General features: G+C 48.2%; 1 protein-coding gene across 2 annotated transcripts; it reads left to right on the forward strand.

The window, feature by feature from the left end:
* Window positions 1–7,445: 7,445 nt before the first annotated feature.
* On the forward strand, window positions 7,446–59,959 carry LOC119453373 (fatty acid synthase). 2 transcript variants are annotated; one of them, XM_037715412.2, is made up of 27 exons: window positions 7,446–7,758; window positions 34,691–34,829; window positions 36,146–36,472; window positions 37,050–37,250; window positions 37,844–37,966; window positions 38,275–38,508; window positions 39,573–39,874; window positions 40,565–40,951; window positions 41,532–41,721; window positions 42,383–42,612; window positions 43,221–43,424; window positions 44,087–44,341; window positions 45,272–45,488; window positions 46,753–47,007; window positions 47,909–48,082; window positions 48,490–50,079; window positions 50,706–51,035; window positions 51,638–51,757; window positions 52,402–52,757; window positions 53,358–53,711; window positions 54,384–54,627; window positions 55,200–55,436; window positions 55,971–56,201; window positions 56,417–56,661; window positions 57,219–57,479; window positions 58,030–58,287; window positions 58,972–59,959. In XM_037715412.2, exons 2-27 carry the CDS (start codon window positions 34,697–34,699, stop codon window positions 59,083–59,085), a joined length of 7,572 nt encoding a protein of 2,523 aa, XP_037571340.1. In that variant the 5' UTR covers window positions 7,446–7,758; window positions 34,691–34,696; the 3' UTR covers window positions 59,086–59,959. The 2 variants fall into 2 exon arrangements, with proteins under 2 accessions (XP_037571340.1, XP_049523779.1); XM_049667822.1 differs by lacking the exon at window positions 7,446–7,758 and adding an exon at window positions 34,588–34,609.
* The last annotated feature ends 989 nt before the right edge of the window (window positions 59,960–60,948 follow it).

A 60,948-nucleotide genomic window follows, 5' to 3' on the forward strand; every position in this document is an offset into this window, starting at 1 on the left:
GGCGCACCATAACACATCACGTCACGCGCAGAGAGCGATCAATCCTTCACACCCGCGACTGTCGCAAAACTGCTGAACCAATTAGATGCGCAGGAACAGTGCGTTCATTGCAAACCGAATCACGACGGCGTACAGCTGTGGCGGTCCCAGATATGTCATTTTTTCCTCGTTTTTTTTTTCTTTGGGAGGGCGGTCAGTGGGGGGACATTGCTAACGAATGAAGGGGTGGGTCGCTTTCGGAAAAGAGGAGGTGTATTTGGGTGAACGAGAGAAGCAAGGGAAAGTTCTGCGGAGTGCGGTCGGCCGCCGTTTCGACAGATAAGCCACTCATGTCACCTGCGACGGACGGAGACAGGCGTGAAGGTTCACGCCCCATTAAAATTCTCCTGCATTGGCCCCGCCGGTTTTGAGCTTGCGTTTGTCTGCACGAATACAGTCCCGAGAAAGCAAGCTTGTGTCCTGCCAGTAGTAGCGGATCGCTGCGGTCACACCCAAAGCGCGCCTCTGTGAAGTGAATATTTGGGGGAATACTTGACGGGGCTCGTCGACGACGATTCCTCGACTCGTTTATAGAATAGACCCCCCCCCTTATCAGTGAGCCGAAAAGCTTCCCGAGAATTACTCAGAATATTTCATGCTGTCTTAGTTTCCCTGAGACCCACAGCCGGCCACCAAGAGGGAATGTATTAACTGTGGCAGTTCTTTCGCAGCATAGAGCGGTTTGGCGATAGCAGAGTTACAGTGTACTAGAAGTACACTGTAGCAGAGTCCTTCACCGGCCAGAGTCCTTCAAAAGCATTGAAGGACTCTGGCGATAGTAAAGGCAGAGTCCTTCCATGTAAGGACTCTGGTAAAGGCGAAGCTGTGGAATGGTGAAAATATTTTTTTTCTACTTGGCAGTGGCTGAAAGTATTCTCGCTAAAAAAAAAATGTTTTTTCGTCATGCCGATATTTTTTGGAAATGGTCGGTCGACTTGTGTCAACACTGCGAAGGCAAAGGTGAAAGCAATCCTTGCTGCTGGAGATGATGATTTATTGGCATCCCCTTTGAAACGGGGCGGTGACTATATAAATAGTCACCTAGCCTGCTTGATTTAATCAGGTATACTATACATGTTCTTTATCTAGCATTTTTGTATACCTCTCATTTTTCTTTTTCTTTTTTCTTCTAAAATTTACCTTGTACCGCTACCGCTACCGAACTGAACCCGTGTGCCACCACGCAAACAACGTTTTCCAAATTTGTTGAGCTTGACGAGAAGGCAGTCCTCTCTTTTACTTACTGATATTATTTGCGTCTCTGTGTGTGTTCCCACCTATCCTGTATTTTCTTAAGCCAGGATTGCAAATGTACATATATGTATCAAATTGTTCACCAACTTCTGTAATAACCCCCATGGGGTTATCTTCAAATAAATAAATAAATAAATAAATAAATAAATAAATAAATAAATAAATAAATAAATAAATAAATAAATAAATAAATAAATAAATAAATAAATAAATTATTTTAGTAGATCAGGTCGTATCCATCCTTTCCCTGCTTTTTTTTTCCACCAGTACTCCAATCGTCTCTTGCTTAACTTGCAAACGCGCAGCGCGGCCTCACCGACTGGTGGTTAGCCGCTGCGGCAGTCCCTTGACAACATGGCTTCCGAGCATGGCTTTCAATCTCGGAGGGCATGTTGGCAGCATAAATACATCGCCTCTTCTCGATAAAGTGTGCTGAGCTCGAACGCGAGTATAATGTACAACATACTAGTACACTAGTACTGTACTGTACTAGTAATCTAGTACGCTATAACCCGAGTGCGAAACGAGCCATCCGGCGTGTCCGGAGGACGCCATCTGCATCGTGCTCATGTGACTGAAGTTGTCGCTCTCATTGGTCTCTTCTATCTGCGGCGCGCGGAAAAATAGCCCTGAGAGCCAACCTAGCTACGGGGCGCGCGGTTTTCCTCAACTGTGGCCGTGTCTTTACAAATCATCTCGGCAGTCTTCAGAGCGGCAGAAATGCAGGCTAGGAGCAGGTGTCAAAATACAGAACGCTTTCATATCATTTGGTGCTGCTAGCGTTTATGCCTTAGCGAACTACGGAGGCCAGCACGATGACGACTCATGTGCGATGCTATAATTTCGACAAAGCCGTATTGTAGTCCAGAAATTAGCCCTGTTTGGGTTTACCGGCGTCATCGATTCTCGAGTGTGATCAGTTAACGATAGAGAGCATTGACAGACCACAAGGCGATGATTTCGTATTCTATTCAAACATCTATTGAGCGAACAAGGATGTCATGTGGATCAGCGGCTGACCAAAAGTGAGTTAAATTTGCATTGCATTATACCGTCGAAGTCCTGTCGCGAAGCTTCGCCACAGTATTTTAAGTTGAGAAGCAACATACCGTATGCGCAGGAAGGCCGTGGCTAAATAAATATTTAAGAAATACGAATTATCGAAGCCACAGTGCTCAAAGTTGTTCACCATGAATTCGTAAACGCTGCTGCTTATTTGAACCGCGTCGAGTTCTACACAACGTTCTGTCGTTTCTTCTTTGCTGAAGAACGTTCTTCTGCCCCTTCCCTTCTGCTCACTCACCTACCCCTTCAAAAAAAAAAAAAAAATGCTATCTATCTATGTTTGTATCTACCGCCTTCCCGCCACTGAGTAGTCAGTGGTCGAATGGGTAGCGCATCAAGCTGCTGTGCTGACGTAGCAGGGTTCTAAACCGACCATGGAACCAACATGGCCCTGGGATCAACTATGTGGCAATGCGTACATACGTGCCGGTCTTCAACGCACCTCTTTAACGCCGACATGGGTCGCTGCACGTAGACGTGAGACTCATTGACGAGCAACTCATTGACGCCGACTTGGAGTACTGGGTACGTGCCATTCGGCCAGCACAAATGGCTTACAGCAGAACGTACTGACACGCACAGAAAGCGACGACACACGCTGGGTAGCTTTTTCTTTTTCTGTTAGTTGTATCGGTTGTGTACTGATGCATTATTGGCCGCTTCTGTCATTGGCTTCTAAAACTTCGCCCGTCAGCTTGTCCTCACTTTTTTTCTAAGGCCTCGATGTCGTGAAATTGTACGGTGCAATGGTGCTGGCGAGGATGAAAAGCGAGATGCCCGCCGAAGATTCCTTCTAACGTTCTGCTGGAAACCAGTCGTGCTATGTGCAACCAACGAGCTCAGGCAAACACTATTCTGAAGTGCCTTGGACCAGCCGGAGCCAAAGAACGCCTGGCGGACGGGACAGAGGCTCATAATCCGTTTCTCGATTCACAACTCGCTGTTTTTCACACCACAACTCGTTGTCCAACTTCTTTTCGGTGATCAAAGTCATTCTTTGATCACCGGTTCCGCCGCATCTTGAGTGGCGGGACAGCCCCAAAGCAACCCGACACAACCTGAGGTGTCTCTGTGTGCTAGTCGGCGTTGACAGATGATTTCTTTCTTCTGTAAGCTCTCCGTCGCTCCGTGACATTGGGCGTGCAGTTCGAAGCCAGACCTGGCTTTGTGTATTCGAATCTGACAGTTTCTGGAAAGGTTTTCTGGTAGGAGAGGTTCGGGAGTTGCGATCGCCTCCTTGAGCCTCTTCTTGTTGTGGATCTTTTTTTTTTTTTTTTTTTCCTTTCCCAATGTGCTCCTTGGAGTCCTGGGGGGCAGAGAAGTTTGGAAGGGAGGTCGCAGCCGTGGAATGTAGATCGTTGTCCTCCCGCCGCTGGCGGTCGGAATGTGCGTCAGCTCGCACGCTGGCCATGCACCTCTTTGTTGACGATGTTGCCGCTTGTGTGATCAGTGGTCCAGTGGATATGTTTACATGTACGCCTTTATGTGCATTTAGTTCCTCCCACTTCTATTTCAATCTATGTAGCTGTTTCGAAAGTGGTAGATCTAGCCCTCGCGCGTCATTGCTGCTTCCTGGCTGTCCGTGTAAGCGGGCGAGCTTGGAGCTGTGGTAGTGCAGGCTGTCGATTGCTTCTATATCGCCTCGCGTACGACTTCGAGCTCGAACTTCCAGGTGTTTGTGTCTGGGTTGTAAGTATGGCGTTTTCGCGAAATCTGCTTACCTCTGCGACAGATTGGTTTACTCTTTTCACGAGCTTATTTCGCATCAATGACCTCGCATGTAGTTTTCCGGCGGTGTTAATTCGGGGCGTTCGGCTCTTTCTGTGCGCTTCGCCCGATAGCAGTGTGCCGACAGTGCCTACAACCGTCGAGGTCACGCCGCTGATGCTGAGCAGGTTTGCTGGGCTAGTTCATTGTTTAGCCGGCAAAACACGGTGCCAACAAAGTGGACAACGACGGCTTTTACACCCCGCTCACACTCTCGACGCTGTCTCAGAAGCAAGACGAGAACGAGTAGGAAAGCCCAGGGGTCACCTCCTCCTCCGAGAGAGCCACATTCTTTTTCGGCGGCGGGCGAAGCCAGCGTAGGGAGCAACAAAAGGGACAAAAAGGTTCAACGCGTCCTCCTGCACCCATCCGGTTCTGCGTAGCCGCGTGGGCTGGGCTGCGCGTGTCTTCGGTACAACGAATCAGGGGGAGCGGGTATGGTTATGGCCGACAATTGCATTCTCGGAAGTGACGTCCCTTCGCCCCCTCGCTCGTGGGGGCTGTTGTACCTGCATGCTGCACGTTTGCACGCCTAACTACTACCTTGCACACAGTCCCTGCTGCTTTTTGGTCCAAGGGAACACCGAAAATATAAGCGCATATGGCTACCAATACTCTAGCCAGCGCCTCCTCTCTAGCATGAGGCGCTGAAGGAGACGTCGGAAGCAGGAATCAATCCGGTTGTTCCGCCGGCCCATCTTTCATTGCTGGAGAAAGGGGCTAATTAAGGCTAACGAAGTGATTCGAGCGGCCTGTCGCTCGGAAATTTTACGTGTATTCGCGGGCTTCTTTCACGCTCGGAACAACACTTTTATGTAGCACTCACTGACCAAGAGAAAGCTGTAGTCGGGAGTTTTTCATGTTGCTCTACAATTCTCTCATTGACATTTTTCATCTAATTATAATATTTGAAAAGTTGATTGATTAATTATGACTAATTATGTAATTAGGAGGAATGCAAAAAAATAGTATGATTATCTCCAAGCGACGGCAAACAACATTATCTTGGTTCTGTCCAAGATTTTTAAATCTTGGTGCGTGATAGTTGGGACACCCTGTATATACATATACTAATGCAACAAAGCTCATCGATTCAGTGGAGAGCAAAACGATTTCTCTAAGGGCATTGCACTGAAATATGAATTGCCAGTTCCCGGTTTTTCCTGCGTGCTTTTTCCCGAGAAAACGAAAACAGAATGAATCCGATGAAGTTTTTCGAATAACCGGCGAGCGAGTCAACTGAAGCGTGATGTCTTAAAGCTTTATGCACGATTGCCTTGGCTGTGGGAAGGCCCATGTAAGATGAGTTGGCTATGAATGATTGATGTTTAACTGCATCAAAAATTCAACAAAAAGTTACAAAGAAATTATTATATTTTAAGAATATCTCCAATTCTGAACACCTCTATTGCTGCAGCAAAAGGCCGCAGCTGACACAACCTTCTTTTCGTACGAAAATCCTGTCATCACGGATGCACGAGCCAACAGTACAAGCATTCGGGCCCACCGGTCAAGCTAGAACAACGTTGCTAGAATCGCTTCATTTGCGATCTCTGGCTTGACCCAAGATTGGCTTTAGTGAACCCGTGGCTAGGTGCGACTCTTTCTGAAGTTCGTCTTGAAATACGCAACTATCTAAAGCGAAATGAATGAATGAATAAAATAAATAAGAAGGACTGCTGAAATTACGTAATAGTACCTTTTGAAATTCTACGCCTGCGCTTAATCTAATGTACTTTAGCATTGAACTCGAAGTGAAGATCTTACCATGTAGTTTAACCCGTTTGCCAACCCCTACGTGAAATTCCTGTCGTTCGTTCGCGATTCCTTATTCGCGCACTCGCATAAACACGTGACAAACGTCGGCGAATCACCGCTCGTTCAAAGAGCGCCGCGAGAGAGAGAAGCAGCTCTTCCGAACAACAGCCCCTGCAGGAAGGTCCCGCGGGTTTATACATGCTGTTTTTGTTTGTTTCCTTTATTTGCCTTCGGCGGCTACAGCTGCCGGTGCACGTAACGTTGCATACGTCGCTTATAGGAAAATATGGAACCCGAGAACCGAACCGTCGAGAAGCAGAAGAACAAGAAGAAACAGTCGTCTGCAAACAGCGCTAGCAGACGACAGGACGCATTCTTCGCAGCGCTATAGAGGAAAGAGACTACGGCTATCGCGTTGTAACATGCGCCAAGTCCCGTGCGGCGTAAAAGACGCGTTGCCGCTGTCCGCAGACGTCCGATGTCTGCCATGCGATCACGCCATTCAGAACCGAGAGCCGATCGCTTGTTTCTCCCGTTCCTTTTTGACCACTCGAGATGGCATGTGGAGGTGACAGCTAAAAAAAGGATTGCATTGCCCGACGCTCTTCTATCTAGGAGGCCGCGACGGCGGCCAAGCGCTGATGCAAGGCTCGACTATGTGATCACTGTTATCTCTCGACCGAAACCCAAGCCAAAGCTGCAGAGAGATTTTTCCTACCGCGCGAGGATGGCTTATCGTCTGCTGTTCCCCTTCGCACCAGAAAGCAGACGACGCGATGAGATACAGCGCGCAAAAAAAAACGGGTGAAAATCACTGACGCTTCGTATTGCAGACTTCGAAGGCGCCAAAAAATTATTCGCCAGAAGTTAACGCTACTCAAAAACCAATGTTTCACAGAGCAATTGGAAAATCCGGTGAAACAACACGCAGCAACGAAGTGTCATCGTTTGCGACCGTGGCGCCGCAGCTCATAAGGTGGCTTTCCGGCGCGCAAACGCGGCTTTCTGTGACGCACGGGCGAATGGCCGACCGACTCACACGCAGAACCGGCTACGTCACGCACTGACGTTGCCGGCTGATCCCATGACGTGCGTAGAGCATCTCGGGAAGTCCTCTCCCGGCAACCAAGGCCAGGTGCGGCGAAAAAAAGGCAGAAAAAAAGAAAAGGTGGTCGCGACGGCGATGGTGGATAGTCGCGGGGGTTGTTGAACGGCGTTTTTCTTCGCGGCATCGAGACCCTCGAAAACATACTCGAGTAGCGGACCGCGGTGAAGAAAGCCTTTCGCTCGCGTTACCGTCGCTCGATTAGATAAAAACGCTGCTCTGCAAGACGGCCGTGGCTCCGAGACGGGCGCGTTACGGCGTGGAGGCCGCCATATTACGAGGGCCGCCGGGGGCAGGCAGGCAGACGACAAGCACGGCCGACGCGACGTCACGTGATTGGCGCACGTGACCTCTCGGGCGAGCGCGAGCTCCGGACGCGATTGGCTGCGCTCACGTGGTCCCATATCACCCGACGTTTTCCGGCGGCGTGTGCTCCCCCCCAACCTCCCCCTCAGCTTCGCCTCCTCGCTGCCGGAGTCGGTCCCCCTCCGCTGCGTCTGTATTTCAGCCGGCGGCTGCCAAGACCAGCTTCCATTCATTCAATCGCTACTTCTCCGGTGCGAGTGAGCCGCCCGTCGCCCTCCCAGGAATACACCGCGACTACAAGAACAAAACCACACTACAGCAACCTTAAACAGCGGCCCGCCGCCACCGAAACAAGAGCTCAACGAGAAGCAGCCAACCTATTTGCCCCGGCTTCGCTTCAAGCATTTATGAGGAACATCACCGGCCGGCGACGTTAAATCCAAAGAGAGAAAGAAAACACACAGGTAAGCTCAGCGTTCCCTCATTATTATTGTTGTTATTTTTCGCTACGCGAAAAAGGTTAGCTTCCGTGGCGTTGACAATGGAGGCCAAATCTGGGTTTGAGAGATGCAAATATGAAACGAGGCATCGGTAGCACAATGCGCGACGTGGCCCGTTTCACAATTCGGAAGGTGGGGGGGTTTCTGCCAGTGCTGCAGATTCGAGAGGGCCGGGTCGCGAATATCTCTCTTCCTTTATTTTGTTCGTGACCTAGACCGTCAGCGGTCCGCTAACCTCCGGTTCCTCTGGAGGAAGTTTTTCCACGGTCAGCGGGCTCCCGCTTATTCCTATTGCGCAGACAGCCATCCATGCACGTTCGACGATTTTGATTTCGGCGTTCGTCGGGGAACGCATGGCGTGCACCTTTCGAAGGCTTCAAGGCGCAGCTTGTCTCCGATGCCGGTTCTTGTTTCGCGATGCGCACTGCTGTGTTTGCTGTGCGTGGGCTTTCTTTATCGACTTTTACCCGGCGCTTCACTAAACCACACCCGGTTGCGCCGCTAGCAACGCATTGCAGCAGTTCCGGCCTCGGTGGCCGCAAAATTGCTGAAGGCTGTCATCGCGGCGTCATCCGGCGTGCGAACGCTCTCGCGCCACAGCAGGTAGCAAATCTGCGATCGTGCGCAATAACTTGATTCCGTTTGTTGTGCGTACCTGATAAAGAAAAAAAAAATGAATTGTCGTCTGCAAGAAAGGAGGGCAGACGATCAGCACTTTTGTGAGCGGACGACTTTCGTTTGTAGTTAAGTTGTGGCCCTGCGGAAGATTATAGTGACTTCTGCTTCTTCTTTTCTTTTTGCGTGTGTCTTAACTCCAATAGATCGCGCGTTGCCGCGCAGTGCTAAACGTTGGTTTTTAACCGAAGCAGCAAACGTGATTACGCTTGTGCAGGCAGTGAACTAGTGGCTGAAGCAGAACTTCGTGACACGGCGTCTTGCTTGCTGCTTATCACTTCCCCTTTCTGCACATACAAAAAAGAAAACGAGCATACAGACCTTTAAGCGCACTGTGCAGGCCTTGCTTAGCACGAGCACGTTTTATACTGAACGCCATGAACGCTGCCTTCAGAAGCGATTAGTTTCGTTTGATCTCGATACCCGATATTTTATATCTTGCGACTATGGCTTGTCTTGCGTAATTCAACAGTGGATACATTGTTGCAGGGATTAAAATCGCGCGTGCTCGACTTACTGGGGTGTCTCAGATTGCACGTTCCTATTACATTAACCGCCTTTATTGGCAAATCATACTTGTCCGAAATCGAAAGCGTTGCCGACGACGTACAGCTTTTCTATGCAGCGCATTAACATGTCTTTGATGAGCAACTGCATGCACATCAGGCGGCGCTGCTTTCATTAACATATGCTTAACAAGTATCTGCATGACAGCCAGCACAGATGTTAATCTCTCTCCGTACATATAAATAAAGGTTTTACTGTTTTAATAGTTACGGAAAGTATATTTATTGCTTCGTTTTTCTTTTTATTCAAAGCTAAGCTTTCTTTTGTTTGTAGTTAATGCCCTTTCAGCGCTCCAAGCGTCGTGTTAAAAGCAGCAGCGATTCGTCGTCTGCATTGCCTTCTGCTGCGTAGAGCCGCGCTCTTCCCTGTCACGATACAACCCTTCGGAAAAGATAATGCATTCAAGAACAAGAAAAAAGCGTTGCGCGCTCCCTCTCTCAAACGCGTGGTCGAGAAGAAAAAAAGTCGTCTGCTACTCCACGCGATCAGCCTACCGATCACGTCATGTTGTCACGTGCTCGAAACCGGTGCCCGGGATTGGGCAATTGCGCCTTGCCAGAGCGGACGCCGGTAGCGCCATGGCAACGTCATACGAGGCTGGATTACACAGCGTGTCGCTGAAGAATATGTAAAAGTAGAGAAAGAAGAAGAAAATGCTGCCGGCGTTTGCAGCATTGTGGCGTCGTAGTCTGCTTCAGCGAGCGCTCGCGTTATCCTTTCCTGAGGGGACCTTCAAGATTATGCGCGCCGTAAGCCACTCCGTGTTGGTCGTCGTCTGCTATTCGCGAGGCAGCAGGCGTAATTTTTTTCTTTCCTCAGTTACAAGTAAATGAGGAGCGGATAAAATGAGCTGGAAAGCAGCGTCACCGCGAGAGGAGGATAAAACGACCTTCCGGATGCGTATATATTTTGGTGTGCTTTTTTTCCTCAAGCGCGAATTTGTGGCCGAACGTGCCGCTCAAGTGTAGATGAAAGCGGCGCATTCCTGTACTGTTCTCCACCGAAGATGTGGCGCACTCGTAGCAGACGGATTGCAGGTGCACAGCAGAGGACACGCTGGCTCATAATACTACAAGGCTAACTAACGTGCAAGTTCTCGCGTTTCAGTTTTTCAGCAAGCATAGTCTTTCTCTGGACACAAAATAGTTCGCACAGATCTTTATGCTGTATAAAGATCTTTATGCTGTATATATGAATAGGACGGAAGATGTTAAGGGATATATATACGAAGTTGAAAGCGGTGTGCCTTCCCGGAATACCCAGTGCACTTATAGTAGCAGACGATGCGCACACAAAGCAGACGATTTTCACGCACACGCACTGCAGACGACTCACGACCGCTAGCAGACGACGCGTCAAGGAAACGGGGTCGCACGCGCCTATTCACCGAGCTTTCAGGGTCAGCTTGAAGACGCTTGCCCGACATTCGTAGTCCTGGCGTTTGCGTATACACAGACCTCTCTCTCTCTCTCCCCCGTCTTTCCAAAACAAAGAAATAATTGTTCGAAAAGAACAATTACTCCCGTCAGAACCACCGCGACGGAATTAACGCGCAGCGGAGCTAATTTAGATGTTGTCCGTTCTTTTTGTTTTTTATGCAGTAGTGTGTGTAATGCGACCTGTTGTGTTTATATCACGACGTTTTCTATTACGTTGTAGCTAGGATTTTTTTTTTTCTCCAGGAAGGCCTTTTAGTTTGAGCATATATGTCACCGGCCTTGTATAATACAGTGCTGCTCATTGTGTCTTAGATGCTTTCGATGCTAATTGAGGCGCCTGATTGTCTCAGGTATTGCCCTTTACTTACTGATGCGCATTGTCAACACGGGGAAAACGCGTCCTTGCTGGACACTGCCGCATGTTTAGTAGCGTTCGTGCGCGTTCAGTGATTTGGTGAACCATTACAACACTGGTTTGACAGTGATCTTTAATGACATTTTTTATAGCATTCGAGCACTTGGTTCATCGTCAGGTTACATTGATACAGTAGTTTACTCTGGTTCCGTGACTGATGACCACGTCCGGTGCCCTCAGCTGCTTCAGTTTCCGGTGTTTCAGTGTGCGAATAATGTATACTCAGCGTCATCTGCTTGAACGAGAAGCAGACGACACTAATGTTGCGCCCTCTGGCTTGAATTACTGGCGGATTTTTTGAAATTGATAAAAGAAAAAAAAAAGCAGCAATTTCAATGACAGCAAGGAAGCACCATTGCGTCTTATTTGGGCGACGCGATACAAGGGCTTACGTGGGAAAACAGCTGGCTGAGCGCTCGTTCACGGCCGTGGCTCGTTACATACGCCTTCCTTCAGCTTTTGTCCACGTGATCTTGTTGTGACGTAAGCTGTCCCCTGTGGCCCCTGGACAGGAACAAAGGGGAGGAAATGAGTCTGGCATGCGTTTCTCGTCTTGTTTTTTTTAAGTACGGAGCCCTCGACGTCAGCGGACTGCGCACGTTAGCATGCTCATGATATTCTACGTGCGTTTTCGCGTATACAGCCGAACATTTATTGTCTCTCCAGAGAAAGGTCTCTACGGTTTTTCGTCTGCTATACACGCGTCGCCCAGAAGCGGCAGAAGTACTTTCGTCTGTCGCTGCAGGTTTTCGTCGTCGTCTGCTGCATGCATGCAGACGAAAACTTGCAGACGAAAGTTGCAGATGAAAAGACGGCCTCTCGCATTTTGACGCGGCTCGACGGTATTCAACGAGAGTTCGCTTGCACCTTTCGTAGTATACGATGAATGCGTGCATCATCCGTACTCCATTTCGACAGCGTGGTTGTCGTACTTCGCCGCACGGTTCGTTAACCAGGCGCGCGTTTAACGGTGCCTCTCGAAAGACGTCATCGCTTCGAAAAAGTTCCCCTCGAAAGTGGAAATCGAAAGAAAGAAAAAAAGTTATCGTGGGGAAAGTCCCCCATTTCTCCATGCTGCGTTTCTTTTGCGACTAAATTTATCTTCCGAAGCAGATCGAAACGCTCTCAAACAGGCGCCGGGGCTTACACAGGAATATGTTATAGAGAGATGACTCGAGGGCAGTTCAGGGCCGAACACGACGTACACGCCGTAATTAGCCTCTGTATACCGCCTATCCCCAAGCGCTGGTCGTGGTGTGATGTGTGTGTGGCGAGGTGGTCTCACGCGTTCGCGTGACGTCAGAACTAGGGGTGGGGGATTTCGATTGAACGCCACGCCGCCTCCTCGGGATCAGAAAGTTTAAGCGTAGCAAGTTATAACTTCCCCTCCACCTCTATTATGTCTCCGTGGACGACGAGTTATTCGCACGGCAAGTGGAAAAAAAAAAAAATAAAAGTACGCTAGCGCGAGATGAAACGGTTCGTTCGTCAGATCACCTGAGGCTGTGTTTTCCAGTGCGGGCAAACCTCCAACGAGGAAACATTTTGGCGCTGTGGCAGCGGTTTTTTTTATTTTTATTTGTTCTCTTGTGCCACCGAGAGACGATGCAAGTTAAAACATTGACAGCGAACACCGTTCGACGTTATCGTGTCGTCTGCTTCGTCCTCGCATGCCGTGTCGTCTGCTTGCGTTGGACGGTGACGTCGTTGTCACCGGTTAACTTGCAGGTCTTTTCGGGTCGAGCCTGTGAGCCGTGACATGGCGGCGTCACCATCGGGCGTTGCTTCACTCGAAGATGTAAACATGCATTTTTTTTCTTCTTCTTGCGATCGGGATGACATTTTCGTAACATCTGAGTCTGCCACTTCCGGAATGTACAACTGTCCTACGCGAAGCGGTCGCATGCTTGCAGACGGATCTCCAAACAGACGATGTGTCCTACGCGAAGCGGTCGCATGCTTGCAGACGGATCTCCAAACAGACGATGTCCGCGGAAGCTGTCCCTACTAATCGCTATAGACAAGTTACAGGACGTGACGTCATGAGCGCTTGGCGGCGCAGCCGTCACATATCATGTGAGACAAAAGAAAAAAAAAAAAAAGATCGCGCACTTTGCGGGCTTGAACGTTCTCGGCAAGCAAGTTTGCAGAAACTTTGCTTACTTTACCAATATTGTTGTTTGAAGCGGCGTACAGCGAAGTAGTGACATAGTCGTCTACTTTGGGGGCTGTACAATGCCCGTTTGTTTAGATACATACAGCTTGTCTTTACATGCACGCGTAGCTATAAATCGCGCGTGTGTGTATATCGTTTCTTTAATTCAATTCAGAACTGTAGATAATTTCCCCCTAGGCTGTCCTTGATGTCATTGTTTGTTGGCTTCTTATGATATGGCGATATATATATATATATATATATATATAAATCTTCATCACTTTTCGATCACCGCGTTATCTAGTATATATTATCCACGTTCCTCCATTTGCTCACAGACACTTTCACCTGACTAATCTCTCGCATTTCCGATTTTTGTTTTTATGACAAAAAAAAAAATGAATAGAAGCGAAGTACAGCGCTATTAATTCGTCCCGCCGAAGCATGCATATCGCTCTAGCACGGATTCTCTCGTTGCAATTGTCTTGCAACGCTGTTGGTTCTCCACTCCAGCCATCGCTTATACGCAATTATACACCATTATGGCCAACCTGTAACGCCTTTGAGAGCTTCGAGGTGTGTTGACTACTTTGCTCGGTGTATATGACCCGTTGGGTTGATCGATGATCGTAAAGATGTGTCACGACGATCTGCACTAAGCTCAGCGTGCTCTCATGCACCTGCCACGAGCCTCACAAGCTGCGCCCGTGTTTTAAACTCAAATGACAAAGGTCAGTGCATAGCACGGATGGAAAGAAAAATAAGGAGCAAAAAGATGCTGCGCACTCAGTCGCTTGCGCAGGCTGTTTCTATGAAAAAAAAAAAAAAAAAGACGGTGTAGTAACGCGAAAGTTAGAACTGCGCGGCTTGAACTTAACGAGCTTAGTGATACCAACCACTATACGCTGTTCCTCCACAACGTCTGTATGCGGTCGGGTCGTCTGCTTCCCGAGGAGGGAAGCAGACGACCCGGCGTTGTAATGGGCGCGCAGTAAAGTGTACGATTCATTAAAGCCTTGTAAGCAGTTGGCTTTCCAACTAGCACTTGCTGCTACTACTAGCACTAACTAGCTTACGAACTACAAAATTTGAAGCGTTTTTTTTTTTTTTTTTCACATCACCTGCCATAAATTCGCGGCGGTGTCGTCTGATCCGGTGTTGCAAGACGCGTAGTTGCGTGCGCTTTTAGCGGCTGTTAAGTATAACTAATTGGCAGACTGAACTGCGCGACGGGAAATGAGAGACTTGAGTTAACGCGCGTTATATACTGGCGTTGCACAAGTTAACAGCTGTACGACGTCGCTCACTCGAACGAGAAAAACCGAGCGTCGTCTGCTGTCAGTAATGGAAGCAGACGACGCTGCAGAGGAACGCGCGCTACTGGTATAACGCGTGTAATAAATTTTCAGCGTAAGCGCTAAGCGAAACGTGGCCTCGCTTTGTTCTTATTTTTCTTTTTAATTGCGTACACTGGCGACAGACTTCCCCTGTCGCGCCTTATCGAGACGAACTTCTGTGACCCTGAATTGCGACGCGTCAGACAGAGGGCGCAGCTTGTGGCAGGCCACTTTGTTTCAATCTTGCCCTGTTCGCGCGCCGACAGCTGCGCGCTTGGGATACACGCGTCTAGTGCCTGCGTACGCTCGCGTTAAAGTGACACTAAATGGCAGCGACGCTAACCGGCAGCACTAAACATTCGTTCGAGACCGGAAACCGTGCTGTCACGGTTATCTTAATTCGGTTAGTGGCAAGGAAGTCGATGGCTAGCGCAGAAAGTCAAGGCCAAACCACCCTCTCTCTCTCTCTCTCTCTGCCACGCACACACACACACTTTTTTTTTTTTAATAAGTCGAGCCGGAGCATAAGTTGCCGATACTTAAGTGTGACGTCACAGATGTGCAACAGTTTTTCTCGTATGTGGGGCAATGTGAAAAAAAAAAGAGAAAAAAAAAGTTTGCATTATGCAAACTTGCAATTTTGAGTCTCGAGTCCTACACGACTAGGCGCTGTAAAACTTCGTTACGCCGTACAGTCGAACCCGGGTATATCGAACCCGGATATAACGAACAGCATTATTGCATATTATTGTGTATAACGAACAGCATTAAAATCCCCTTGAAAATGTTTCCGTACAAATTTTATTTTCTATTTCGAACTACCCATATATCGAACTTTTTTTGTGATCCCCTTCAGATTAGAGATATTCGGGTTCAACTGTGTATCTATATAATTTATATACAAATAACGCTTCCTTATCGCGGAAGCGTTATTTACTAACGCAGTTTAAGTTAATGTTCCTATAGCGTTCCTTTACAGCGTCTCCAAGCAGACCTTGTTAAGACGAGATCGGTTGTGTATAGTTTGCTGCACGCAACTGCCTGTCCACTTCTGATGGACGCACAGTGATTACTTGCCAATTTGTATGCACTATGAAGGAAGGAAGCAACTTTCGCAGCGCGCTCCCTCGCTAATGACCTCTTAACACGGTTTTTTTCGAGCTTCTTCTTTCCCGCTACCGCGTTTGTTGCTTGTGCGCGTGTTCTATTCGTAAATACGGAGTGCGCACGCGATTAGGAACTGCGCGCTGGATGTGTATTCATTTAGCGAAATGATAGAGGAAGACGTCATCTGTATGGCAGGCCGGTTTCGAGAACGTTTCCTCTGGCGTTTTGTATATGGTAGAAATTTCAGCCGCTCGTATTGTCTAGCGGCCTTGTGACGATTCTCCTTTGACGCGGTTGCTTGTGACGGAAGCCGACTTTCTTAAAAAAAAAAAAAAAAAATTCTGCCTTTTCACCACGCCATATGCACTGTCCTTTTGAATTTGACGCATTTACGGTAGTATCGTGGAGGTCTTTTCCGCAATAGAAAGTAGGGGGGGGGGGGGGGGAATAATCCCCAGGTTTTGCCCGAGTGCACTCGTACTTTGACTCTTTGAGTGTTACTGGTCGCTTCGTTGCCTGTACAAGCTGAAATTCGACCGCTTGTTTTTCACCGTGCGTATCAGAAGTGTGGCTGTAGCAGATAGCTCTGTTGACCTCGCTAGTACATTGACTTTATGAATATGCTCCCGCCCTCCAGCCCTTGCCAAAGATGTAGGCGTCTACGACTCCCGTATACGCAATGCAGCAGCATTTCTCTGTCTATACTATGGACTCGCCGCCGCTGGGCCAGGGGAATTTGTCTACCCGTCCACCAATGCTGTTCTTCTTCATTTTTATTCTGGACCCGTGTCCTATAGCGGTTACACCGCTAGTCGTTTGAAGCGGCTCCAACTCGGAACGGCATTGATATCTAATTGCGTGCAGTCGGCTTCAGGAAACTCGGACGGCGAGAGGTAATATTCCCGTCACGACTCCGAATTAATACGTTTTTCTTTTATACAGGAAAAGAGTCGGTACAGGGTGAGCCGTCCGTGAGCAGTTCGGTGCATGTGCACCCGAGAGGAATCTCTTTGATTGATCTTCACGTCTCTCCTTTACTGCGCGAAGAAAGAAAGAAAGAAAAATCACCACTCCTCAGCTTATACGCCACAAATCAATAACCGCTCGCCGCTCTTTTCAAAACCGCGGACGACGTGTAACGACGGCCTCCGGTGCTTGCATCAAAATCGGGGACCTTCCGTTGCCCGTAGTCTGTGACAGTATTTTTTTTTTTTTTTTTTTTTTAAGCAGCGTGGTCCGGCATTACGCGCATGGCGTTGCCATTAGAAGTGAGAGAGATTCCTTGGCGGATGCCTGAGGTGTTTTCCTAGCCGTATGCGCCTGTAGCGTGTGTTACTCCAGAATGAGGAAAGGGATGCATAAAATGACGCATTGATAACCTGTAGCGCGCGCACGATGTCTCACCTGCACACCCAGTAACAAGTAACTGTGGAGTTCATTGAGCCATGTCAGTCACTGGTCTCCGCGAGAAAAAGACGAAAATGCCTTCGTTGCTCGCCGAGCACTGTATGTATACCTGCACCTCTTCCACGAACCGCAATTTCGTTTCGTTTACTTGCGGCCGAAGGACCCGCAGGCATTGTAAACAAGGGGAGACATTCACTTGTCCTTGAATAGCTCTGAAGACTATAAGAACATAATAAAAAAAGAAAGGGGAAGAATGCAGTTTTTCAATGATTATAATCAGCTATAGCGCTAATCAGCTATAGCGCAAGAGTTCTTGTTAAAATTGTGACAGTACAATCTTTATTTCATAAACAGTCTTAATAAACCCGAAAAGAAGGACATGTAGCAATTAGTACGATATTCAAGGCGCCGTGTAGCTATGAAAGTGTAATACCGTAGTCTTGATGTAACGTTGATGATGCGTTTGGCCACCGGGCAATGTGTTGCGATCGCTGAAATTGTGCTTTACGTGCGTCTTCGCACGGCCATGGCGGCCTCAAGGACTATACTCTAAAATCAGCTTTCAAATTGTCGAGCAGCAGGCAGGCCAGGGAAAGCTATAGCTCAGGCCGACCTCTCTGCCTTTCTGTACATAAATCTCTTTCAGTTTACGTGGCAGCTCCTTGCGAGTTGCACCATGTTCCCGTTCGAATGTTAGTACACCGAACTTCTATACCGTCTATGTATTGCTGTAGAGTAGTATAACGTCGAGCACACTAGAAGAAGCGTCGGTGAGGTTCGGATAATTTAGTCCACACGGTGGTACCGGGCAGGGGTTTGCCCGACGAGATTTCTTTCGCGGCGTAATTAGAGACTGCGCTGGCGTTTTTCGTTACAATTCGATTAGACATCTTCCTTTTTCTACCAAGTTCGTGCAAGCCCGAGTCCTTGAAACGAAAGGACCGCGCGGCATTTCTGTCCTGTGTTCGGTGTGTGCGCGGAGTTAAGAAAGGTCGGTCTCGCTCGATCGTCCTTTTAAGCTCTCTGGTCTTGCATAAACCAGTGAGGGCGACACCGTAATGTATCATCCTATACCTCGACGCCATCGTTGTGCGATGTGTTTATGTATGCCAAGAAGGGGGAAAAAATGCGTTCCTGTCACAACGTGTTCTTTTTCTTTCTTATTTTTCTATTTTTTTGCTGGACGGTTTCCTAACCGCGTACAGGTTGGGAAAAGTATCAAGGTTAACGGTCTGATCTTGAGGGTGCACCGAAGGCCGTAAGATGTTCTTGTCATTGCGCGATTAAAATTGGGGTAATACCACGGGGAAAGAAATGTCCTTTTCTTTTTTTTTTTGAAGCTAAGGAACATGACGCCATGTATCGACGAGCTTAAGTTTGAACTGCATACGTTATCTCGTCAAGTCCGTGCAATGTAGCGAAACCAGTGGGTCGTGTAAGGAAGATTAAAAAAAAAAAAAAGAAAAAAAATAACGGTGTCTTAGTGTGGTATAGCACTGCTGAGTCCGAGGTCACAGGTTGGACTCCCGACCGCGGCGGGCGTATTTCGATAAGGGTTGACTGGAAACCTCAGGCGATTAAAATTGATCGGAATCACACCACATACCGAAGTGCCTACTGGAACCCGAAGGAGGTTGCGATACATGGTTAACAGCGGAACGAGCTGATTGGGAGTAAACACACTCTAGACGGTCCTTATGGGCGTATAAAGGGATGCTTCCTTTGCCCCATGGATGACACTCCCTTTAGGAGTAAGACCTAATCGTTGATGGAATTTTCTTTCTTGGCGACTTCTTGTGACAAGTGAACATGATGATAGCAGCGGCAGACGCGATAAGTGCATGAAAGAAAAAAAAATGAAATAAAAATTCACAGGGTCTCTTATGTTATCCCTAAGACGACTTGAAGGCGAAAGCCCAGTTGCCGATGCATTAAAGACGGACACATGACGTACACATCCCCCTTAATTCGCTTAGTCTACTTCGCTTAGTCATTCTTAATTCGCTTAGTCATCCACTTAATTCGCTTTATCATCCATCTTGCTTGCTTACGGGTGTATGAGCCATTGATGGTGATAGTTTTTGTACCTTTCGTGTCGTCGACGCGTTTTCGCTCAAGGCCTTTGAAGGTCGACGGAACGAGGAGACACATAGGGCTTTCGCCTTAAACTTTATTAGCAGGTCTCTGTCGAACACTCGTATCAAATGTTTCGGTGCGCGCCAGGTGGTAAAAATTAATGCGCAGTTTTCAGCTGTACAGCTCCTCTATAACCGAGCGTTAGCTTGAGCTCGCAGTCGTGCGCGATGAAAAATTATTTTATAGCCGCAATGATAAGGGTGTTATCCATAGGATAAACCAACACCTGTGAACTTTTTTAATGTAGTTTAGCGCGATGTTTTATAGTTAGCATTCCTCCTTAACTAGGAAAGTACTTGTGACGCATATGTTTGACTAAATCCGTCGCGCGCGCGCGCGCACACACACACACGCACACACACACGCACACACACACACACACACACACACACACACACACACACACACACACACACACACACACACACACGCGCACACGCACACGCGCACGCGCACACACGCACGCACACGCACACGCACACGCACACACACACACACACACACACACACACACAAAACGCATACGCATATCCAATGACACTGATCATGATATGCGAACACGACGAGCCTGTGGTTATTGGCCCAGTAGTTTTTTTTTCTTTTTTCGCAAATAACGCTATACACCTACATTGAAAAAAAAAAAAGTACAAGGGAAACTCCGTAAAAACCCACGAAAAGCCAGACGTGATCAGTAGATCGACGAAAAAGAAATAAAAAAGTCATCGTTTTTGGAATTCGAAATGCTCTGATGGTTTTACGAGAGACTGTTGGATAACGGATCATTTCCTTCTCTCGTACGTCATACCCTTCTACGGCACAAAAATTGACGTAACATATAAAACAAGGAACGTACAAACGCACAAATGGGTGTTTGACGAAACTTTCTTGAAAAGTCGCTTCACGATCTGCCTGCTTCTGCTGCTTGTACACTGGCACACCTTGAAACGAGGTACATGTAGAGGAGCACTGTAGCCACCGCTTAGCCACCTTTCTTCATCTTCATTACTTTATCGAAGTTTTAAGCGTCACTATATATATATATATATATTCTCTCTACGTATAAGTTTACCGACGTCAGGCTTGCCCATCATAAGTCGTTGGGCAGCTTTCGCCGGTATGACGCAAGGGGGCGATATATAGAATGGAGAGAGAGAGAGAAAAAAAAAACCCAATCTTACATTAACTTTCCTTCTTTTTTTTCTTTTTTTTTTTTACCGGTTCACGATCTCGTCGATACGACCTCCCGTTGCAGCAACCGCGCAGCGGCTGTTAATTCGGGCCGTTATAGGCAGCGTGGCCGCGGTATTTGGAAAGTCCCGGCCGCACACCGAAAGAAAGAAAGAAAGAAAGAAAGAAAAAAGGAAAACAAGCAAGAGCGGGGAGCGAAGGTGTACTCTAGGAGTCACGTATAGTAAGTACAGCCCAGTCGGGGAATGGCAAAAGGAAACGCGATTACGGCGCCACGCGTGGCAACTGTCGGAACCTGCCTTGGCGTAACTACAGTGCCTAGAATGTACTTACATATTCTAGGCACTGTAGCGTAAGGCGTGAAGCTGCGACTGTGCGCGTCAAAGGTGTCGATTCGGAGACTCCCTCCACAGACATACAAAGAGGTTAGTACGTGAGAGTTGGGTCTGAAATTAAACTCGGTTATCGCGCAATGAAGTACAAAGATGCGCAGTTATCAAGAGTTAAAAAAAGAAAATTGTTGAGCCAGGTGATGGGGCGGCGATTTGATGGGGTAAGCTGTGTCAGTCCTATGGCATAGACCGGTTTAAACATTTTCTCGGACTGTCTGCTTCGAGAAGTGCTGCGCAGAAGCATTATTATTACAGCGCTACTGGCTGCGCCAGTAGCGCTGTAATAATGTAGCAGCTCTCCCCATACCCCCTCCTCACAAAAAATAAAAATAACGCTTAGACTAAACGATGTCAAAACTGCGGAACGTTCGCGGATGCTACGTACGGTTGTGATTGAACTGGAGCGCGCGTGTACTCACTCCAGTACGGCCGCGTTATGGTCTATAGCATTCGCGCATAGACGACATGACTGGTCTATATATGGCTGATCGTTGGGAGTAGTATGGCGAACAGGTTTCCACGTGGTCTAACCGTGGTAACCGTGGGTAATGGTGAAGCACCATATAGACCCGGTTCGTTACACGAAGACTGCTGAATAGTCTATAACACAGCAGCCTCCGTTCTTGGAAACTGGCTATGTAGACTAACTCAGCAGTCGCATAGGCAACGTGGCTGGTCACCTCTGCAGCTTTGACATGTGTTATTATTATTATTATTATATTTCTTGGCAGACTATTACGTAGTTATTAACGCGGAAGTACCGTATTATGTTTCCGAGTTAGGATTCCTAAAAGCTAATTGCTCGAGTTAAAGAACATGCACGCTCTCGCAATTGGATTTCTGTGAGCTAGATAGATGGATGCGATGGATGAATACGAGATGATGGATAGGTACGATACTGTGAGATAAATGGACAGATTAATGGATGGATTAATGATACATAGAGGGAAAAGCAATAAGGAAAAGTACAAAAAAAATGGCCCGAGAAAATGCAGCAATTCTATCCCATGACAGAGCTATTCTTTCTTGCGCTTTTGCCAGTGGTCCGTGCGGCGTTCCGCCCATATTATAACCGGGATCAGCCTACGATCAGCCTATAGGAGCATAATAGAGAATAGAATAGAAATAGAATAGAGAGAGAACAGGATAGAGAAAGGAAAAATGAATCCTTATATACTGGCCCGTGTCGAGTCCCACTTGACCATGCTCCAAGCTTGGAAGGAGTTTATAATGGAAGGGGGGGGGGGGGTACATAACGATCGTTACGACTGATCGGAGCAATTGGCGCGCGCAGATATACGCTTGAAAAGATCGGCGTTTGGTCGCAATCGATAACATATAGGTCGGTGAAATAAACAAAAGTAATAATAATAAAAAGTATAAACTAAAATTGAGAAAAGAAAACCCGAGTGTTCTTGTGGCTTCCTTCGTCGACCTTGACGTGTAATGCATAGCGTCTGTACTCAGCGGCGTTAACGGCGTAGATGTAGTAACAGTTCATGTACCACATGTTCTCGGATAATCGACGGCAGTTCGCGACAGCGTCAGTAGCATTGCATGCGGACTCTGCAGATGACATGCAGCCGCGCACACCTATATTTTTGTTTGTTGCGAAATTGCGGCGCAGTCCCAACTTTTTTTTTTTTTTTTTTTACCTTGAGCTGACGCCGACGGAAGGACAGTTTGTCACCACGTAGCGAGCTGCGGCTGTAACGACCGCGAAACGAAAACGCAAGTTTAGCTTTCACGCGTAGGATATATATATATATATATATATATATATATATATATATATATATATATATATTACGTTCGCTTTCAACTGGCACTTCCTCAATTAAACACCTGCGCGCGAAATGAAATTATTAGCTCTCCACTCTTCTCCCCCCGCTGAAAAAAAAAAAAATCGCAGCATATCCATGGGGTGAATGATGATGAGTGGGCGAAGCTCCGGAGGGAATCATCGGATCTCCCGCTTAAGATGACGCTAGCACAAACGCGTTAGAAACGTGCGGTACTCTCTAGTAAGGGGGAGCGGCCACAGCGTCTTACGCAGCCATTTACACATGCCGGAATGTGCACCGCGTTTGCCGACGCCATCACATGACTGCTGAGAGAGTATACCCCCCGTATTCATAAACGCTCCTCGACTTGAACTTGACTTGCCACCGCTTTGGGCAGCGCGTTCGAAACGCGTTGAAGGTAAGGCGGAGAGGCCACAGCGTCTTACACCAGCTTCTCACACTGGCCGTAACGCGCTAGCACAAACGCGTTAGAAACGCGCTAGAAACGCGGCCTTTCGTTAATATTTGGTATTTATTGCCATCGTGGTGCGTGTGTCCATGTCCGCTTCGTGGCGTAGTGGGCTAACGCCGCGCGCTCGGAAGCGAGGGGTCCCTGGTTCGATTCCGCGCTACGGACACAACTTCGGAATTTTTTTCCTCATTTTTCTCAGACTGGTTACACACTACTACTACGACGACGGGGACGGAACGGGTGCCGCTATAATGAGCTTCGCCCCTAAAAAGGGGTGTTAGATGCGCAAAATTTTCTACCAAAATTACGAGAGGGAAATGTAGCGGAACTGCAAGCGTGCCGTTTCAGCCGGCAATGGAATTCGGTGGGGGTAAACAGGTGGATTATTTGCCCGAACTGCGTCCTTGTGGCTTGGAGCAGCTTCTTGACATCGCAGGTTGATCATATCCAACAAAGTACTGCGTTATAAATGTAACATTAGCAAGAAGGTTATATACTTGCTGGTTTCATATGCGTTTAAAGAGGGGGGGGGGGGGGGGGAGCACGAACACAATCGCTCGAAAGTTTACGTCATTAAAGGCCGATATAGAGCGTATTAAATCAAGCCGCAAGGACGTCTAAAACCACAAGCACGAAGCCGCAATTACTACGCATCGTTCCTGTAACACCCGAACGATCGCAACGCCGGTTTCCTCCACTAATTTTAGCTGGAAACTCCACGGTTACATAAGCTGTTTACGTACGTCGGTTATAAACCGCCGGGATAAAAATAACCCACGGGCGATATCGTTTTCCAAAAGCTAACTTTTCGTTTCAGATATCGGCGGCACATCTCCCACTGTTTTCGAAATCGATTTGGATATCTGGCATTGCAATAGTTCAACTGTATACCTATTATGCGGATAAATTTAGGAACTTCGGATCGGCCTTTACTGTTGACATGCCTGTTGCCCTGCGAGGTCGTGCTCTGTTACACCTGCGGCCGTGTCTTTAGTTCGGTCTTGCAGAGTTTCTCGCGAATTCGCGAGGAATTGTACAAAACACACGCTGAAGCGCTTTTAACGAGTCACGCAGCGCAAACAGGTGGGATCCGAGCACGTTAAGCCTCGGCTCCTTTCTTGACGAGCGAAAATTTGTCACTCGCCCAACGCGCGCTGGTTTTCCGATTCTCTCGCTCGACGCATTCTTTTGCGTTTCTATACACAATGAGTTTTAGAAACTTGCAGTGTCCTCGAAGCTCGCTTCAAGAAGCGCTTCCTTTGCTCCTTACGAAAATCAGACCCCTGAGTTCGAGGCGTGCGTCGCTAAACCGCGCGCGCCGCCACGCCTTCACTTTCAGCTACTCGGAAAACGAACAATACAGACTCGCACCTGCAAAAAACATATTTCTGTATTTTTCCTACTAAAGCCACGAAAGAACGGGTCCAAAACTGTGGCGCTCCTCTTAACCAGAATGCACGTGTCCTATGTAGGGAGGTAGTGAAGTGTGACGTACCTCGCTTCAGGCTTGCAAATGATGACGCAGAGAAAAAAAAAGAATACGAAGAAGTACGGGCGGCATGTTCCATACATTGAGTGCATTCAAGCATATACGCACGTTGTCCGGTAGCTGCTTTGAGTCGGGGGGGGTTGGGTGGGGTGCTGAGGGTAGAGGGAGTGTCTGCTTCGGTCCTTTTTTCCGCGTTCTTTTGACCGCAAGCAAACAACCGCAACGGTCACTTTCTGTCTTTTTTTTTTTCTTGTTCTGATACAGGCGGGAAGCGGCAAGACTATCGCAGTTTTCGATTAAATTCGACGAGGTAAACGCGTTGTGTCGTAAACTAACGGAAATATCTGACTTGGCGGTATACGTATTACCTCCTCGCGGAATATCAGGCATACACCTGTGACGCAGACGGGAGCAGTCGCGTTGGTGGCGCCATCTCATGGCGCAGAGTTCAACCATGGCGGCCAGCCGGAAGTGACGTAGATCAGTTCTGACTCGAATCTGGTGGGCGGATATCAGCGAGCAGATGAAACAAAAGTTCACTCTTGACAACCGCGGCGATAACTATCGTCGCTGCAGTCAATTCGACACGAACTGCGCGCGCGATGCCACAGTCTCGCTCTTCCTCGATCGATATTAAGGAGGAAGTGTTCAGTCGACGCTGGATCGATGCCAGATTCAGTGCGTGGCTGCTCGCATTCTAGCCGGTACGCGACGTCCGTAATTAATCCTCTCGCGACCGCTTCTAATTAACGCCGCGTCCCACTGTGTGGCCACGAGATGCGAACGGATAAGAGAAGTCTGGGAATTTCTCTTCTTTTTTCTTTTCTTTTTCTTTTTTATGTGCTCGTCAGTAGATGCTGCGCTAAGACATAAATGAACCAATACTGGTCACCCCCGGAAATTCGCGCGAGACCCCCAGCGCACTCTCTCGGTAGGCTTCCGTTCGGCACTGCGTAAAGGAATGGGCATCTGAACAAAAAGAGAATAGATCGAAAAGGGAATGGCTTTCAAGAACCTAGTGATTAAACAGACTTTGATTGACGTGCGAAAAAAAAAAAAGCCATATCGGAACATCTCCGGTAACTTGCGGTTATGTACGTGGCTACAAAACTCTAGGTTATCCCTGTGACGTACTGTACTGCTGTGGCTACCCGTTGCGAAACAGTAGGTACAGTTTTGTGACGTAATCAACGACGATACATTCTACATGGCACTCTGTTTTCACCCATAGAGAACACGTAGAAAACTAAAAAAAAAAAAAGAAAGTTCCTGCGCCAAGTGTATACAGCGCTGGCTTATTAACGGGGGGCGTGTCTCCAAAACAAACCGATTAAAAACCAACTCTGACTTTATTTACCCTATTGCTTCCTTTCTTTTCTTTCTGCGCCTGTGCTAAGCAGGATGCTCAAGCAGCCGCTCCACCCTGTGGCACTCGGAGGAAGCACTTATGACAACGAGCCTTAAGTGACTCTTTCTAAATGACCATTTTCTTCCGCACTACCGCAGACGCACATAAAAAGCCGCAGTGATACACTACCAACCGACCGCGACCACTATGCCGCTTTTTATTTGTCTCTTTCTCTCTAATGTTTTCGTTTCACGGAGGGCAAGCGCATAAGGACATGATATCCCGAATGTCATCACCGCTGGCCGCTCTCGAGGAACGCGACGACAAGCGATTGAGATACTCCGTACACAGGGGGAAATCATTAGATATAGCCCGCACCTCATAAACGTTTGCACGCCGCTATTTATATACTGTCCGCGCTCGCTTCGACGTACACGTCTCTACGATTCTGCGCGATTTCTCGCATTTTTCATCTTGTTGTTCTTTCTTTCTTTTCGCACTATAATAATATCAAACGTTGAGGCAGAAGCTCCCCGGTATGCGTTTTGGAACAAGCGCAAAACGAGCGCATCAAAAGGGGCGGATCGCGTCTGCTTCTTCGTCGTCGTCTGCGGCGGCGGCAACGTCGTCGTTGGCAGTCATCGAGGAATGAGGAAAGACGATATGGTATTATATAGAGCCAGGAAACCCTTCACAGGACGTTAATCACGAGACCCCATCCCTTCGATATCGTTATGGAAGGCAAAAAAAAAAAAAAAAAAAGCAAGAAGACAACGCCCCGTTATGCAGTAGGCGTACGGTCTACCGCGGATCATCTCGGTGTCGTTTTGCCGGGAATGGTCATATGTTATGCATTACAGAGAGCGCTTATACACAACTTGCGGAAGACTCCTCGATCCACGGGCTGCCTGTCACCTGTGCTAATTGGACAGCCGTAGGCGTATGTAAGAAAAGGACTGCTCGTACGGCGCCTGTACACGGCTGGCAAGGGGACCGTGCAGGGCGGTGTGTAACGTGAGAGAGAGAGAGAGAAAGCTTTTTCGACTATGTGCGCGATGGAGGTACCGGTACATGTGGTGGTGGCCCTCGTTGAGACTATGTGGTGTGCAGGTGGAATAAAAAAAAAAAAGAGGAGCGTCGAGTTTTCCGACTTCGTGCGTCTTTCCTGCCGGAGACGCGCATTTGTACGCTTGAGCGGCAGTGTCCATGTACAACGAGGGTCGACCACGCTGCTTCGTCTCGATGCACCCCCCCCCCCCCCCCCCCAGAAGAACTTTCCTGCACGACTCGCATGTGTAGCGGCCTACGGCGAAGTTTGCGGCAAAGATGAAAGGGACTGGAGTTAGTGCGCATGCGCGTGTATCGCCTATTTGTTTTTCTTTGTTTGCTTGACGCTGAGAAAGAGACCTTGTCACGTGGGCCGTGCGTGTGCGGGCTGTTGTAACACGTGATCAGCGGTTAAGGACGAGAAAAAGTTGCGTGTGTTGGGGCTCATGGGCAACTGCGGTGCGCTCGGGAAGTTCTGGCGGCGTCGGCCCGCTGCGCGAGCCTCGTTTTAAGCAGCTTTCGCGCTCGGTATGATCATAATCATTATCGTCCACTGCATGGAGAGAACCGATATGTATATTGGTGAGGAAGAAAACGAGGGTGCAATGTTTCTCTTGACACATTTGACTTCATTGGTTCTGCCCGCGCTTCCAGCATGTGCATTTGGGCATACGAGTTTCCGCGCGTTAAGCACTCTGAATGCGTTTATTCCCGGGAGTACACCGACGATCACACCGCAAACTCGCTTTGTGTAGTGTGGCGCCTCATCCTTCGGGAGAGGGTTGATCGCCAATGCATGATTCGGCCGCGGAGTGTATAATAGCGGGTAAGTGCACGGGCCCGCAGGTGTCGATGAATGTAGGAAAAATAAATATACACACGCACAATTGAACAGGACACATGCTACGAAAAGTCTTTACTATGAGGTTTCGACTGGCGGACCGGCCTTCGTCAGAGTGAACCTGATGACGAAGGTCACTTGACGAAGGCTGGTCCACCAGCCGAAACGTTAGTAAACCAGATGACGAAGGTTACTTTACGAAGGCTGGTCCACCAGCAGAAACGTTAGTGAACAATTTTTACTAGCGTTTCGGCTGGTAGACCAGCCTTCGTCAGAGTGACCTTCGTCATCTGGTTCACTCTAATGAAGGCCGGTCCACCAGTCGAAACCTTATAGTAAACAAGACTTTTCGTACCGTGTGTCCTTCTCTTCAATTGCGTATCGTGCAGACCCATCGAGCTTCATATTCAGGTTTATAATGTATGTTTGTAAGTATCCGTTTTACCCGTTCCTTCGACAAACCTAATCCAAGGCTAGAGGGGGAAAGCTGTGATTGAGTGTTTTCACATGTGCGATCACGCCACGCGCGGTGTGTGGTTAACCACGTGCGGCTGCTGCACAGAGAGTGTCCCACTCAAGGTCGTGAGAACGTTCGGACATCACGAGTTTTGTGGGAACCGACGGAGAGGAGCTCGCGATCGTGAGCGTGCGAAAGCCGCACGAGCTACGCGCGTGCACTTTTGCACAGTCTCCCATGGTTGCCGATTACGCGAGCATCTCCACGCCGTCGGGCGTGAGAGGTGTGAGAGTGCACGCCGGCTGCCAGTTTGGCAGACCTATACAAGTGCATAACATCGAATCCTTGCAAACACTTCTGCAGTAGCTTTCGTCGGCACACAGTCGAGCCCGGAGATATCGTATTTCAAGGGGATCACAAAAAAAAGTTCGATATGTGGGTAATTCGAGATATGAAATATATTTTATACAAATGTTTTCGAGGGGATTTTCCTGCTGTTCGTTATACACGGTAATTCGTTATGTGGGTTCGATTGTTTAAGCCGTCGCGGGGAACGAGATACTGAGGACGCCGCTGTATTGGTAGGAGGAAGATGCGAGTAAAAGTGAACCAATATATGCTACTAGGAACCGATCCGTCTCTCTTAACATGGTTTTTCAGGCGCGAGGAACTGCGTATCCTAGAAGAGAGATTGAAGGAAGGACGGGCGAAACCTCGTCTAGTCCCTTTTTTTTGGAAATTATTATTCCTTGAAATTATGGGGTTTTACGTGTCAAAACCAGATCGATTGGCACGCCGTAAGGGGGACTCCGATTTGGACACCGGGGTTCTTTACTGCCCAATCTAAGTACACTGTTTTCCGTTTCGCCCCATCGAAATGCGGCCCTTTCCGGATTCGATCCCGCGTCCCATCTTGGCAACCACCGAAGCGTTCACTGTCGGTGCGCGTTAAGGCCGGAATACATGGAGCGAATAACCGGCGTCCGAGCGAAGAACTTCGTCGGGCGGCGAACGTCCGACGGCCGGCGTCAAGAAATTTGCCGTCCGCAGCCGATCTGCCTGTCCAAACATTTTCGTCGGGCGAACGCCGCCGCCGGAAGCGTCTAGCGCGCAGCGGTGGACGACAGCCAATCAGGAGGCACTAGTTCCGGTCGCAATGCATGCTGGTGTTTCGCGCGCGCGCGCCTTTTCGCGTCGTCTGCAATCGCGTTGGTGTTGCCGTGTCTGCATGTCTCTGCACCGATTGAGTAGTTCCTAGTATGATCTCTCAGGAATCGCGTTGTATTTGTACATCCCATATCCGCTGATCTGCGAGGAAACAGACAAGCAGTGCAAGCTCTCTACAACAACCTTCAACAGAAATCTTCTGATCTCAGAGGCCACATGCTGTCGTCATGCCTATCTCCCGACTTCCCCGATAGATGGCGTTGGCATCGGATATTTCTTTCGCTAGGCTTAGACGCGTTCGAAACGAGAAGCGATCTCGAAAACTACTCAAGGTTATCCATAATACTCTGTCGTCGAAGCGGCCTGAGACTAAGCGAAAGCCGTTTAAATTTGCTTCCAACGTGAATTCTACAAGGACAACGCCAAATGTCAAGCAACACAGCAACATCCTGCGTCGTGTCGCCGCGTCGTTACTTGACGCGTGAAGTTCGTCGAGAAAGTTCCCGACACGCTACTTCTCTTTTCTGCTCATAGCCCACCGCCCCGAGCAAGAGCGCGGGTACACGGAGGAGTTTATATATAAGGCGCGTCTGTGTAGCTCTCTGCGATTTTGTGGCGCATTTCGCTGGCGATCTATCGCCCCAAGAGGTCGTGGGTTCGTTTTCCCCTGGAAATTTTGCGACTTTTTCTTCTGGTTTCTTTCTTTGTATTAGCTATGACGTATTTCCGTGATGCAGGAATGAAATAAAACCGGAGTAATGGTTTACGCCAAAACGCTTTATGAGGCATTCTCTCTTTATCTTTTTTTTTTTTTTCCATTCTCGCAATTCTCGCTAAGCAGCCAACACCATAGCCACTGAGCAACCACGGCGGGTAATTATTATTCCTGCTTCGGGCATATTTATTGAAGGATGTTTTAAAAACGATGTCAAGTAAAAGCCCGACACGCTGGCCCACCAGTTTTATCAGATTTTGTATTTCTGTGCCCTCCGTTTTCCCCTGGACGACAAGCTGTTTATGCAGGAAATGAACCGGAGTGGTGCCCGCTTGCATTCTCTCTTTATTCTCTTCATTCTCGCAATTCTCGCTAATTCGGGCGGCTGGACAATGTGTCACTTACGGGTCAGCGACGCCAGCAGCCACAAAAGAAAAAAAGAAAGGAAGAGAGAGATAAACGCCTGGTGGGGTTATACCCACAAATTAATCGGCCACCCCGGCTGTCCGGCAATATTTTTTGGAAGCTCTTAAGGGGTTTCTTTCTTTCATTTCCCTCTATTATCGGCAGATCACTTCAACGTCACGCGATGACGTCACAGCCTTACCATGACGTTCGAGGTGACGCTGGTTATAGCTCGAAGCTCCTCTGGTCTAGCTCTCTCGTATGCCGGCAACATGTGAGGGGCCTTTAACTTTTGTCGGACCATATGACTTCTGGGGATGAACAGGTTTTTCCTTCGAAGACGTGTGGCGCGGCTTGATTTCGAGCGTTCGATGTTTTGGGCGTAAAGGAGGTCGTCGTCTTCGGGTCGTGGTGTATAGACGAGTGGCGTTTCCTTCTCTTATTTTTTTCTTTTTTTTTTTCTTCTGCGCCGTCTAAAAAAAAGAAAGAAAGCAGGTTTGAGAGGTCGAGTTCCCGAATTTAGAGCGTATGAAATGGAGGGGGGGGGGGGGGGGTCCTGAGGGCGGGTACGTGTCACGGGTTGTTGCGAATTGACCGGAATGTCCGAGAGAGAGGCCGAAGGCGTCCCTGCGCAGGAGCCCCCCTGAAGTTGCGTCATCAACCTTGGAAGGTGCCGCAGTTTGACGCACGCACTTCTATCGAAAGGTGTATCGCTTTTTTTTTTTTTTTTGTCCCTTCGCGGGAAAGACACTAAGAATGCGCAACAAAGAAAAAAAAAGATAGGCTGGTAATATTGTAATGTAATCTCATCGCTTTCTTTTTCTTTCTGCGAGTATGCCGAGAATTGGCATGGATATGGGGAAGGGGGGGAGGGGGGGGGGAAGCTGACAAGAAAGGTGGTGCGCGGCGATCGACGGTCACCTAAATGCTCACTTTAACGGTGCTTCGAAGCGTGCGTTTCTTGTTTTGCTGACGGTCGGGAGAACAAAAACGAAATCGCTCGCTCAAACGCGAGTCTCGATTACATGTTTGCGTTTTCCAACGGCCACGCCTGGCGAGTTCAGGGCCGCCAGTGGAACATGCAGGCGACCGCTAGGAAAACACGGCGAGTTTCATGCGCACGTCTGCTACTGATTATTTGAAGGAGAAGGTCGCAAACACGTTTTTTCTTTCTTCTTGTAAATCGGGACCACTTCTTGCTCGTTGTCCTTGTCTCATTCGCGAAATGTAAAAAAGAAACAAAAAATGAAAAACCGCTCTGAAGTGCTTCGCAGTGCGTAAAAATATATTCGTGGTCATCGGCGCCATGACGCTTCGAATGGTGCACGTCTATTTTGACGGGTCCCCGCGTTTGGGCGCCAAAAGCCTGCGTACGCTGTCTCCGAAAGAGCGGCAGAAGAACCCCGTCGTTTTAAGGTGACGCAAGTTCGTCACGCATATGTGTGCCACGTCAAAAGTTGATTTTAGTTGCACGGCGTGTTTCAGTACATAACTGCTGCGACTTTTGATTGTGCGTTGGATTGAGGCGCACTTGAAAGAAATGCGTGCTCAAAATTGCACCGGGGGCGAGTTCCTACACTGCGCGGCGCCCTTCGTAGCCTTCGGAACGTTACACAGTTGTTGTTACGACACATTTCACGCTTACGACTGGGTGTTTAAGGGTCATTAAGCGGGGATATTATATTCATTCATGCTTCCGGATGGTTGCACTGCCGGTGGTGCCGATCGTGGTGCTTTATGTACTATGAAATCGCACTATACGCTCAATCTGCCACTTGTATATAATGTTTTCTATCTATCTATCTATCTATCTATCTATCTATCTATCTATCTATCTATCTATCTATCTATCTATCTATCTATCTATCTATCTATCTATCTATCTATCGAGTCTGTTCGGACAGATAGTCCGAGATAGTTCCATCTTCTCGTCTTCACTCCCTTTTTCTCTTATCTGTTTTATCCCTTTTCTCTTTCCACAATAAAGTGTGGGCAACTAGAGAAATAGCTTCTAACCTTCCTAGCATTCCCTTATCTATCTATATTTTTGTGAGGCTATTACCGCCTCCCGCGTGTCTAGTCCCGCACTCGTGGGTATGAGCCTCGTTTCGAAGCCACAATATGGGCGCAGCAGCAGCAGCAGCAGCAGCAGCAACGACAGACTGTTTGCTTCGGGTGCCCGTGCGGACAATTGCTAAGCGCTAACGGGACAAAATAGTAAGCTTATGCGCGCCCTCATATTGCCGATCTTTTCCACGTCGACCGTGCATTAACATGTGTGCTCGGGTACTACACCGTGGCTGTGTTTTAGCAACGCTGCTATCGCTACACATATCGGGCAGTACTAAGCTGATTCGTACCCTTACTAAGGGTTACTCTAAGGGTGAAAATTGGTGTATAACTCGCACCGCAGCACCCGTAAGGGTGTTACGGTAGGTGTCTTATACGGAAAGCGCCCCTCAGGGGTGTAAATCTGTTTTATTGTGACTCGTTGGGAGGAGCTTTTTCGAGAACGGCCTTCCTTTTCTTCTTTTCACTTCCCCCTTTTTCGTCGACTCGCAAGGTTCCCGGCTATGTACTGTATAAGCGTGCATGCAATGCGACGTCCTCACTGCCGCAGTGGGAGGGAGAGTGAGTGAGGCAAGTGCGTCATAGAGGCGCTGGCGACTGCGTCATCGTTGTGTTATTATTGTACGTTGTTGACTTAATGATGGCTTCGCCTGCGGCTCGCCTGCTTATAGCACGCTGACACTGATGTAGCGTTGTTGTTTACGCTGTACGCGGTGTGGCCGGTCGTGCCGTGGAATATCCGTGGCCTTTTTAATAACTTCGATTGCAGTGATTGCATACTCGTACATATGTATGCACGGTGCCGGCGCTTTATGGACGATGGAAGGTTACGCTGTTGGTTTGAGTTGCGCTCGCGAATTTAGTTTCATTTATACTTCTGCTGCGGAGTGACGTCAACGCTGCGGGCTGTTCAGAATGGTAATGCCTGTGCGCGGGGTTACGTTAGCTTAATTTGTGGGCCGGTTTCACTCGGAAGGTAAAACAGTCCTGCTCCGGCGGTCCGCCTTGGAAGTGGCGTGACAAAAGTAATAAACACGGGGAGGTTCGATTGCTGTAACTTGGTTGGCGTAACGCGCAGGTGTGACACCCGATCGGCTACATGTGAACGCTTGCGGCCGCGTCGACCCCGTCGGCCGTCACGCGTGACAGCTTTCAAAGTGTGTGTTTGTTTGTTTCGAGCGTCATGTTTTTTTGTTGTCAACTTGCTGCAGTGAGGCTGCCCATTTTATTGGTCTCGTAATTCTGCCTTATTTTCTTTTATGTTTTAATTAAATGAAGGTTTCGGTAGGCTTTCCCCCCACTTTGCGCGAACCGAGTAAACTTGGCCGATGCCGAAAACAGTGTAATCTGGTGACTTAATCGGTTAGCCTATTCTGATATATCATGGCAGGGCACGATATGTGTGTTAATTCTCGCGGGAGTTCGCGCATCGATTTTGGCAGGCTGGCATGCGTGCAATATATGTCGCAGCACCCACAAGCCTCATAGCATTAACCAATTCAGGAGATAACCAATACGTGCCCCCCAGCAGGCATATGTCACCAGGTCTGTCGGTATAAGTTTTCGCGCTTGGCGCGGGCAATCGTCCTCCCACGATTTCGATCCATTCCCCCCCACCCCCAGGTTCTGCAATCTCTGCAGCGCAAATTGACTACGTAAATGTTCTTTTTTTTTCCACAAACAAAGAAACAAAGGTCTTGCGCAGCATTCGTGAATTGCGTGCGCACAGGCACAGGCCTTTTCATCGGTGCGTATATATAGCAATGTCGTCTGCTGTACAGTCCACGCGGAAGAAGCGTTTCGATCCTGCACCCGCATTCAGTACAATGTCGTGTCGATAGGACTTGCGTGCGTTCGCTCCATTGCCGCGACGTCGCCGAGTCCATTCGACTTGTTTTTTTTTTTTCCTTTTCTCTTTTGGGTGTGCGTGGACGTCGCTTCGATTACACACGAAAAAGACAGTGCCCATAGTTCACTTTCATTACGTTCACTATCTCCAGTGGCTGAAGCCACTTTTTTTTTTTTTCCCCTTCCTCGAGCGGTTGCACCGTCTGCTTCTTCATATCGCTGTCGTCTGCTCTGCACCGCATAGCAGACGACGCGAAAAGCGTCTCGCTGCATGGTCGAAGACTAGAGAAGTTTGTCTGATTGCGGAAACTCTGCCTTTTGACTTTAGCGCTGCCAAGGCCGAAGGGTTGACCAGTGCGTTTTCCCCAACGCCGTACGTTTTCCTGGCACCAACTAGTCGTCTGATTTTGTGTTGTATTTCCTCTCTCGTCGCAGATAACCATGACAGACGAGGACGTTGTGATCACTGGCTTCTCAGCCTACTTCCCCCAAGCAGACCACCTTGCAGAGTTCAAGGAGAAGCTCTACGCCGGCGTCGATTTAGTCACAGAGGATGAGACGAGGTGGCCTCGAGGTACGTATACCAAATAACGCTTATAGTCACGCATAAATACTGCATTCCCGCCCAAAGTTGTATTATGCTAAGTAGCTTAATTCCAGCTGTCATCACTAGGTGTCCAACCAGCCGCAGATGTCCCGCTAGCTAAAGGTTATAGGGTTAATTTTTAACTAAGACAAGTTTATATCGCTTCATGGCTGGCCATATACTGCAAGAAAAGAATTTACACCCTTTGGGGCTTGTTTTGTCTCCAAACAATAATATCCATCTTTATGTTCATTTCCTTTCTTTTAACGCTGCACACTCGGACTTTTAGATCACGAACGGCATGCGCGCGTATCAACGTGACATAGCTTTCCTGTTAGGAAACTAGTGAGCGCAGAGCCAAGATAAGCCCCAAAGGGTGTAAAATTTTTGAGAGTGTAAACAAGCTGGATCTCCATTTTGGGACTTAGTTTCCTACTTGCACCGGCAGGTTTTTAACCGGAACGAGTTTATGCCACTTGAAAAATTATGAAAATATTTGAACCGTGAACTAAGAACTAAGAACCGTTAACTAAGAACTTTCCACTGGCACCAGTTGAAGTTAACTGCGACCAGTGGATCACACTTGGTTCGGAATGAGGTTCACTGGTACCGACTGCTGGTACCAGCGGTGCGCTACTTCACAGGAGTTAAAGCAGTTGATTTGCCATTTGAAGTGTCACCTGCCACCTTTGTAAAGAGAGCGTGATTAAGAAATCGTCAGGTTGCGAGGTGATGTGATAAGACAACTTAACTATCGTTATTATATATTCTCCCATATCATTCCTGTTCTTGCGCCGTGTTCAACTCGCTAATGGGGGACACAGCAAAACGAATGGAGTGAAATCTAACAACCAATTTATTTTGTAAAGGATATACTCCTTACATGTATTCCTTCCGGTGCAAATCACTTATTAGTATGCGTTTAGTCCGTTAACAGCATCCGCGTTGCTCTTCTCCCCGTCCTGTCGAATCCCCTTATGCCCGCTATATAAGCGGGGTTTGTTACCAATTTCGTCCTAGTTTTCGCGCGCTACCCGACGAATGCGGACAGTTATAAAAATAAAATGGAAGATTGTTCAACGGGGTCCGGTGTTAAAGGGGACACCTCAATGTGTGGCTCTCGATTTGCTGACACTCCAGTGCTTTTTGCTGCAAAACTGGGCGATGTTACACTAGCTCGAGGGAGGAATTCACGCGTACTCTAAACGCACACGTGCTCCGCGTGAAAAAAATGTAGGCCGGCACTGTACGTCCGCGTAGCGGTGTCTGAAATCTCACGGCGTACACGCCTCCTGGTTCCGCAGGTCTCCTGGGCCTCCCCGAACGATCGGGCAAGATCCGCGACCTGTCGCAGTTCGACGCGCAGTTCTTCGGTGTGCACCCCAAGCAGGCGCACGTGATGGACCCGCAGCTGCGGCTCTTCCTGGAGACCTCGTACGAGGCGATCGTGGACGCCGGTTACGACCCGGCGACGCTGCGCGGACGCAAGGTGGGCGTCTTCATCGGCTCCTCCGAGTCCGAGACGGACGAAGCGTTCAACGTGGACACGGACAAGATCGACGGGTACGCGCTGGTCGGATGCTGCCGGGCCATGTTCTCCAATCGCATCTCCTACTCGCTCGACCTACACGGTATGTGCCGATTCCTGTATATTTTAGTGCTTGCAGCTGCTGCTTCGTGTCATCTTTGTCTGAAGCCTCTTGTGTGTCATATGACTAATCATGGGGGTAGGGGGCGCCACCACCCTGGTCGCGACATCTTGAAGTCGAAGATGGTTCGCTAATAAGCGCTATACGTGAATTAGCGGAAATTCGCGAGTATTAGCTATGCTAATTCAGTAAGAATTGGAAGCAGCGAGTTGTAAAGATATGATTTCGGTAATAATGAGAAGCTGGACTAGTTTACCCTAGACTAGTTAATTGCATTTGGGCTAGTTGCTGTGTCATACTGAGATCCCTAATAGAGCTAAAGAGACAAGGACAGACATAAAACGTACTTGTGTCTGCCCTTAATCTTTCTATTGCTACTTAAGATACATTATACTATAGTAGTGAATCTCCTAGCTGTTGTCCCTGTCTTTTCCCTCTCGTAGACTGAATAGTTGTGAGCTCAATCCACTTAAACAATGCCCAACAACACAGTTTCAGTGCCAAGAAGGTTTTTTTATTAGGCTTCCTTTAAGCACCATTCTTGCTGCCTTCCCTACAGGCCCGAGCTTCACTGTTGACACGGCGTGCTCGTCGACGATGACGGCCCTGAACCAGGCCATGCTGGCGCTTCGTTCCGGACAATGCGAGGCGGCCATCGTGGGTGGCAGCACACTCACGCTCAAGCCCACCACGTCCCTCAACTTCTTTCGCCTGGGCATGCTCTCCCCAGATGGCAAGTGCAAAGCATTCGACTCGGATGGTGAGTAATTGTCTTTTTGCAGAAATGCGCAGATGTGCTGAATTGTGCTAACGATCGTAAATATGAACTATTACAGAAGGTCCGCAGTTGTCAGATAATCACCAGACTTTTCAGTCCTCGGTAGGGCAGTGCCATAGGTAGCAGAATAGAGAGCATAATAATGATACTGTTCTGAGCGATGCCAATGCTTAAATGACATGGATTTATTATTGGAACCATATGAAATTAGTAATAGTGTAAGTATCGCTCCAGTTCAACTATGAGTCCGAAGCAAAATATGCATGTTCTCGTTGCAATGCCTGAGTCTCACAGAAAAAGTAAAGTTCTCTTGAACAGCATTTCCCAAAAATGTGTAGGTGAGCAGTTTGCATTGTATTTAGGCAACGGCTTGAGTAGATTGACTCCAGTGAATGCTTTAAAGAATTTTTTGCGCACAACATGGCTGGTATATTCAGCAGCCAGCGATGGTCAGCACACCACCTGTGTAGATTTTGCAAATGTCACGCGGTCATAGGTGCCACTACTTTCACACATTTTCCATTCTGTCGCGATGGACAAATGTTCCAAGACTGAGCCACTGTACCAAAATGCAGGAAAGGGATACGTCCGAAGTGAAACCGTTGGCGTCTTCTTCCTTCAACGGGTTTCTGAGGCCCGCCGTATCTACGCCAAGCTGATCCACGTCAAGTCCAATGCGGACGGCTACAAGACAGAAGGTATGCTTCACCGGAAGTTGGGTCTCATCTTTTTATGCAGTTCTAGCCTGTCCGTAAACATATTTGACGTTTACAGAATAGTGGAGTACCAGAGATGTCGACAGGAGCAGCGGTGCTGGTGCAGCCATCTTGCGACACTTTGTTCAACCGTGACACATTAGCGTCGTTTCACGCGTCTGTGTCGCGGAACTCCGGTATTCCATAAACTGTAATACATTTACGGACATGCTGAAACTCTCTTAACGTTTCACACTGCATTCGCACTGAAGACAGATATTGCCACCACTTTTGCTTGCTCTGCATTTCAGGAATCACATTCCCATCAGGCAAGGTTCAGGAACAGCTTTTGCGCGAGGTGTACACTGAAGCCAAAGTTGATCCACACAAAGTGGGCTACGTCGAGGCCCACGGCACGGGCACCAAGGTTGGTGACCCACAAGAGTTGGGTGCCATCAGCAACGTTTTTTGCGGGCCCGGCCGCGAGAAGCCGCTCAAGATTGGCTCTGTCAAGAGCAACATGGGACACTCCGAGGGCGCATCTGGTGAGTAGAAGTTGAATGCATACTGCGGGTCGATTATAGTGTGGACCAAGCCTGCCTGCTTTTCCCGTATAGGTCTGACCCTAGCATTTATCTGCTGAGCCATTTGTTGATGGCCTGACAAGATCAGCGCAATAATTCTATTTTTTTTCTATAATAATTCTATATAATAATTCTAGGTCAGCAGGATTTGAATACTTGTCAAACTGGCTGTGATGAGAAAGTGTTAACTATAGTTGGCCGCTCAAGTCATGGCTGTAGTATTGAACCAGATAAGGGGAAGAGCGAGATTTTCGTAAAATGTTCCGTCGCTGAAACTGCTCCTGGAAAGGAATCCTTTTGAAATATTTTTCCTTATTGCCATTTTGTTTTCACACAATCGTCTGTAGGCTGTGGCATCTATGTTTACATAACTCTTATACTTGTATTAGGAAAGTTTGCCTGCACTCACTTTCGTTAACATCACTTGGTCACATAACTGCAAATTTACTGTTTTTTTTTTCACATGCTCGTCTTGCGTGCTTCACTGCCCGAAATTCTAGATGTGAGCATAGCCGTAGTGTGAAGCTTAAAAACTGCATGACCTGGTTTCTTTATAGTTAATCTTGAATTTAGTGTATGTATTTTTTGGGCTATATAAGTAAGTACCTTTTAGAGTGAGCCATCTCTGCTTATCCTGTATTTTTGATGTTGTTGAGTACCTTGTCGAGCAGTGAGAAATCAGTCTAGTTCGTGTTCTTTCATCTTGTTGTGCACTGAGTACCACAACTGAGCTTCGATTAATGAAGTTGAATCCTACAGAAAAACACTTTAATTATATCCAATATTCGTTATAAGCATATAATTGTCACCTACTGACAGACATTTGATTTACTGCTCTATTATATCAGATTATTTCCGTGGACTATGCTGACAACCACAGAAATGCACGCCAGACAAAGATGCCCCATTGACGTTGTCTGGCGTGTCGCGTGGTTGTTAGCATAGAGCTCAGCACATTAGAAGATTTAAACCTGTTTAAAGCCTGACCGGCATACGTTCATGTTCTCACCTGTTCTTGCTTCCAGGCGTCTGCTCAATGGCCAAGGTCATCCTAGCCATGGAGACGGGCACCATCGCGGGCAACCTGCACTTCAAGGAGGCCAACCCCAACATCCCGTCCCTTCACGACGGCACCATCGAGGTGGTGAACAAGGCGTCCCCGTTCCCTGGCGGCCTGGTCGGCATCAATTCGTTCGGCTTCGGCGGCGCCAACGTGCATACCATTCTGGAGGCGAACCCGGCACCACATGTGGACAGCCTGCCACGCGAGAAGCCAGAGCTGCCCAGGCTGGTCCTCATGGCAGGGAGGAACAAGGACTCGCTGGCGGTGAGCTCCACTTTTAGATATTTTCTGCACCGTGCTTGTGGTCGTCTGTAGAAATGAATCAACTAGTCTGTTATATTGCAAGATGGGTACTTTATGAAGGCAAACATTCTTGTAGAAAACACGTGTTCTTAATGGTTCGTAATCTTTCACAAGGTTTCCTGTCCAGCTGCTTTTTCGCGGTTGACACCGTAACCGATGAGAAATTGCGATAGACTGAACAGACGTCTTCTGTGATGGACACAGCATAGCCGTTCTGGCAGACGTCAGCAGTATTGCTGCGGCTTGGTGATTTATGTGTCATTTGTGGCAAACACATTTGTGGTAATAATGAGTCTCCGTAGAACGATGCTATACGATCACTATAAACATTGCATTGGCATTGTGATGGCTATCGCAGTGCCTCTGTACTACATAGAATGTACCTTAGTGTAAAAAATAGGAATATAGCAAATTATTGATCGGATATAGCGAATGCATTTTTGTATCATATGTGACTTCCATATGTAAACATTCTACTTACTGTGGTGACATCTTGATAAACATCGTAGTGCCATTGTGATAGACATTATCTACTAGCTATTAGGTACTATTGTAACACTCTGCTGGGTGTAAAGTAAGTTTGGTTAGCACCGTAAGGATATCGTACTTGCAGTTTATCACGTCATAATTATTCGTCCCCCTCTCGCGCAGAGCACTCTGGACCGGGTCGAAGCTGAGGGTCCATACCCGGACTCGGCATACGCTCTCCTGAACAAGGTCGGCCAGCCCAGCGTGAACCAGTTCCCCTACCGAGGCTTCGCCGTGCTCCCTGTCGATGGCTCGGGCAAGGACGCCATCAAGGTGTCCGAACAGGCTCCGTTCGAGAAGCGGCCCCTGTGGTTTGTCTTCACCGGCATGGGCTGTCAGTGGAATGGCATGGCCCGCCAGATGATGCAGTTCGACGTGTTCGCCAACTCCATTCGCAAGTCTCACGAGCTGCTCAAGCAGTTTGGCATTGACCTCATCGACCTGGTGACCAGCGACAATGCTGACAACCAGACCATGGTGTCGCCGTTCGTCTCCATCGCAGCCATTCAGGTGTGCCTTGCTCCTCATTGCAACTTACTGAATTTCATACCTGCCCTGTCAGATGTCGTGCCTATCTATAGTCATAACACGGTGTGGCACGATTATGTTGCGTTTTGTTGCTCTGGTTAAACTTTCAATCTGGTGGCACAAGATTTCCATAGAGGGCTCATCAGATGCACGCTACTGTTCATTTGGGCGGCCATTCAGATACAGGAATTGAGTCTCTGCTTCGGCTCTTGGTCGCGCGGGACACAATTCGAAAGGTGCATTCGCAAGCAACTGCTTGTAATTCAAACATTTGACCATCTGTGTCGGCGGAAGTTTCCATTTATTGTCTCTGTATTCCTTTGCGGCGGCAGTGAAATTTCGTTACATTGAAATTGTGTATAATCACACTTCATTACATTGAGTTTCTAAATGCATGGTGTCCTATGGACAAGAAGTTATAAAAAGCTAAATACTTTGTTATATCGAGAATTTCATTATATTGAAGTTCTATAATTTGTATTATAACTCAGGTTCCTGCACCTCGCTACAAGCTCTCCATATAGCTACATTTCTTGTTTCTGCTGCCCTTTACCATTTGTAGGTGGCGCTTGTTGATATGCTTCGTGCCGTCGGTGTGCATCCGGATGGCATTGTGGGTCACTCGGTGGGAGAAATCGGGTGTGCCTACGCTGACGGAGGCTTCACCGCAGAGCAGACTGTGCTGTGTGCTTACTGGCGAGGCCGCTGCGTCGAGCTGGGAAGCCTGCCCAAGGGGGCCATGGCTGCTGTCGGTACGTGTTCTTAACGTTGCTAAAACCTTTCATTAGTATGTCCTGTCCTGACACTTGCTGCACTTTGACTGTGATAACGTGATGATGTGGATATGTATGTAATAGCACAAGGTAGTCAATGTGCTGGCCATTCAGCTCTTCCTGTTGTCATTCTAAAACAAAATCGATCGTTCTAAGCTTGTAGAGGTTGTTGAGACTTTCTGCCGATACTTTTGTGAATTCTACTGCAAATGCCATTTCCACTTCATACTGAAAAGTAATGATACGGTTTATAAACTAGAATAGTTCAGAATAATGTTGGTCGCAGGCTTAGATGGTGGGGTTTATAAAACTCGATGTGGCCTTGTACAAGCATGGTTACAAGCAGAGATGGTATGGTTTATGAGGATCAGTGGCATGGTATAGGAGATGATCACGAGCATAGATGATGCGGTTTCTAAAGATAGATGGATTGGAATTGCGGATCGTCAGGAGCTTCAAGATACATACTGTTTTGAGCTGGTAACAAAGGACGAACGAAGTTCTTCTTCGTTTGTCCTTGTCTGCAGCATGCTATGTTTAGTGCTTTTACAGTAGATATGAGTTATGCAGATGCGTGTAGTTCTCCCGGGTCTTCGTCTAACTCTTTATCGCGCATGCGAACGCTCGTCTTCTCTGTCAGGCCTGACGTGGGAGGAAGCAAAGAAGCGCTGCCGCGACGGAGTCATCCCCGCGTGCCACAATGCCGAGGATTCGGTGACAGTGTCCGGACCGGCCGAGGCCGTGGCCAAGATGGTCGCCGAGCTCAAGGCTGAGAATGTTTTCGCCCGCGAGGTGAACAGCCTGGAGGTGGCCTTCCACAGCCCGCACATGCAGAGCATTGGACCTGCACTCCGGCAGGCTCTCGAAAAGGTATGGTGTTGGCGTGGCCCCGGATGTGCCACTTTTGTGTTGCCCTGTTTGCAAAGCGATTAGCTGTTGAGGTTGGATTATACTTGATTTGGGTTCTGCATGCAAGGCTCCGCTGACATAGCCGAGTGCACTGGCTTCGGGACCGGCCCAATGTGCTGCCGAGAGAGAGAGAGTAGTAGGTGATGAGATATTCCGGATCTTTGAATTCGTTAATGATGATTGTGCAGGCATGGGTAGACTTATGCAGATGACTGCAGAGCTTTGCAAATAACTATGGGACAATGTATGTAACCAGAGAGTGAGCGATGCTATGCTGTGAGGGGGACACTATAAGCCCTAGCATGTGCAGTATTCTGGTAGCTTTTCTTGTACTAAGCTGTAGACATTCTTGGTAAAGGTAACCCATAAAACACGTCTATGGGTTTGTCGTATAATAGTCTGTTAGACTGCCTTTTCCTTTTTGCTTTCTTTTCTCTCCATCTTTTCTGATGCCTTTCTCTTACTCCCGGTACACTGCAGCCAAGATACTACACAACACAACCAACCAACCCCAGGTTTGATTTTTTAATATAGTTCCTGCCTATTGTTTTATCTCTTCCGTCGTTCAGGTGGTGCCCCAGTCTAAGCCCCGCACTGAGCGCTGGGTGAGCTCTTCGGTGCCCGAGAGCCGCTGGGACGAGCCCATGGCCAAGCGCTGCTCGGCCGAGTACCACGTGAACAACCTGCTCTCGCCCGTGCTCTTCCGCGAGGCCCTCCAGCACGTGCCCAGCGACGCCATCTTGGTTGAGATTGCGCCGCACTGTCTTCTGCAGGTGAGCTGAGACAGCTTCTTTTGACTCGCTTTGTAATTCGTACACTCCCTCGGCTCACTCTCAATAGAACTGAGTGCCTGTCCGATTTTGTACAACTCGTCGCCCAAAAATTATGTTCGTTTGCTCATCATGTACATTACACTTTCCTACGAGACAGTGGTATAATTATATCTGTATGGTTCCAAAACTTCTGTTATTTCTTCATTTTTTTCTCGCCAATTCACTTGGTCAGTGACAGGGCTTAAAGTTTGGTCGCACACCTCCCCTCACCTTTAACATTTACCGGGAGGGGGGGGGGAGCAGCGCCCCCTTACCTGCAGGAATTAGCCATTTCTAGAGAGTAAAATGAAACTACTAATACTGTGGTTACTACTACTACAGTGGTTATTAACACATCCTCGCCCTTCTGGGTGGCCAGTGTTAGCTGTGGCGGCGGACAATTGTTATAATGAAGTAATGAATATAGCGAAGTAAGGGCGGCTCCCCATTCGGCTTCATTATGGCAAGGTTGTTACATTGTCATATGCTTATAACAAACATTATCTGTAACGAAGGTATTTTCAAGTCCAACAGACTTTGTTGTACTTGTGTTGTATACTAGTAGCACAAAGATGCGATCATAGGACCACGCTACAAAGCCCTCCGTTTTTCCTTTCCCGCAGGCCATTCTGCGGCGTGCTGTGGGCAACGCCACCTGCCTGGGCCTGATGAAGCGAAACGAGGACAACACCAGATTCTTCCTGAACTCTCTGGGCAAGCTGCACACCTTGGGAGTCCAGCTGGACCTGACCCCGCTCTACCCACCCGTGCCGTTCCCAGTACCGCGCGGCACCCCTAGCATCGGCCATCTGGTCAGCTGGGACCACTCGCAGCAGTGGACCGTGGTCGGGTGGAACGACTTCTCCACTTCGGCTCAGGTGAGACGCGTGCGGTTGCTGCTGAAGGCGGTGTCGGAAATTGTGGGAGCCCCAGAAAAGAGTGCCTTGCAAATGTGCATTATAGGACTGTTCTTAGCGACGGCTTCCATGCGGGCTGCGTTGCAACGCCACGCCGTCAGCTTTCATCACCACAGTCGCACAGACTCCTAGCTGACCTCCAACGTAGACCCACTAAAATGCAAAAGCGCAGTGCGAGAAACAAAGTATGGATTACCATGTAAAAAAAAAAACACTGTGCAGATAAGTTGTCTACTCAAATGAGGTATGCGAGAGTCAACTTTTATATTATAATAACTGATAACTACGTTTGAAAGTAAAAATTCGAGACTCTGGCTGTTTAACATTTGATACTGAGCGCACACTGCCGCATGCCAGCGTTAACCACTGCACCAGCGTGGCTGTCGAGCTCCCCTTTACAGCACTGCTGCAAGAATTCAATATACATTGAATGTTGATATCAGATATTACCCAGTAGCTAAACTGTTTCTCACCTTTATCAATGTGTAGCCGATATACGCTTATAACGAACATAGGGTACAATGAAGCTACTTTCGTACATGTCTAATGCGACTTCCTTATGCGGTTCAGCTGTATTAGATGCTAGACTTTATAGAAGCTTGACAATGAGTAGGGCAATGCTTGTTTGAAAAAAGCAGGGTTTACCAAGAAAAGGGGAGATACAGCGCTTGTCAGCTGCTTCTTTATTGTGAATGCACCTGAACAGTACATCAGAATTCAGGGCAATGGAAGATAAGGGAACACGAGATAAGGGGTACTGGAGAGAGAAAAGTAAAGGGTGATGTAATCTTGCTACATCGCTGATGATCGAGACACAACTCGAGACGATTCAGTGACTCCGGACACAAGTAGAGTGTACTCACCGACTTGAACTGCTGCTTCCACCATTAGGTTTCCGAGGAAGTTGTCGAGGTCGACCTGGAGGCCAACGAAGGTGACGCTTTCCTGGCTGGCCACCAGTTGGACGGCCGCGTGCTGTTCCCTGCAACTGGCTACATGGTGCTGGCCTGGAAGTCGCTGACCAAGCGGTCCGGCAAGCCATTCCACCAGGTGCCCGTGGTGTTCGAGGACGTCACCCTGCACCGGGCCACCATCCTTCCCAAGAGCGGTGAGTTGTGAACTGGTGTTGCCCAAATAGCGCAGTCTGTGTCATGCGTGTTTAAGCCTATGGGAGCTGAACAGAAGGAAAAATTAACTGATCCGGCAACGTCGCGAGGTTGAGGGTTTGGCTCCCACATGCTTCAAGGTTGTTTTCTGCTTTTGTGTTCGTTTTTACAGCAAAAGCTGTATATGGCTAGGCGAAACGAAATACCGTTCGTCCCATCATTCTCTAAACGTCTCCATTGGCCGTCAGTTACGTCGTTCTCTACGTCACACCCAAGTGTGCGCGCCATTGGCAGCACCGTTAGTGACGTCATTCTCTGCGTCGTACCTGCTCTGCCCGCAACGCCGGCTCCTCGGCTCGCCGTTGTCGCATGCGTTTGATATCTCGAGTTAGCTCGGCGTCGAGGTTAGCAGCGTCCGCCCGCCATTGTCGTTTGCGTCCCACTTCGCGATTTCAACGTGGATGTTTCGTCGTATCCGAAGCCAAAGTGCCGCTCGAGAAACTCCAGCCGAAAGCGGGCGTTGGCCCTGGCAAACGCGTTCCCACCATTGCCATGTTGATGCTGCTCTGCCCGCAACGTCTCCTCCTCGGCTCGCCGTTGTCGCATGCGTTCGATATCTCGAGTTAGCTCGGTATCGTGGTTAGCAGCATCCGCCCGCCATTGGCGCTTGTGTTCCACTAGAAACACAAACATGTCACCAATAATTGAGAAACGCTTCAATACAGCGTCGGCATTAACCCACTGCTTACCACCGGGGCTGCACGTTTCAGCTTCACTGGTGTACGGAGTTCTTGGGCAGCGTTTTTTCTTTAGGAAGTACGTAAAGGTTACCGTAAATTTGACCATCACAATTAATTGATTATGTATAAAAATAAGTCAAGTAAACTTAATTTCCCCTGCGCTTTTCTTGGCTTTATTGTCTGTTGGCATCTGATGGCCATTCTCTGATTTTGTGCGAAAAAAATTTGGTGAAGCACAAGTGTGCACGCCACCAGCTAGCGAACGCATAAGACCACTAGGGCCATCTCTTGTCGTAGCTACACGACTAGGACACGAACTCCCAGCTGTTGCGTGCATGTCAGGCCGGCGGGAAACCTAACGCCAGGGTACTCTAGAGTCATGTGGGGGAAGCCAAGTGTCTGGAAATGCGAGAGTCGAGCATCCTCGCACACTAATATAAAGATAGAAAGATAAAATGTGTGAAAAAGGTGCAGAAACATGTACAAAATGCGTGGGCAACCATTGAGAGCATTTTTGGTTCTGCAGGCTCCGTGAAGTTCCTGGTGAACATCATGCGTGCCTCTGGCGAGTTTGAGGTGTGCGAGGCTGGCATGGTGGCCGCAAGTGGCCACATCCGCATGGCCGAAGAAGGCGAGAAGCTTTTGGACAAGGAGCCACCCGGCACACCTACTGAGACTGTCACCTACGAGCTAGAGACTGAGGACATTTACAAGGAGCTCAGGCTTCGGGGCTACGAGTACTACGGAGGTTTCCAGGGCATCATCAAGGCCGACCTCAACAGTGAGTCATTTTGCCTGCAGTTCTGCCTCTCCCTGTCCCTTACTGAGTCGTAGACAGCACGGGATGTATGCGTATAACGTGGATGATGTAAACTTGGATATGTAGCGTAGGGTTAGCTGGAGTACAGATGAAGAAGTTGGAAGCAGCATGCTGCCAGCTTAATAATTTTTCCTTGGCACATAATGACAATAGGTTTGTTTCTCACTATAACGTGAAAGTTGTGCGAATTGAATGTCACGTAATTCAGAGAGAGAGAGAATAAACTTTAATAAAAAGAGCACGCGAGCGTAGTAATTCAGACATGTCCTCGGATGTCGGTGCGTAGTTCATCAAAAGATAGGGCCCTTATAGACTCACAGGTGTTGTCTTCCCATTCCTCCGGTCGTTGCGGTAACATCTTGACATGTGTCTGGACGTTCTGTCTACTAATAAAAAAAATCATTTAAGAACATGCGCTGCTGGCTGATATCAAAACAGAACACCGCAATTATGAGAAATGAGCTCGCAGCCATCGTGGTGGCTTAGTGGCTATGATGTTGTGCTGCTAAGCACGAGGTCGCGGGATCAAATCCTGGCTGCCGCGGCCGCATTTCGATAGGGGCAAAATGCGAAAATGTCTCGTGCATTGGGGGCACAGTAAAGGTCCCTTGGTACGTGGTCAAAATTTATCCAGAGTTTCCCACTACGGCATGCCTCATAATCCAATCATTGTTTTCGCATGTAAGACCCCAGAATTCGAATCAATTCAAATATGCTCATAGGTACATTTCTCATGTGATAGTGCATGCCACATGTGGTAGCGCCGCGGTACTTAAGTACATGCGCTACTCTTCAGAGTGCTCGTGAACAGCGGAGCTCCGCTTTTAAAAGGACATTTCTGTCTGAATTGCGACTTTTGCAGAGCCGTACGGCAAGCTAAAGTGGGAAGACAACTGGGTCACCTTCATCGACACCATGCTGCAGTTCAGCATCCTGGGCAACCCACAGCGAACCTTCAACCTGCCTGTCAGGATTCAATCATGTCGCGTTGACCCCGCAGTCCACGCCAAGGTCGTCGAGAAGGCCGGAGATGCAGGTGAGTAGTGTTGCGCGTCCCATTTATTTCATCTGTTAGTTGGGCATTAAGGAAAGCTTTATGATATAGCTCAAAAGCACTAGAATTCCATACTGTTTCTCTTTGCTTCAGTCCCTAAGACAAAATTCTTCATGGCAGTTCGTTGGTTATTGACGTATAGTGTTTCCTTAGCAGATGTATTGTTTTCTCTTGGCCTTTATTTGTGCACAAGCAAAGGCTGAGGTAGATCCAAGTAACAATACAAAATATACATGTACAGAAGTTAGGATGGACTAGAAGGCTTTTCCTTTTTTTTTGCTTACATTAGAAAACATAATCCAGAGTGCAGTCTAAAATTTTCTTGCTCTGTGTACTCTAGGCCTGTGTCTTCAAACAATTTTTTTTGATCTTGCAATTTCTCTTCCCAGGCATCGACATTGTCTACGACCGCTACCTCAACACGTGCCGCGCTGGTGGTGTCGCCATGCGAGGCCTCAAGGCCAGCATCGCCCCGCGGCGGGCCGTGCAGCAGACGCCGTTCCTCGAAGAGTACCAGTTTGTGCCATACGCAGACGACGATTCTGCTCGCAACGAGCGCGAGTCCTGTGTCCGGGAGTACGTCGAGGTGTGCTGCGGCATTGCACGGCGTGTCCTCGAGTCATGTGGCAAGAACAAGGCACAAATCTCGGATGTTATGAACGGCTTCCGTGAGGCTCCCGAACAAGTGCTCAACCGCTACCTCGAGAACCCGGGCGAGAACCACGGCCTCCTCAAAGTCCTGGCTGCCATCCAAAAACAGGCCAACGGCTCCGCCGCGTCTTTGGTCGCCACCGTCCAGACGGCCCTAACAGCCCACAAGGAAGACCTGGAACGGGACTTTCTCAACACTGTGCTCTTCGAAGAGGACCCACTGCGGTACCTCTTGGACGTCGTGGTTGAGAACACGAGCACCAAGAAGATCCGCGTTCTGGAGTTGGCAGGCGAAGGTGGCGTGGTGCTGGCGCCGTGGGTGACAGATCTGCTGCGCCTGTCAAACATCTTGCTCAAGACGGACTACACCGTGGCCCACCCAGCTCCGGACACGATCGCGGCCGAACAGCTTCCGGAAGGAACGAGAACGGTAACGTGGGACCCTGCCTCGGCTTCCAAGAACGGCCTTCCCGAGGCTGACTTGATTGTCATGCGCGGTGTTGCCGGCACATCCGGCAAGAGCCTGGAGTCTCTGGCCGAGGAACTCTCCTCACAGTGCAAGGAGCACGGCTTCGTCCTGCTCGCCCATCGCACAGCCCTCACTCCGGCTGAGATGTTCCTGTCGACTGTCGGCAAGGTCCCACTCCGGGTCCACGCCAGCGCGACCGTAGAGGCGGCGTTCCGTGCCCGCGGATTTCATGTGGTCGGCCTCAAGTCCAACAACGTCTCTACACTGCTCCTGCTCAGGAAGACATCGACAGCGGCCATCGACCCATCCAAGCAGGAGGTGATCCGGGTTAAGAACGCCGGATACGACTGGGTCGAGCCCCTCAAGACCAAGGCAGCCGAATACGAGAGCAGGCCCGTTGGCGAAAATGTCTGGCTGCTCGCCGAGGACGTGGCCATCAGCGGAGTCGTGGGACTGACCAACTGCCTCCGGCAGGAAACCGGTAGCCACATCAGGTGCATATTCAACGCAAGCGTCAAGGGATCGAACAAGGTCGCCGACTTCAGCCCAAGCAACCCGGCGTACAAGGACATACTGGAGAAGGACCTGGTCATGAACGTATACCGTGATGGGCAGTGGGGATCATACAGGCACGTGGTCACACAGTCTGATGGAGCCCCGAAGACCACCACGCCGTACGCCTTCCTGAACGTGCAGACCCGAGGTGATCTGTCGAGCCTGAAGTGGTACGAGTCTCCGCTGCGATACGCGTCGCCGTCTAGCAGTGCGGACGGAGTCCTGTGCAGTGTGTACTACGCTCCGCTCAACTTCCGAGATATCATGCTGGCCACTGGAAAGCTTCCGCCGGATGCCCTGCCTGGTATGTGTCATTTGTAAATCTTGTGCCTGTTGCTATTTCTGACAGGCTATGCCTATAGTTTTGTGCCAAGCGGCATAATATTTTTGTCACCTAGGTGCTGACTGTATCAAGGAGGTGCGTTGTACTTTGCGTGTGCAGAAACCTGTAGTAATTTCAGTGAGAAGGAGCCAGAATTAAGATCGGCTCGATGAAAGAGGCTTTTTTTAAATGGCACTTCAGCCCTAAACCAATTTTCGATAGATAGTGACCATCTTTAGCCTGTGCCTTATCTGTGAATTGAAACGAATGTGAAAGCAAGAAATAAACAACCACAAAAAAGTCTCTTTTTTGCTGTATCGTATGTCTGCAATGTCTTAATTCGCATTGTACTGCAGTGTAGTTGCTCACCAGTACACGTTGGAGCCTTTCAACTTATTCGAGGCCACAGGCATAGGCTTCAAGAAAAATTCAATCATCTGATGGTTTCTGCGCACTGGAAAATAAGTGTGTACGAGAACAGACTGTGGTAGCCATTAATTCTGTGCTTGGACATGTCGGACTAATATTTCATTATTTTGTTTGGCATGCCTATATGCTTAGACAAGGCGAGAGGAAAAGTAACTCGTATCTTTTGCTCATTCAAACAGGCAACCTGGCCACATCCGACTGCGTCCTCGGCCTGGAGTTCTCGGGCCGCGACCCGAAGGGGCGCCGAGTCATGGGATCCGTGGCTGCCCAAGGCATGGCCACGGCAGTGGCCGCCGACCCGGGCTTCCTGTGGGAGGTGCCCGAGTCGTGGAGCCTCGAAGAGGCCTCGACAGTTCCAGTTGCCTACTCGACTGCCTATTACGCCCTCCTGGTGCGAGGCAACATGCGGCCAGGAGAGTCTCTGCTTGTCCACTCTGGCAGTGGAGGTGTCGGGCAGGCTGCCATCTCCATCGCCCTGTCCATGGGTTGCACAGTCTTCACCACTGTCGGTAGGTGCCGAGTGCGCCAAAGCAGAGATGCATATGCCACTTCATTCTGTGTGTTCCATATTTAGAAAGTGTGTGCGAGTTAGATATGTAACAATATGGACAACTATACGGTAGTGTTAGCCTTCATGAGTCTTTTGGATTTTTATATTGGTGAAAAAAAAAAGACAGACCAAAAACGGAACGATTTTATATTTGGGCACTTCGGTCCTATGCATGATTCTTTCTTTGACCCAAGTTTGACCCAAGGACACTGCGAAGTAAAAGTAAGTGTATATCGTTCAGTCAGATTGGCTAGCTTACAATTAACGTTTGCGTCTTCTTCAGATTACCTGCCTGTTGGCCTCACACACTCTTCATTTGAGTAATGTTGTTTGCTATTTGCTGGGTGAGATTGTTCATAATAGTGGATGATAGAAACCATCATTTTGACAACTCTGTAATCCTCCATAACTCCATAATTTAATTGCTGAGATTTAGGCATTGCTGCCATTTCGTTGTTCATGCCCTTGCCTCATATACCACAAGTCTGCTGACTGCAAACTTTAGTTGTTCGAATTTGTGACGCTGCAAAGCTAATATCGTCTCATCATGGTGTTTCTCAGGTTCCAAGGAGAAGCGAGAGTTCCTCAAGCGGCGCTTCCCTCAGCTGGAGGACCGCAACTTCGCCAACTCACGCGACCTCTCGTTCGAGGAGCACATCCTCATGGAGACGAAGGGCCGGGGTGAGTGTGTTGATTCGTTGCGGAAGTGAAAGAGGTAGAGCATTAAATGAAATTGAGTTCATGCATGCTGCCTAAATTCGCAAACTTCTTGAATGCTATGTACTGTTGTCATAAGGCTATTGCTTTTGAGCACATATCATCCGATAATGATGAGGCCTGAAATCTACCGTCTTGGCTGCAATTATTTTCATAAGTAATCTGCGCTCTATGGGGAAGTTATGTTAGGCTGATGAGTTGTAAGAGGCGAGTTATTTTGAATACGTGGAAAATATTTTCGGAGCTTGACTGTTAGGTTGCGCAGTGTGAGATTGATATGTCCTAATAAAGCCTAGAAGGCTCTGAAGGGAACTTGTTCAAGTCTGTAAGTGTTCTCACTTAACTTCTCACTAACTTCTCACTTAACTTAAAAATATTTCGCTGTGCAAGCCTTTCTTTGGTCGCATGGCATGAATGACCAGCAATACCTGTCTACTTCAAGAAGTATAGATGTCCCAACTGCACTATTAGCTTGTTTTCTCCATGCATCAGAGGGCTTAAACAGCGACTGACTTATGGCATTTAAACTAGCGTAATTGTGGTTCTCTAGTTTAACAAAATGCCCACCTGTGCCAAAAGTCTCACCATCATCTTTGTTCAACCACCAGGCGTCGACCTCGTACTCAACTCGCTGGCCGAGGAGAAGCTCCAGGCCAGCGTCCGCTGCCTGGCTACCCACGGCCGATTCCTGGAGATTGGCAAGTTCGACCTGTCCAAGAACTCGCCGCTGGGCATGTCCATATTCCTCAAGAACGTCACCTTCCACGGCATCCTGCTGGACGCACTGTTCGGCGACGACCCCTTCGTGGCGGCCGACAAGCGCCGCGTTGCCGAGCTTGTCCGCGAGGGCATTGCCTCGGGCGCGGTGCGGCCCCTGGACGCCATCAAGTTCACGCGGGACCAGGCTGAGGAGGCATTCCGGTTCATGGCCTCCGGAAAGCACATGGGCAAAGTGGTGCTTGAGGTGCGTTTGGCTTTGTTTTGGTTCTTTTGATCTGTTCCAAAGGCAGGATATGCTAAATATAAATTAACTTGTGCATTCTGAGAAACTTGCTACAATTATGGTGGGAACTGAAGCACTGTGTGTATTGCCACCTTTAACAATAGTTATAGAGGTGCAGTTAAGTTGTGTTCTATCCTTCAAAGTTTGTATTGAAAAGACAAGAGCTTTTTTTTTTTACTTATTATTTAGGCCTTCCTGTAAAGTCGGGTAATTCTCTTTCATCATTCAAGACTCAACCAGATTGTGTTGGCACTGTTCAGTCATCTTCTGAATGCACTGAGAGCAGCTGTCTGAAGCCAATACTGGCTGGGAGGTTTTTTTGCCAGTAAAACGCTAGACTTTTGATAAAAAAGAAGTGGTCAACAACTGCTGTTTACCTTTACCTAAAACTTTGCTAGCACAGTTTGTCGGTAAACACGTACAAGCTCTTCAATTTAAACCATATGAACTTTGTCAATGCCTTTGGGCAGGTTGTGGCCAATATGACAACTGTGTTGAGAATGCAAGTCTCAATTCCTCCCATCAATTGCTAACATTCATTGTTCCTTTTTGCATGAACAGGTCAGGCCGGAAGAGACCCCACGCAAGACAGCTCCCGCCACGCCGCTCACCGTGGAGGCCGTGGCCCGCACCTGCTTCTACGAGCACAAGTCGTACGTGATCGCCGGCGGTCTCGGTGGCTTTGGCTTGGAGCTTGCCGACTGGATGGTGCACCGCGGATGCCGCAAGCTGGTGCTCAGTGCACGGTCCGGTGTGCGGACGGGATACCAGAGGCTGTGCCTTCACCGGTGGCAGCATGCTGGCTGCAAGGTGGTCGTGAGCAAAGCCGACGCCTCGACCGAGAAGGGCGCCCGACAGATCATCGAGGACGCCAAGGCACTGGGACCAGTCGGTGGCATCTTCAACCTGGCAGTGGTAAGTGGCCACGGCTCGTGTTTTTATAATTACTTGGAACTATCCTGTAGAAGAAACTGAAACATGTGCAAGCTGGCATTAATGTCAGAAAGGAAGTGCGTGCATTATTCAATGGTTTAAGTGGTGAACGTGTGTCATCCACTGCTCCATCCTTTAAACAATGCATTAGAAAAATGTATCTTCGGAGTGTTGAAGCATGTTGGAAGCTTGTGGTAGGTCTTGTTGGTACATCTTTTTGCCCGAGTTGATCAGGCAAAAAGACTCTCGAGAGTGAGTCGCCAATTGTCTGTTACTAATCCTTCCATATTTAGTGCGACTTCAACGAAAAATTCAAGGTTGAATTAGCACTGCACATTGGGCTTGTCGTTCGTTCGGAGAGATGAGCCACTTATCAGTCTTTATTTTTTTGCTGATAGTTGTAGCTTTTGCTGTACTGGGTGGAGTTAGAGGTGCAGTGTAGTGCAACAGGACAGCCTGCGTTATGTTAATTTTCTTGTTTTGCATAGAAAACAAATTTGTATCAATTCATTTGGGCTGCTCAGTTCGGGAAACTACATGTTTATGCAGGTACAGAAATATGACATTGCGGTCCAATGCTCTTTTGAATGCTTATTGTTCAACTTTGAACAATGTGGTTCGAGTCTCAGTGAATACTTTGTTCTCGTCCCACAGGTCCTTCGCGACGCACTGCTTGAGAACCAAACGCAGGAGGCCTACGAGACTGTGTGCAAGCCCAAGGTGGACGGCACGCAACGTCTGGACGAACTGTCTCGAAAGATGTGTCCGGAGATCGACCATTTTGTTGTGTTCTCCTCCGTGTCCTGCGGCAGAGGCAATGCTGGGCAGACCAACTACGGCTACGCCAACTCCGTCATGGAACGCATTTGCGAGCGACGGGTTGCTGACGGACTACCCGGTGAGTGGATGTTTGCAGTGAATCTGCATGGTGTGGGATGATTGCGACCTCAATGTGTTGCATTATTATTGCGTGACAGTGCTAGGTAAGCGTCACTGGTGTCTGGATTTAAATTTGTCACACGGCAAGTTGGCACATCAAAGTCATCCCCGCTAGTTATCATGTTTCGATTTTTCTGTTTGGCTTTGTTAACCAACAGTCACAGCATGTCTAAACCTCAAGCCGATCCAGTAATTCACTCGAAAATACTGCTGCCCAAACCAGGAGTGTAGGTGAAAAGTAATAACAGGAAAAACAGCGAAGGCACAAATGCAGCTAGAATTCTGAAATAATGAAATATATATATTGCGACTTTAGCAATAACTATAAGTGTGTAACAATAAAGTGACCGTGAACAAGTAATGACATTCAATAATTTCCTAAACTATAATAGTTAAGACATCTTTGGCTAAGAAGTACTCTGCCAAATGGGGAAAGTACAATTGAGAAAAACTGTAGATTACTACACAGCAAGGCCGTCGCATCTGAAGGTGTAGCCATAGTACTAAAGTTGCCGTATTATGTTTGTCTAGGCCTGGCTATCCAATGGGGCGCCATCGGTGATGTCGGCGTCCTCCACGACACCATGGGTGCCGATGTGGTCGTCGGCGGCACCCTACCCCAGCGGATCAGTTCCTGCATGGCCGTCATGGACCGGTTCCTCAGCCAGAGCCACCCGGTCGTCTCGAGCTTGGTAAAGGCCGACCTCTCCACCAAGTCAGATAGCAAGAACAAGCAGGACCTTGTCCAGTCCATCGCACACATTCTTGGTGAGTAGAGCAGTAATGTCTACAGGGCTTTTCGCCTTGAGAAATTTTAGTTACTGCTGGTTGTTCTCCGACGCTTAAAGCAGAAGAGCAGTGATGTCCTGCTTGCTATACATGTTTCTATAACAGAAAAAGGGTGCCTTTGACCACACTCTATGAATTGTCACATTAAGTACGGAAGACATCTTAAGCTCACTCTTGGTGCACTGCGAAGCACATTTATTCAACCAACTATATTAAACCCAACTCTCCCACGAGACAAGTTTTTTTAGACGAGGCTTAGGTTAGTCAGATGAAATCAGATGTATGAAGATGGTCTACACATTTCCTTATGAGCGTATTTTGGTTTTGCAGAATGTGTATGCTTCGAGGTGTTGATGTTGGCATTCAGGACTCGTTTATATTACAAGTATATAAGGACAAGTGTACGCCCTGCTAGGAGAAAGTTGTTTTTAACTAAAGACAAAGCCCTGGTGCGGAGGTTTCTTCTGTCGACCTCCTTTTGTATAGACGCTCCTTTGCTTGATTCATCTGCAGGTGTGAAGGACCCATCCAGCCTGAACCCAAACATGAGCCTCGGCGAGCTGGGCATGGACTCGCTCATGGGCGTCGAGGTGAAGCAGACCATTGAGCGCGACTACGACGTTGCTCTTTCCATGCAAGAGATCAGGCAGCTCACCATCAACAGGCTGCGTGAAATTGGCGGTGGTGCCAGCAGTGCACCGGCCAAGTCCGACAGTGCCGCCGCCATGCCTCAAGAGAGCGAAGGTGGGTGGCAGAGGATCTGGTTGCCATTAATTACCAGGCACAGCCTTTGTCAAAAGCTTTGATGCCACTGTGCAAGTGACTGCAGTTGTTGTGAAATTGTGATTGTAAGCTCTCTTGCACAGTGTTGCATACGAGCTTGCATTAATTACCGTCACTTCCCTCTCCTTTGCAAGACTAGCAAGGCTCTAAAGGTTGTACATTTTTTTTGCTTGCAGAATCGGCGGACGTGTCCGAAGTACCCCGGTTGACGCTTGTCAAGGAGCTAGTTCCCCACAGCGTCCTGGTTGAGATGAACGGGCTGAAGGGAGCCTCGCCTGTGTTCATCATGCACCCGATCGAGGGCCACGTCAACGGCCTGTCTGAGCTGGCCAGTCATCTCCCCGTTCGAGCTGTTGGAGTGCAGAGGACGCCCGACATTCCCGTGCGGTCCATTGAAGAGATGGCCGCCATCTACCTACAGGTGAGTTTGCGTTCCTGGGCAGATCGCAGAACTTTGTCTTTCAGCAAAAGCATCGCAGAGTTGCCTAAAGAAATAGGCTTTTGGCTTAAAGTCCAACAGTGACTCTGCTCATCTTTCTATGCTCATACAGTAGTTACTTCTCCCTGTTCCACTACATACCTCCATTTGAATATGTAGGTACAATAAGAGTGGGGCATTCCTCCAAGTTAGACGACACATTTCTTCCTTTACTTTTTGATTACCCTGCAAATTAAAACGCTAGAGCTTATGCTACAAAACAGTGCAATATCCGCATGCCAATCAAGCAAACTGTGGCTCCGGTGTCGTTTGCTCCTGGCGCACAGAACTACAGTAATAGGAGCGAACATGTAAAGAATCCTCGGCATGCTGCAAAACAAGCCAGTTCTATCCGAGTTATACAAAATGTCCAGGTGTGCCAACATCTCATCACCTTTACTTGATCTCTCGATAGTTATATCGATCAAGTGACGTAAGGAAACACTTGATGTAGCCAATGAGTCAACACATGGATCCTTTTTTTGTTTGGACCATTGCAGAAACTCGCCGAGGTTCAACCCAAGGGACCATACCACATAGTTGGGTACTCGTTCGGTGCAACGGTTGCCTTTGAGATTGCCGTTCAGCTGCAAGCATCGGGAGCCTCCGTAGGCAGCCTGACCCTCCTGGACGGTGCCCCCCATTACATGGCTGTTCACACCGCCCACCACAGGTCGCGATTCACTGACAGCAAGGACGAAGAGGAGTCCTCGCTCTTCTGCGCCTTCCTCATGCAGTACTTGGACATCGACTTCCTCGAGGTGGGTACACCATCAATCTGTACGCTAGGAATGTGTGGGTGTGTTTGCGCAGTTGGGAAAAGCAGTGCCCTCGCATACTAAGTAGTCGCACTGTATTTATTCAAGCAAGACCCGCACTTTTGCTTTTTGCCATACTGGCAAGGTGCGGCTCACACGAGCGGGGGATCCAGGTCGAACTCAAGGGCGGGTCTTGCACAAGTAAATATGGTATATTTCTTTTACAAAAAGGGATTGTGTTGACAAACTCAACTAACACTATCAGTATGGGGGCAGTACTCTTGCTAACAAACCTTTAGCGGTGCGATGGGGTGAAATAAAATCTCTGCTTGGTGTAGCACCTGTTTCGAGTAGTGCCACCTGTGATCCTGCTCATATTGGTTAAATGGTTAATCTGTACCTTGTTCAGTGTAACAATGTGACCATTCTGGGTATGTGGTGGCATGGGTCACGAATCTGCAGGCATTGCCGTTGTGATTGCCGTTGTGAACGCATATGTTGCCCTAGTGTGTGCGAGCCATCTCTGAAAGCTCCGGCCTTCTGTTAAATGCAGGTACGGAGTCAGATGAACCAGTACCCGAACTGGGACGCCAAGCAGGAGGCAGCGACCGACATTCTTCTCAAGGCGTATCCGAATGTGCACCCGAGTCGCCAGGATGTGGCTACGGCTACGCGCGTCTTCTACGAGTTCCTCAAGGCTGGTTCCAACTACCAGCCGCACGCAAAGTTCCACGGTGATGTTGTGCTTGTCAAGGCATCCAGGCCACGAAAGATGGCAAGGCAACTGCCAGCTGACTACGGTCTCTCTGAGGTGAGGACACCCTTGCTTTTATTAGTAGACTGTTTATGAACGGCCTGTACAGTGTGTATAGATGAACGTGTGGTTGTAGTCTATCGTAGTGTGAGCAGTTGACAAGTTTGTGACCTTGCTTCAGGTGTTTTGTTGTGCAGTAGAAGTAGGCTGGCTGACTGCCATTCTGAGGAGAAAGTACACTTTTGCATTTTAGAACTAGAGTGCTGGATCCAGTGCTGAAGCAGTGCCAATGTCAGTCATCAAGAGCAGGAGATGACATCAAGATGATGGCAACAATCAAAGCACTGGCAAGGATCAGCACCATCTCTAGTGTTCCAGGAAAAAGCATGCTGGATATTTTCTGTGTCGGAGAACACATAGCAGATGGCACCTGATGTAACCTAGTTTTGTTTGAGTCTACAGTCATTAACCGTGTTCATAGTAATAATATAGGACAGCATTGTCCGAACATCTGGGAAAAAGTCCAGTACAAGTGTGACGTGGAGTGGAAAGATAACCCAAGATCAAAAAGTTCTATTTTGTAGTTTGGAGAAGTACAAGCAAGTGAAGCAAATCAAAGTATGGTGTGGGCTTTTGGTAACTGAAGCATGTTTCACCCTATAACACTGGTTTATGTGCTTTGTGCACCGAATTATCTACAGTGCCATAATGTTTTTTTTTTTTTTTTTTGCTTCTTTTCAGTGCTGCGAGGGCAATGTCAAGGTCCAGGTGGTCGACGGCCTTCACGAAAACTTCATCCTCGGCGAAGGCGCAAAACTGTGTGCAGCAATCATCAGTCAACAAGTTAAACACTGAAGCGCAAAAGGAAAAAAAAAATTCCCCTCCATGTTTTAAAGAAATCCAGGTGACCCTTTCCCATCTCCCTATACAACACACCCTTCCCCACCAAGACTGGCTGGACCAGGCTTTTTAGGGAACAAGTGTTTGACGACAAACCGACCGAGCCATTCCAGCATGGACTGTACAGAAGAGAATCCGTTCGCGTGGTACCTGCGGGATTATTTAGGTGCAGGCGTGGGGCGGACATCCCTGCTGCTGCTGCTGCTATGTGTGAACGACCAGCAGCTACTTGTAGGCCTGTGGTATGCAAGAGCTGGCTGGCACAAAGAGGACTTCATAAGCAGGAGATATGTGTCGATACCAAGTCACAAGGAAGTACCGTGAGTACTTCGTGCACGTCATCGTGCAAAGTTGGTGCTACCACAGGAGTATCGCAGCAGTCCAAGAACTTGACTGAGCTGCCGACGCACTGGATGGCTCTGAAGCGGTGATATACGACTCTCGAAGTCGTCGGAAGAAGAAGAAGAAGAAGAAAAAAAAAACGGGGATAGAGAGATATATATATAAGTATGAAATGAGAGTGAGAGAGTGTATGTGCTATGGTAGCTGCCCGAAACTGCATTTGCCATTGGAAAGTGGACACGTGTTGAGACAGGTGCAAGGCTATGAAGAGCACTTTCTCTGTCCTCTTGGGATTGCATCTTTGCTTTCCGTTTCGTTGATGTCATTTTTTTTTTTCTCATGTAATCACATGTACAGAGAGAGCAGTCTAGCAAGACTGCTGTGTATTTATGTAATTGCCATACCCGTGATGGACACTCCATGTTCCTTATTGTGCTTGTTTTGTTTCTATTTTGATCCTGATAATAAAGACTTGTATCATGTGTCATACACTCTGGGTTGTGTGTTTGCTTTAAGGGTGAAACAACTTGCATACCTGCGTGGATGAAATAGTCCGTGGTATTCTGAATGAAGAAAGTTTTCTGGATGAAGAGCACGTGAAGGTAGTCATTTTGAGTTTAATACTTTCATGTACACAGGTTTGCTTCGATAGAGATATACTGAAAAAGAAATGAGTCGTTAAGGGAGCAGATGTGAAAAAGAGTTTGGCTCGGGGCTCCTATCTAAATACATGGGACAAGGTAAATTGTTCTCGGCAACCACTGCACCAAGTTTGTTGAGGTTGGTGGCATTTAAAAGACAAAGTTTAACTCTAGTGACTGTTAGTTGCAAATTTCCGATTTAGAACCCAAATTTTCAAAATAATTTTCAGGAAATGAAACTATGAAGTTAACAACTTCGTAACTTGGCAATGGAAAACTATATCAATTTCGTAAATTGTACCTAATAGTACATCTAAAGTGGAAAAAATTGATATACTATACATGGCTCTCAAGTAAATCACTATTATGTGAGTAGAGCTTTTGCAAAGCCCTTTTAAACAATAAGAATTTCACAGATGTAAATTGACAGATCAAATTTGTCCGCTTTGGAAGCTTTAAGGTATGTCGCCACCTTTTTGTAAATCTTTTTACATTTTGACCCTAAAATGATTCCTTTGTGTCTGCCTTCAGAAGGTCTGTTTAAAAAGACCCTTGAAGTGTGTTTGGAAAAAAGTTTAAATCTACTTACGATTTAATTAAAAAACTGGCCCAAAATATGCCCATCACGCCAGCAGTCATAGCTACCGATCCGTACCACGCAAAGAAAATGGCTTGGCAGCAATGTAGGTGTATATGTAGGCTGGGCAGTGAACTAGGATCTTTGCGCTGTCATCAGTATTAAGTATGTTATAGCTGAAAAACCAAAAATTGTGTAGTTTCAGCTGGTCGCGTTTCAATTGAAATCCTATAACATCATAGGTTATTCATGGTTTTC

The sequence above is a fragment of the Dermacentor silvarum genome, chromosome 5 (assembly GCF_013339745.2).
Source record: "Dermacentor silvarum isolate Dsil-2018 chromosome 5, BIME_Dsil_1.4, whole genome shotgun sequence".
Taxonomy (NCBI): domain Eukaryota; kingdom Metazoa; phylum Arthropoda; class Arachnida; order Ixodida; family Ixodidae; genus Dermacentor; species Dermacentor silvarum.

Coding starts and splice junctions, on each gene's coding strand:
- LOC119453373 (XM_037715412.2), top strand. CDS start 34,697: ATGACAGACGAGGACGTTGTGATCACTGGCTTCTCAGCCTACTTCCCC. Junction 51,758..52,401: donor CATGGAGACGAAGGGCCGGG/GTGAGTGTGTTG, acceptor TTCAACCACCAG/GCGTCGACCTCGTACTCAAC. Junction 57,480..58,029: donor TGGACATCGACTTCCTCGAG/GTGGGTACACCA, acceptor TGTTAAATGCAG/GTACGGAGTCAGATGAACCA.